We start from the raw sequence: 72,089 nt of genomic DNA on the forward strand, positions 1-72,089 counted from the left end.
GCTCAGTCTGGCCGCCTTGGGCCGCCCTAGTCGGAGGAGTCGGCCCCGGCGCCTCCCTCACGAAGATGACGTCGTCGCCGCTCCCGCCCAGACCCGGCTGGGAACCGCTGGCTCCCCCTGGCGAGGGATCCGCATCCCCGGGCGCCATGGCGCGCAGGGGGGTAACCATCAAGGCCTCCCCTGCCGCCGCTTCGGCCTCGGCCTCTGCCTGGGCCTTGGCTGCAGCCTCGGCGAGCGCCTTCGCCGCCTCCTCGTCCCGAGCTGCCTGGGCGGCGGCTGCCTTCCGTGCCTCCGCCTCCCGCGCTTCCTGCTCCTCCCGCACCTCCCGCGCGTTCCTTTCCGTCGCCTCCAGGAGGGCGGCGCGGGGATCTACACGGCGGGTGGTGCTCCCAGAGCCCCCTGGCGACTCGACAACGGAACCGGCGGCCGGCCGCTCGAGTGACAGTGGAGCTCTGATCAAAGAAAAGAAGACAAAGGTTCAGAAGACCACCCAAGAAAAGAAAGAGGGAGAATACACAGAAAGAAAGAAAGCTTACGCTGACACAGCCTGCGGCTGCTTCACCACTTTGCGGAAGCGAGCCGCCTTCGCGGCCGCCTCCTCCCGCCTGGTGGCTGCCGCCCCACCCCTCGGCTTATTCGTCCGGCTACCGAACATGCCCTGGGTGGCGCGACGTTTCTTGCCTCTACCCCGAGCAGGCTGCGCGCCGGAGGAGCCCGCGCCGCGTCCGGAGGCTGGCTGGCGGGGCGGGACGACTTCGGCTTCGTCCTCGTCCGGCCAATCGTCGAAGGTCGCGGAGAACCCGGCGCCGCCTGCTTCGCCGCCGGCTTGGCCACCAGCCGGCTCGGCGGCTTCCTCCATATGGACCGCCCCCAGATCGGGGTCCTCCTGGTCATGCTCGGTCCGGTCGGGGACGAAGCGGCGCTCCACGTCCGCTCCGCTGGCCGGCCGAAGTAGAGGATTCTGTCAAAAAGCGAGCCGACTGAGTTAGAGTCGGCCCAGAGGAACTCGGCGACAAAGCTGAGAGAGAAAGAGAGAAAAAGAGAAGGGGAGCGTACCGTAGGCGGAGGATTGGCGCGGCTATATGGCTCCTTGCCGAATTGCCAGTCGTCGGGAAGCTGGCAGTTGGCGAGGTAGTTCACCATGTCGGCTGCGTTGGCCTGCGGCATCTCCTTGGTGCACATCCAGCTCGGATCGAGCTGGCCGCTCATCTGACAGATCAGATGAGGCCGGCTCTGGAGCGGGAGGACCCGGCGTGTGACGAACGCGGCCAGGAGGTCGGGCCCCGTTAGGCCCTCCGTCTGGACCATCACCCGCAGGCGGGCGATGGCGGCGTTTCCTCCCTGCGACAGCGTCACCGCCCGGAAGGACCACTGGGGCAGCCTCCCCGCCGGCGGGCCAGCTACGTAAGCCGGCAGGTTGACGTAGTCGCCCCGTGGAGCGATGTTCCGCACGTAGAAGTATGATTTCTGCCACTTCTTCACCGATTGGATCAGCGTGATGACGGGGAAGAGGTTGTCGGCGCCCGATCTCCGCGACGCGATGAAGGCACCAGTGTGGGCCGGCACGCCCTGGCTGCGCGTACCCAGCTTCGACTGGAAGAACTCCCCCCAGAGCTCAAGGGTGGGGAGGACGCTGAGATAGCCCTCGCACAGGGTGACGAAGGCCGACAACAGCACCACCGCGTTGGGGGTGAGGTGGTGCGGCTGGAGCTGATAGAAGTCCAGCCAGGTGCGGAAGAAGGCGCTCACTGGCAAGCCGAAGCCGCGCAGGAAGTGCGAGCGGAAGACCACCCGATCGCCATCCCGCGGCGCCGGCCTGATTTCTTCCTCCGGCGCGAGGCGGACCTCCACTTTGTCCGCGCTGGGCAGACGCCGTGTGTCGCGGAGGAAGTCGATGTGGTCGTTGTGGACGATGGAGCCATCCCAATCCCCGCCACGCTGCTCTACGTGGGGAGGCATGGCGGAAGCTAGCACGGCGGCGGAGGAGCGTGCGGAGGAAGAGCGCGGCGGCGAAGCGCTGTTGCGAGAACGAGCGAGGCGAGAAGACGAAGGGAGTAGGAGGAGCGTGCGAGGATCTGCCGCCCTCCACCTCCCCCTACTTATAGCCTCCCGCGGCCGAAGAGGCCGGACGTGGGGGGGAGACGTGGGATTAACTGCGCCCACTCCCCCCACATCTCGCGTTTATTACGCATAAGTGCGAGCCGAAACTGCCGCACGGAACGTGCGGGCGGTTCCGGGATGCAAAAGATCCGCGCCTGGGCCGGGGCGTGGACGTGGCGGGCCCCCTCTCTGCGGCAACGTCCCGTCTCGCGCGTGGGCTGGCAGGCTTTCCGGCTACGTGGCGCGCCATCGGCCCGCGGCCGGCCCGCGGCCCGGCGCACATGCCAGCGGGTTCCCGCCCTCTGACTCCAGAAGATTTTGGCTCAGGCGACGTGCCTGACCAAGGCCGGCTCCCAGCTACCGGCTTGTCACGATGGGAAGCTGTTCGAGCTTCTCGAACCCTACTCCACCTCGAAGCCCGATCAGCTTCGGGGACTACTGTCGGAGTAAGTGGCCACGGGTAGCCAAACCGGCTACCCCTGGCTCTTCAGAAAATTTATCAGGCTTTGGGCCTTCAAGCACTCCAAGCATTTGGGCCGCCTTCCCGGGCCGACTACCATTAAAGCCGACTCCCGGAAGGCGACCCAGCCTCACCGACTCCAAGAAGCCGGCCAAGAAAGACGCCGACTCCTAGAAGCCGGCGAAGACCACAACCACTCCTACATAACGGCGACCTGACGAGGCATGGCCACAGTGCGTCCCACGACCCCGGACGCCCGAGGCGGGCATGGCTACAGGAGGCCGTACGGGAGGGATGTCTCCCGTGCGGCCCGGCACTGTAGCCACGCCAGCCACGACGTCATCCACGACCCCCTCCTGTACGGCCCAAGGACTGCGGGCCCCTTCAGCCAGAGAGAGGCGTGAAGGCGGCCCGGCTTTCCCTAGTCGGCCGGGAGCATAGCCGGCCTCTGGAAGCCGGCTACTCCCTTCCTCGAAGCAGGAGCCCCATTAAGGAGACAAGACGAGGTGAGGCTACAGTGATAGCCCCCGAGGCGGCCCACTGTAGCCATGCTCACCTCGACAAAGCCCTCATCATCAGAGGCGCGGCTACAGTAAGCAGCCGCCGACAAAGCCCTAGGCGGTGGGGCCGGCCTGTCGACCAAGTAACCGGCAGCCGGCGGGACCCACCAGCCGGCGGGACCCAGCAGCCGGCGGAGAAGCCGGCGAGCGTAGACACTGACGGCTGGGACCAGATCCCAGCCGGATTACCATTGTACCCCTGGGGGGTAGGCCTATATAAACCCCCCGGAGCACCCATGCAAAGGGTTCGACCCAAGCATGGTTGGCCACTGAGCATAGTTAGCTTCTGGTTGGCACCTCTGCATGTTTGGCTTCCAAGCATAGCACACGCACACACACCATAGATAGAGAGAAGCAAGAGCTAGCCTTGTTCTTCTTCTCCCTTGATCCCAACAGCTCTAGGAGCGATTGTAGCTACTCTTTATCGAGCTAGTGATCATGCGGAGACCCCGCAGAGCAGGACTAGGGGTGTTATCTCCTCGGAGAGCCCCGAACCTGGGTAAGATTCGCCGGCGTGCATGTCTTCGCCTCATCCCGTTTCCAGGCACCGGCGACGTTTTATTGGCTCCCACAATGATAAGCCATCCCTTGGCATATGTCGCACCAACCACCCGACATCCTCCTCCTCTTCCACCTGAGCATCAGGCAGATCAAGATGGTGATCTACTGCTTCCACGTAGTCAATAACATTGACGTTCACAGCTTCACCATGATGAACCCACCTAGTATATGTGACCGACATCCCATACAAGTGTAGATGATTTTGCACAGTTGACTGGGGTCTTGTAACTGAATTCATACAACTGCTACACGGGCAGAGCACATCTGATTTCGGACCACTGTACTCAGCTCTGATAAAGTTCATGAAGTTTTCAACCCCCTCGACATATGCAGCGGAGAATCTTCGAGCAGAAGTTATCCAAGTTCTGTCCATCTGTTAGACATACAAATTAGTTCTTCTACTAGATATTACAGGAAAAACATATATGCTTTTTTATGAAGTCCAGAAAAAAATACCTAGGTCGATGTCTAAAGCTATGGCAAGATATTTGGACGAGCAGATCTATGTAACGAAATATATGTAAAGCTAATTCAGCAAACAGATTTGAGTGCCAAATTATGGCAGGCTATTTCAGTAGTCAATGAGGCCGAGCACACAGCCATCGAACTATCGAAGGCCATCGCAGCAACAAAGATAGAGTATAAAACGGTGTAGAGCTATTTCACCTAACAGATTGGCTACTAGACCATGGCAATCCACGTCACAATAAATATATGGTAGGATATTTTAGCAACTAATCGGCCTTGGCATGCCATCTCAGCTAAGCAGATTGAGTGCAGAATAGGGCAAGGAAGCTTCTTAAGCAGAGCATATTGACTGTAAACTACTTCGGCAAACAGTGAGATTAACAGCGTCTATCAGCTAACATTCAGCGCTACACCGACATGCACAGGGCCTCAGTCTAGAATGCGCGTGCCGTGGGAGAAGCTGACCGCCGTGCGTCTCCACACGAACATCGCCAGCGGTGGTGGCGCTGACCGCCGTGCGCCTCCACAATAACGTCGCCAGCGGTGGCGGCGCGGCTAGAGGACGGCAGTCTACGAGAGCGTACTGTGGGAGCGAGAGGATCGCCGTGTGTCCCTTCGATGAACCGCGGCGCCGACGTATCGGCGCGGCGGGGAGGGCGGCTTTGGCAGAGCGAATGGAGTGGAGGAGGACGGGGGGGAGAGGGTTTTGGGAATATTATTGGCTAGTTGGCCGAAGGGCGGTTGAATTTGGGATTTGGGGGAAATTTTTTTGGGGGGGGGGATTTTTGCGCGATGGGCGGGGGTAGTTTGGCGCATGGTCGGTTTCTCCAAGTGCAGTCCCACGTGTCAGTGAAGAGGCAAGCCGAAGCGCGTTCCGTTTGAGTGAGCCGTGTGTAGGACCGAACGTGTGTGGGGTACAATGCGACCGCGACAGGGGTGCTCTGAGTGTACCGCCTTTTTTCCTTTAAACTAGGTGCTTCGCCCCCTCAAAAAAAACTTGGTGCTTCGCGCGATCCATCGATACTACTACTAGTAATCCGGTAATCCCGACTAAAACGGCGCGGCCGGGTCTTTTCGCGCGCGATATGCTGGGAGGTTGGCTTAGTTGTTTTTTTAGGATGAGTAATGCTACACCTACGTAATCCCAGTTACGTAATTAACGTAATGTGAAATGTGTGAGCTGTTGATTGTAGATTGGGGGAGTGAGGGGCCCACCACCATGAAAATGAGGGAGGAGAGAGAGAGGCAATTTACGTTAACCTTTTCGTAGGTTTCCGTAGATGTAGAAACATGTGAAATGTGTGAATGTGTAGTGGACGTACTATTGGAGTGCCTAAGATAAATTGTGTATGTATACCCTATGTGTTTATTTACTTCGCATGTTAGCTTTGTCTTGGTTCCATAAAAAGCAGAGTTGGTGATGATGATGTGCCTGTCATCCTGCAATATAGGCCGTCCGATCTATATCTAACAGATAGGAAGGAAACTATGACAATTTACCCGCACTCCTCTCCACATTTGCAGATAAGGCCTTCCCTCGTTCATCCTTTTCTCCCACAAGATCTTGATGTTCCGTGCAACGCACGGGCATCTTGCTAGTACTCCTACAATATACTATATTATTTCGAAAGTTCATATACACCTGCCGAGATTAATGCAAACACGGCAGATTTTCATTACATTTCGAACTTTTATAGGACAGAAAAATAAAAGAAACCCGACCCTAAACCTATTCTACGGCGGCGACCGACGTCCTCCATCTGCGATCTCTATGTACGGGGGCGGGGTTCAAGACCCGTGAAGTGAAGGTGCGGTCTCCGGCGAGGAAGAGTAGAACACGGGATACGGACCGGCCAGTTGGCACACCATGCCCTGCTGTCTCCCATGCCCTACTCATCCTCAGAGGAGTCCCCGACCTCGGCGGTGCCAGACGTTGGACGACGACAAGTAGGACGCATGGCTGACGGTGCTCCCGTCGTCGGCCGCCAGCGTGGCTACCGCTTGTGCGGTCGCGGCCGCGTCCGGCTACGCCGCTATTGCGTCACGAGCGGCGACTTGAGCGAGGGCGGCGACCTCAAGCTTCATCCCTGAAGACAAGCTCTCTCGCAGAGTGTTCGCGCTCGCGGTCTTGGTGGATGTGGTGCCAGGTAGCAGGATGATGTGCTATGGTGTGGAGGTTAGCTGGGCGTTGCCGCTTTAAGTAGCGCATTCCGGTGAGGCCAAGCATCTGGGTGCGTCATTAAGTTGCTGGAGTTGGTTCCTCGGGCATGGAGCCTCTTAAGGATGGCATACGGACGGACGACATGAATGCGGGCAGCTGGCACCGGCTGGGAATGCACCGCGCGACGGCGCGAGTTACGTGGGTTTTTGGTGTGCCAGGGTAGTCAGCTGCAGTCGTGGGAACGTTGGAGATGCCCTTTGCTCACATGCGATCCCCACATGTCATTGAAAAATCAAGACGACCCGGCATGGTCTCAGGTCCTGGGGATGCAGTTGGCCGCGCTACACCACTCCGCGGACGTGTCGCGGCACGCGCGCACTTCGGCGCCCCGTGCATCCTCAACGAGCCGGGTGTTGATCTGCTGGTCGTGCCACAGCGCTAACACCACCCTCGGCACACTGAAACCGACCGTGTCCAGCGACGATGAGCGTGTCGCTCACCGCGGTCGCCATGTCCAGAGGCGGTGCTGGAGCTGCGCCACGTTGCTGGCCCCCACGACCCACATGAACGGTTGCCGATGGTGAGGAGGTCATGGGCCAGCTCCTCCATTGGACTAGTCTGCTCTACGTCATCCCGACAGGTGTGCCCCACATGTCGGTTTCCCTGTTTTTCCCGGCCATATTCGAGCGTTAGTGCTTCGCGTTGCGCATTTGGCCTTTCACTATGTAGGCCAAACGAGACAACTTATTGTTTATTTGAGTCGTTCAAGTATAATCATGTGGCGTTTTCTTATTTCTCATTCCTCTCCAACCCTCTTCTCCATTGATCATGCCGCCCTCCGGCCGAGTCCATCCTCCCGAATGCCTCATTTGAACATTCCGCCGAGTATCATTCGCATGTGGGCCTAGACCATGCTTGTATTTCCAATGTTGTAATTTTTCCGACATACATACAAAAACGGTTCGTTTAAAGTTTCACATTGCCTCCACTACGTGTCGCTTCTCGTCTTAGTTTTGACATCCCATTCGGTTCATGCCCCAACACATCTTGACGAGATCAATTGATGTTGAGAGATCAATTGCGTGTCGTGCAAGGAGATAAAGGTTTCGTCCGTTTCTATGATAGAAATGACCCGCGGGGAGGGGGGTATGTGGGGATCAGAGGGAGTATATTGTACGTTCATAAGCGAAACGAACGTATTGTACCCACCCTAGTCCTCTTTTAATTGATCTCCGGACCCCGAGATGAAATCGAGAGAGAACGAGTGGGTGCATGTGTGATACCTAAGGCGGATTCAAAATTTTGAACCGGTGATCATAGCATCGGCAAATCATATATAAAGGGTATTCAATGTTCGTTTCGCTTTTGAACATACAATATACTCCCTCCGATCCTTTCTAGTTTACATATAAGTTTTATGTGTAGTCAAAGTATCTCTACTTTGATCAAACTTACAGAAAAAAGTATCAACATTCAACAACGCCCAATCAATATTGTTAGATTCGTATGTACTCCTAGATTTGTATTCAAACAGAGATGGTTTCCAGTTTGTTTTCAACCATGTGAATGTGCTTGTTCTCGCGCATGCTCTTCCTACTAGGATTTCGCCACGTATAGCTAGTCCAATAGTAACTTTTTTTAAGCTCCCTGTCCAATAGTACTAGTGGAGTACTGACAACATCTGTAGTAGTGTATGCAGTGCTCATAGTACTCCCTCCTTCCATTTATATAGGGCCTATGTGGAGGAGAGAGATGTGAAAAAGTAAGGGGAGTGAGCTCTCATGCAAGAGCCTAGCTATATACGCATTCCTAGTTAAATACAATAAATATGAAGAAAGAGATAGAGAGGAGATGGAAAAAAGTACTAATACAATAGCCAACCTTATATTTTTTGCGGGAAATAGCCAACCTTATAGCCCACACTACTGTATGAGTGCATATAGATGATGTCTATAGATGACATGGCAGTTCCTTATAGCCATCGGCTGGCTATATTATTAACCATGCTCTAATGCGTTCTTCAAAACAACCTTTGACTATTGACAAGATTAATAGTACATGAGATGTATAATGTGAAAATTATATCATTGGAAGCTCCTTTCACATACGAATTTGACCATATGCTTTGTGTAAGTTGCATGTTATATATTTTTACTCTAACATTTGGTCAAAGTTACCCTCGAAAAACGCATTAGGCCCTGTATAGTAGATGGAAGGAGGGAGTAGTAGTGGAAGTGGATCCTCTGACGTTGGTATCACTGCCTTACCCTCCCTTTCGGTCACTTACTGGCGAACCCCATGCTTGCTAGGCCCCGCATCTCAGTTAATCAATGGGTTCGGCCACGTCAGGGGATCCTCATCCGTAGTATACTCCCTCTGTTTTTATTTACTCCACATAAAACAGAGGGAGTGGTAGTATAAATGACGCGGGCGGGGGAGTGTGGCACCCCGGCTCAGAGCAACTGGCTTACCTTGTATTGCCAGTCCAGAGACCATGTCTTCTGGGAACACACAACATCTTGGTGCAGAAAGCAACCGCTTTATTGATACTAGCGGAATATGGTTCATACTACAACAAGTTGCGAGGCCAAGCGGCACACACGGTGCGGCTAAACAATATGTACATTATTTAGTGAACATAAAGGGGCCACGATCGTGACAACTACGTGGCAGCGGAACGACGACGAAGCGGAAGTCCATAGCACATGGACACCGATGTGGACACGACCTAGACTCGGACAGCACTCCTTTCCAATGAGACTTTCCTGAAAGCTGGCATGACACGCTAGGTCAGTACATCGAATGTACTTGCAAGCTCACAACATGCATAAACATAATGACAGACAATATCATGATAATTAACCAATTAAATCTTTAATGCAAAATCATACTCGGGATGAAGTGACCATAATCTCGTGCTTTAAGTCTCTCGGACTTTCTTACCAAACGGTGATCTATTGGATCACAAACGGACCAACATCTTGGTCTTTAATCGGGTTACCTCGTGACCCAACGGTGATCTTACTCGGATCACAATCTGACCAAAAACTTGGCAGCATCAAGATGATTTCTCAACCATCCCTTTCAACAGTGCAAAGTTATTATCTTAGTGTGCAAAATTTATTTAAACATTGACCCATGGTGTGACCTACTTTCGAGCGTGTCCGTAACCGTGGACCCGCCTATCGATAGATTTAATACACTCTGTAGAGGTAGCGCACTGTACCCACACCACGGAACCCATGGCCTCGCACTCCCATTCGGGTGGACCAACGGCATTCCGACAGAACCCCTCCATTGCCATGACACTCTCCCGGCCACTCCGACTCACTCCCCACTGGGCTAAGTCCTGGGTGGCCCCGTGCCTACCAAAGACACCAACGGCCACCGTCGTGGCAAAACATAAACGGTCCCAAACGGGGACAAGGTGCCATAACAACAACGGGCACACAAGGTTATGTCTGCTTACCGGGCCAGGGTAACGCACGCCCATAACCTTCCCTCATTGGAGGCACCTACCAGAGGCATGACAACGGACCGAATAAAGGCCTTCCCACAATGGCAAATGTGGTTGCACTGGGGAAAAACTCGATTCAGTGGCACCATGACCCGATCAACGATATGATCAAGTTGAGTGATTAACAGGTTCAACTTAAAGTGAAAGTAACCGGTGTCATGATATGCCATGAAAATGCAACACTAATAAATATGCACCACACATCATCGGAAATAACTGGGTCAACCTCATCAAGTACTAAGCATAGATATCACTAACTCATAACACCTCTCTGGTTATGTTTACTTAGCAAATTAACCATGACAATATCTTACCAAAATTCTTTCCTTACTCAAGAAAATATTAAGCCAACTAATTCTTTTTCATAAAGAAATTACTTCCTCATAAGCAAATATTACTTCTAATGTCTTAAACTAGCTTAGTTAGTTTTAAACTTCTGTAAACTAACCATATCAACTTAAACAAGCATCCAACAGAATATATATATATATTTATTTTAGTGACTTAAATGCATGGATTAAATCATTTGTTCAAGTTGAAAAAATCACAAATATTGCAATGACACCATGAAAATGTTGTTGTGGCTTGCCTTAGTGCAGATGAGGTTCACACTCCTCCTGGTGATCCTCAAGACAAGCTTCACCTTCTGAAAACAATTATAAACACAAAAAGAAATCATCAAGAAACACTCTGAAATTCACCAGAAAATCTAGACAGTAGAGAACAATCTCATTTTTGGTGAGCTGCTAGATCTTTTCATAAAGAACACAATGCAAAAAGAATCAATTCATTTGGACTTATGGTTAAAAAGTTGTGGCTGTTTGAAGCTCTATGGAATATTTTGAATTTGATTTAAATAAAAATAGAACTGGGGGGGGGGGGTGACGTCAAAGGCGTCAACCCGCGGGGCGCCTCCACTCATACCGCTTCGGGCGCGGCCAGAGTGGCTAACTAGCGGGCCTCGCTAGCCAGGTGAGAGGGAGGGGAGAGGGAAACAAAGCACGGCGGAGCTTCGCCGGAGCTCACGCCGGCGAGGAGGGCGTCTTGGCCTGAGCTAAAGGGATGGATCGAAAGAGAAGACGAAGGCGCACCTGCCCGTACCCGTAGATTAGCTAGGGATGGTTGGACGACATCGAAACGGGCCTCTCCAGCGGCGACAGAGAGCGGAGGTCACCGGAGTTGGAGATGACGGCGACCAGAGGCGGCACCAGTGGCTCCAATCGGGCAGGACGGCACCACTGAAGCACGGCGGAGGCTCTGGAAGGGTGGCCCGGGCTTGGGAAGGGCTGGAGCTGAGGGACGACCCGAGGGGATCATAGGCGAGCTCGAGCTCGGGGACGGCAACCCGAGACCTGCCCGGCCGGGCTACGGCTTCCTACTGGTTTGTGGAGTGTGTGAGAGGAGTGGATGATGCTCGAGAGGGCTGGGGAGGGTGTTATTTATAGCCAAGCGAGGTGAGGGGCTCGGGCTCTGCCTGACGACACCTGGACACGACGCCCGGCGACGAACGGCGTCAGTGAGCGAGGGGGAAGGCGACGCAGCTCACGCGGGCACTATGGGCGGGCGGAGACGAGCACAGGAACGAGGGGAAGGCGACGAACACAGTGCACAGTGCACTGTTGGGTTGGCCGGACCGCGCCCGTGCTCACTGCGGCATCGGCGAGCACCGGGAGGGAGTTAAGGGAGTCGAGACGATGATCGTGGCAAAGATTGGCAAGGCGCGGCAGGCGGGAAAGCGAGCACGCGCTCAATAGCGGCTCGAGCGCGTCGCAGAGCGCGTCAGCTACATGCCAGCACGCCTGGACAAATGCGGTCACCACGCGAACTATGACATCAGGCTGCGCTAAGCTTAAACTTCATGTCTGGCGTGTAGTCCTTGGAGGTTTGAGTGGTTCCAACCCTTTGAGTTGAGCTCAAGCGCAGTAAGATGGAGTTTCACTACGAGGTAAGTTTCTGGACAGTAACTTTGAGAGCTTACTGTGGTCAAAATACTAAGAGTTGGGAGCTGAGCTTTGGAGGTTAGCAATCATCTAGGAGGGTAGTGAAGCACAAGAAAATTCAGCAGCATTGGAGCAAGTAAAATGGTAGTTGCTGTAGAAACTACCATTTCTGTCCAGAACTGAAAATATTTTCTATAGCAAAAATATTCCAAAAAGTGATGCAATATTTTTGCTCAGGAAGGTATCCTAGGGTTCAAAGAATATTTGGGAACTTTCTCAGATTTTTATGGGCAGGAAAATTGGGGTTGCTTTGGAACACAATGGGCTGGTTAGGGTTTTGGAGGTGAAAATGAATATTTTACATTTAAAAAAATATTCATAATATTATTTTGAGGTGGATCAGAGAAGAAGTGATGGCTAGAGAGAGAAATGAGTCACTTGGGTGAAAGTCAAGGTGGTACCCAAGTGTTTAAGTCCAACTGAAGTGATTTAAACTCCAAAATTCAAATCAAAACCCAACTAAAATCAGAAAGAGAAGAGAGAGCAAAAACCAGGCTGTCACAAACCTCCCCCACTTAGGATGAATCTCGTCCTCGAGATTTGGTTGCTCGGGAAAACCATTCTGGATAATGTGCCCTTAGAAATTCTTCTTGTTCCCAAGTGGCTTCTGCCTCTGTGTGATGCTCCCACTGAACCTTGTAAAACTTTCTTGTTTTACTATGAGTGACTCTTTCCATCTGATCCAAAATTCTGAACGGTCTCTCTTCATAGGTTAAATCCATAGCCAACTCTATTTCTGTTATAGCAGTCTTTTTCTCGGGCGGTGATATACATCGCCTCAACTGTGAGACATGGTACACATTGTGCACTTCTGACAATTCTGGGGGCAGTTCCAACTGATATGCAATACTACCCACTCTGGACATAACTGGGAATGGACCAATAAACCTGGGTGCCAATTTTCCGCGAGTCTGGAATCTCTTGACTGCTTTCATAGGAGTGACTCGGAGGTATACATGTTCTCCGGGTTCAAAACTGATCTGTCGGTGCTTTGCATCATAATAACTCTTTTGTCGAGGTTTAGCCAATTGCAATCTGTCTCGGATTTCCTTGACTTGCTTTTCAGCTTCCATCATGAGACCCGTTCCGAAAATACTGCTATCTCCAGTTTGAGACCAATTCAACGGAGTGCAGCACTTACGGCCATACAAAGCCTCATAGGGTGACATCTTTAGACTGGTCTGGAAACTGTTGTTGTAGGAGAACTCGGCATACGGCAGACAGTCTTCCCATTTAGGTCCTTGGGCCAAGGCACATGCCCGAAGCATATCTTCGAGTATTTGGTTTACACGCTCAGTCTGTCCATCGGTCTGAGGATGATAAGCGGTACTATATTTTAGCGTTGTCCCCAAGGCTTGGTGGAGGCGTGACCAGAAAGCAGAGGTAAAAAGTGACCCCCGGTCGGAAGTGATTGTTCGTGGTACTCCATGCAGACTGACTATTCTGGACACATACAGTTGTGCGAGCTGATCGGCTCGGTATGTGGTTTTGATGGGAATAAAATGAGCTACCTTGGTTAAGGTGTCCACTATGACCCATACTGCGTCATTGCCTCGCTGAGTCTTTGGTAGCCCCGTGACAAAATCCATGCAAACATCATCCCACTTCCATTGTGGAACGGGCAATGGTTGGAGGAGTCCGGCTGGTTTCTGGTGTTCTGCCTTCACTTTGTTGCATATGTCGCAACAGGCCACAAAGTAGGCAATGTCCTTCTTCATTCCATCCCACCAGAATATTTGTCGAAGGTCTTCGTACATTTTAGTACCTCCGAGGTGAATAGAATATGAAGATTCCTGTGCTTTTGATAGTATCCTATTCCTTAAATCTTCTTGCCTGGGTACACAAATCCTTCCACGAAATCGCAGTGTACCTTGTTGATCCTTAGAAAAATCTGAGGCCTGTCCTGCTAACATACGTTTGGCATGTTTCTGTAGAACTGTATCATGTGGTTGGGCCTTGCGGATATCTTCCTCAAGGGTAGGAGTAACTTCCATAATATTAGCAAGACCAGCACCAACTATGACCAGGTTGAGCTGAGCAATCTCTTCTTGAAGTTCAGGAGGCAAGGATTCCATTATGATATTCAGGCTGACAGGCTTTCGGCTGAGTGCATCGGCAACCACGTTGGCCTTACCCGGGTGGTAATTTATTCCAAGATCATAGTCCTTGACTAACTCAAGCCATCTTCGTTGGCGGAGATTTAAATCTGGCTGAGTAAATATGTACTTGAGACTTTTATGGTCAGTAAATATTTGGCACCTCTTCCCAATGAGGTAGTGCCTCCAAATTTTTAGAGCATGAACCACCGCGGCTTATTCCAGATCATGAGTAGCATAGTTTCCTTCATGGGGTCGTAGCTGTCGCGATGCATATGCTACCACCTTGACATCTTGAATAAGTACGCATCCAAGGCCCTGTCTGGAAGCGTCACAGTACACATCAAAGCTGCGGTAGATGTCTAGAAGAGTCAACACACGTGTTGCTGTCAGCCGGATTTTCAGCTCATTGAAACTTTTCTCACAGTCCTCGGTCCATTCAAACTTCTTATCCTTCTTGAGCAATTCTGTCATTGGTTTGGCAATCTTGGAGAAACCTTCAATGAAACGACGGTAGTATCCAGCTAATCCAAGGAAACTCTGGATTTGGGATACTCTTGTGGGTGCCAACCAATCGAGCACGTCCTTTACTTTGCTCGGGTCCACGGCTATGCCTTCTGCGGACAACACATGTCCAAGAAATCCAACTCGCTTGAGCCAAAACTCGCATTTACTGAATTTGGCATACAATTGATGGTCGCGGAGTCGTTGTAATACAGCTCTGAGGTGTCCTTTGTGCTCTTCCTCGCCTTTTGAGTATATGAGTATGTCATCGATGAAGACCACCACAAATTTGTCGAGGAAGTCCATGAATACTTTATTCATCATATGCATGAAGAAAGCAGGGGCATTGGTGAGGCTAGGAATATCCTCCTTTTTAATCTTGAGTTGGTGGTACCCTGTCCTTAAATCAATTTTGGAGAATACCTTGGACCCACTGAGTTGATCAAATAAGTCATCGATCCTGGACAGTTGATATTTGTTTTTGATGGTGACATCATTTAGCTGACGGTAATCCACACACATACGGAGACTACCATCTTTCTTATCCACGAATATAGCAGGTGATCCCCATGGTGAAGAGCTGGGACGGATATACCCTTTTTGGAGCATCTCATCAAGCTGTTTCTTTAGCTCCACTAATTCTGACGAAGGCATCCGGTAATACTTCTTGTATAACGGTGCGGTTCCAGGCATAAGATTTATTGCAAACTCAAGCTCTCGATCTGGCGGCATGCCTGGCAGTTCTTCTGGGAATACATTGGGAAACTCACTGACCACATGAATTAATTCCAATTCACCAGCCACAACGGTGAAGACCATTTGTTTCTTGGGTATGCTCCTGCGTGCATGGAATTTTGTAGTCTGCCCCTCTTGACTTATCAAAGTGACTTCTCGGGTCGCGCAATTAATGCATACTTGATATTGGGTTAACCAATTCATCCGCAAAATAATGTCCAACTTGACGGACTCAATGACTATCAAGGAAGTTGGAAAACGGACTCCGTTGATATTAATTTCCAGATTACGGCAGACCAGATTGCTTCTGAGCAAAGATCCCGGGGATTGTACCAGCATATTCTTGCTCAAAATCGAACAAGGAAATTTGTTTTGTGCAACAAAACTCCGCGAAATAAAAGAGTGGGAAGCCCCAGAGTCAAATAAAATTATGGCAGGTATGCTATTAACAGAAAACATACCAATGACGAATTCGGGATTCTCTTGGGCTTCGTCTACGGAGAGGTGATGGACTTGCCCAGTGATGTTTTGCTGGATAGGGTATGACCCCATAGAGTTGACTTGTGGCCTGAATGGAGCATTGGTCTTACCGTTCTTGGGACACTGTCTGGCATAATGTCCGGTTTGTCCACAACTGAAACAAGAATTGTTGCACTGGCACTCTTCTCGCACCGGATTGGTCACGACATTCCTGACTTGTGTAGTGGTTTTGTTCACATTCTGCTGCAAAATGGGCTTGTACTCTACCTGAGTATGCTGCCAGGTACGAGCCTTTTGCACTTGTTGCACTTCCTTCCATGGCTCGAACTTGCGCTTGTGATCGTTATTTGCAAGCTTATTGTCATGTATAAGCTTGTGCTCCCTTTCAGCAATGAGGGCCTTGTTTACCAGGGTTTGGAAATCAGGGAAGTCAAACATAATGAGGGCCTTGCATTGGTTTACCAGGGTGCATCGGAGATACTGGTTTAATCCCCCAAGAAACATGTCGATCTTTCTTTCTTCGGTGGCCACATCATAAAGAGAGTAACGGGCCAAATGATTGAACTTATGCAAAAATTCACTCACAGACTGACTTCCTTGGAGGAGCGCGAGGAATTCACGCTGCTTGACCTTCATAATTCCAGTGGGAATATGATATTTACGGAACTAATCCTTGAATTTTGCCCAGGTGATTGCTTCATCAGTAAGCCACATAGCTTTTGCATTTTCCCACCATATGGTGGCAGCGCCTTCAAGATAATGAGTTGCAAACGGGACTTTGTCATCCTCATCAGTACGAGCAATCTCAAGTTTCCTCTCAATGGTTCGCAACCAGTCGTCTGCGTCCAAGTGATCAATAACCTGACTGAAACTGGGTGGCCTGGTTCTCAAAAAATCTAACAGTTTGGAGTGATGACCGTTCTGATTTCCATTCTGCCCAACCATAGCTTGCACACTCCTTAATATTTCAATCAGATCTTATTCCTCCTTTCCTCAAACCTATGCAGAATTTGCTCGGTGGAGGGTGGATTTGGCGGTGGAGGCGGTGGTGGAACGTACGGCTCGGGGGAGTGTCCCGCCTGTCATGCAGAACGACGAACAGGAACATCCTCACGAGCGTCGCTACTGCTGCCTGCCCGCGTCATCCTATTGTTTGTTTTTTCCAAGACAACGCAACCGAGATGAGCAACATCCAAAATAAAGTGGAGAGAAGCCAGTGACAAAACCCGAGAGAAAACGAAATAACAAAGGGAACACGTCAAACAGAGTTCCAACATAATTATACATAGACTCGTACATAAAAGATAAATGGCATGATAAGCTTGATACGTCTCCGTCGTATCTACTTTTCCAAACACTTTTGCCCTTGTTTTGGAATCTAACTTGCATGATTTGAATGGAACTAACCCGGACTGACGTTGTTTTCAGCAGAATTGCCATGGTGTTATTTATGTGCAGAAACAAAAGTTCTCGGAATGACCTGAAACTTCACGGATATTATTTTTGGAAATAATAAAAAATACTGGCGAAAGAATCAAGGCCAGGGGGCCCACAACCTTTCCACAAGGGTGGGGGGCGCGCCCCCTGCCTCGTGGGCCCCCTGGAGCTCCACCGACCTAAACTCCAACTCTATATATTTGTGTTCGGGGAGAAAAAAATCAGAGTGAAAGATTCATCGCGTTTTACGATACGGAGCCGCCGCCAAGCCCTAAAATCTCTCGGGAGGGCTGATCTGGAGTCCGTTCGGGGCTACGGAGAGGGGAATCCATCGCCATCGTCATCATCAAACCTCCTCCATCACCAATTTCATGATGCTCACCGTCGTGCGTGAGTAATTCCATCGTAGGCTTGCTGGACGGTGATGGGTTGGATGAGATTTATCATGTAATCGAGTTAGTTTTGTTAGGGTTTGATCCCTAGTATCCACTATGTTCTGAGATTGATGTTGCTATGACTTTGCTATGCTTAATGCTTGTCACTAGGGCCCGAGTGCCATGATTTTAGATCTGAACCTATTATGTTTTCATGAATATATGTGAGTTCTTGATCCTATCTTGCAAGTCTATAGTCACCTACTATGTGTTATGATCCGGCAACCCCGAAGTGACAATAATCGCGACCACTCCCGGTGATGACTATAGTTTGAGGAGTTCATGTATTCACTATGTGTTAATGCTTTGGTCCGTTACTCTATTAAAAGGAGGCCTTAATATCCCTTAGTTTCCATTAGGACCCCGCCGCCACGGGAGGGTAGGACAAAAGATTTCATGCAAGTTATTTCCCATAAGCACGTATGACTATATTCGGAATACATGCCTACATTACATTGATGAATTGGAGCTAGTTCTGTGTCACCCTATGTTATGATTGTTACATGATGAATCACATCTGGCATAATTCTCCATCACCGATCCAATGCCTACGAGCTTTTCACATATTGTTCTCCGCTTATTTACTTTTCCGTTGCTACTGTTACAATCACTACAAAACCCAAAAAATATTACTTTTGCTACCGTTACTATTACTTCCATACTACTTTGCTACTAAATACTTTGCTGCATATACTAAGTTATCCAGGTGTGGTTGAATTGACAACTCAACTGCTAATACTTGAGAATATTCTTTGGCTCCCCTTGTGTCAAATCAATAAATTTGGGTTGAATACTCTACCCTCAAAAACTGTTGCGATCCCCTATACTTGTGGGTTATCAAGACTATTTTCTGGCGCCGTTGCCCAGGAGCATAGCTCTATTCTTTGTGTCACTTGGGATTTATATCTGCTGGTCACTATGAAGAACTTGAAAGACGCGAAAACAAAAATTTATCCCTCAACTACTAGGGGAGGTAAGGAACTGCCATCTAGCTCTACACTTGATTCACCTTCTGTTTTGAGTAAGCTTGCGACACCTAAACCTGCTTCTGCTATTAATTCTGATATGTCGCATGTTATTGATGATCCCACTTCTGCTATGCATGATACGTATGATGAAACTACTTCTATGCTTGATACTACTGTGCCACTAGGTGAATTTATTGATGAACAACTTGCTAGGGCTAGAGAGAATGAAATTATTGAAACTGATAATATTGATGAAAGTGATGATGAAGACTCTTCCCCTAAATATGAATTGCCTGTTGTGCCTGAGGGCTATGTTATGGATGAACAAACTGCTAGAGACTTTCTTGCTTGTAATGATAGAAGTGATCTTAAGAAATTATTAGCTAAGCTAAAACAAAAAACTCTGAATGCTAGAATGAAATATGATCCTGCTTATGCTACTTCACCTATCTTTGTTACTGATAAGGATTATGAATTCTCTATCGATCCTGATATAATTACTTTGGTTGAATCTGATCCTTTCTATGGCTATGAATCTGAAACTGTTGTGGCACATCTTACTAAATTAAATGATATAGCCACCCTGTTCACTAATGATGAGAAAACCCGCTACTATTATATCCTTAAATTATTTCCGTTCTCATTAAAGGGCGATGCTAAGACTTGGTTTAATTCTCTTGATCCTGGTTGTGTGCATAGTCCCTAGGATATGATTTATTACTTCTCTGCTAAATATTTCCTTGCTCATAAGAAACAAGCTGCTTTAAGGGATATATATAATTTTGTGCAAATTGAAGAAGAGAGTCTCCCACAAGCTTGGGGGAGGCTTCTCCAATTACTTAATGCTTTGCCTGATCATCCTCTTAAGAAAAATGAAATACTTGATATCTTTTATAATGGACTAACCGATGCTTCCAGAGACCACCTGGATAGTTGTGCTGGTTCTGTTTTCAGGGAAAGAACACCAGATGAAGCTGAAATTCTATTGAATAATATGTTGACTAATGAAAATAATTGGACACTTCCCGAGCCAACTCCTAAGCCAACTCTGAAGAAAAGGGGTGTTCTATTTCTCAGTCCTGAAGATATGCAAGAGGCAAAGAAATCTATGAAAGAAAAGGGTATAAAAGCTGAAGATGTTAAGAACTTACCACCTATTGGAGAAATACATGGTCTTAATTTACCGCATGTTGAAGAAATATATGGTCTTAATTCATCACCCATTGAAGAAACACATGGTCTTGATAACCCGACACAGGTAGTAAAGGTAAATTCTCTCTATAGATTTGATGTAGGTGACATTCCTCGCTATAAGTCTGCTAGCCAATGCTTAGATGAGTTTGATAATTTTATTGTCAAACAAGAAGACTTCAATGTTTATGTTGGTAGACAATTGAAACACAATTCTGATATGATTGAACACTTGGGTGATTATATGTCTAGAGTTAAAGGTGAACTTAAACTCATTAGTAAACATGCTTCTATGGTTACCACTCAAGTAGAACAAGTACTTAAAGCTCAGAATGATTTGCTCAATGAATTGAATAGTAAGAATAATGATTTTGCTGTTAGAGTGGCTACTAGAACTAGTAAAATGACTCAGGAACCTTTGTATACTGAAGGCCATCCTAAGAGAATTGAGCAGGATTCTCAGAGAAATAATTTAGATGCACCTAGTCCTTCTAAAAAGAATTAAAAGAAAAATGATAGGACTTTGCATGCTTCTAGTGGACCTATTGCTGAACCACCCGAGAATCCAAATGATATTTCTATTTCTGATGCTGAAACACAATCTGGTAATGAACATGAACCTAGTGATAATGTTAATGAAGATGTTCATGTTGATGCTCAACCTAGCAATGATAATGATGTAGAAATTGAACCTGCTGTTGATCTTGATAACCCACAATCAAAGAATCAATGTTATAATAAGAGAGATTTTGTTGCTAGGAAGCACGGTAAAGAAAGAGAACCATGGGTTCAGAAACCCATGCCTTTTCCTCCCAAACCATCCAAGAAAAAGGATGATGAGGATCTTGAGCGCTTTGCTGAAATGATTAGACCTATCTTTTTGCGTATGCGATTAACTGATATGCTTAAAATGAATCCTTATGCCAAGTACATGAAAGATATTGTTACAAATAAAAGAAAGATACCGGAAGCTGAAATTTCCACCATGCTTGCCAATTATACTTTTAAGGGTGGAATACCTAAGAAACTAGGAGATCCAGGAGTACCCACTATACCATGCTCCATTAAAAGAAATTATGTTAGAACTGCTTTATGTGATCTTGGAGCCGGGGTTAGTGTTATGCCTCTCTCTTTATATCGTACACTTGATTTGAATAAGTTGACACCTACTGAAATATCCTTGCAAATGGACGATAAATCAACTGCTATACCTGTCGGTATTTGTGAGGATGTGCCTGTTGTGGTTGCAAACGTTACTATTTTAACAGACTTTGTTATTCTTGATATTCCCAAGGATGATAGTATGTCTATTATTATTGGAAGACCCTTTTTGAATACTGCAGGGGCTATTATTGATTGCAACAAAGGCAATGTCACTTTTCATGTTAATGGTAATGAGCATACGGTACACTTCTCGAGGAAACAACCTCAAGTCCACAGTATCAATTCTATTGGAAAAATTCCATCGATTATTTTTGGAGGTTTTGAATTTCCTCTTCCTACTGTCAAGAAGAAATATGATATTCTTATTATTGGGGACATGCATATCCCCGTTGAGGTAACATAGTGTTATCAAAATTTCTCCGGTTCCATGTTATTTGGAATGAGTTTGTTAACAAGACCTGATCAACCTTGTTAGTGGATTCCTTTTGATGAGCATGAGATGGATGAAGTTAGAAGGCACAACCTTCTGTACCCTTCTTTTACTCTCTGTTATTTAGTTGAAATAAAGTAAAAATAGTATTTTTCTGTCCATTTTCTGAATTATCCGTGCAATATAAAAATACCCCGAAAATAAAAGTTCTCCAAATGCCCCGTCCATTTAATATGATTTTTCTGGAATATTTGAGAATATCTGGCACTGAGATCAGGGGGAGCAAGCACCTGGCCACGAGGGTCCAGGACGCGCCCACCCCCTGGGCGCGCCCCCCTGCCTCATGGGCCCATGGTGGCTCCCCTCCACTTATTCCTGCACCCACACACTCCTTCCTCCCAAAAAAATCACCAACCAGCTCAAGCACGAGTTCTAGCTCATTTTGCTGCGATTTTCGATCTCCTTGCTCAAAGCACCTCTCAGAAAACTGCTTTGGGGGATTGTTCCTTGGTATGTGACTCCTCCAATGGTCCAATTAGTTTTTGTTCTAGTGCTTTATTCATTGCAAATTTGTGCTGCCTAGGTGACCATGTTCTTGAGCTTGCATGTCAAATTTATATGGTTCCAAGTAGTCCTAATGCATGATATAGGCTCTAGGCACTTGTAGGAGTAGTTGCTATCAATTTTGTTCAGCTTGGTTCACTTTTATTTGAAGTTACTAAAATTTTTAGAAATTTTCAGAAAATGATGAAGAGATTTTTGAGGGGCTCACCGAGCCGAAGCTCGAAGAAAAAGCAAAGTGAAGAAGCAGAGAGGCCCAAATATAATCTGCCTCGCACCGCGGAAGTTCAGCCGTGGGAATGTCCTTGTGATGATTTCTTGAGAGCAGCCGGGATTTATGATGATTTTTATGAGTTGGCAGAGAATGCAGGCCTCACCGACTTCCTCTGCGACGAACGCGAATAGTATCTCTTACTCACCAATACCTTTGTGCAAAATTTTCATTTCCATTCTAGGAGGTCACCACCTATGGTGGATTTTTATTTATATGATGAGTATAAGGAGATGACCCTTTGTGAATTCTGTGAGGTGTGCAAGTTACCTTTTCCGGGTTTCATAGAGGAACCACATAGTAACGATGTGGAGGGGTTTATTGATACAATTGTTGTAGGGGAAACGAGGAAGGTTTCCGCCGCATGAATCACTAGCATACACTTTCCTGTTCTACGTTACTTTGCTATATTTGCTAGTAGATGCTTAATTGGTCGCCGAAACTGTGGAAACTTGAGTGTCCCTGATATTATTATTTTGTTCCATGCCTTGTTTCGATATGACACATTTAGTATGGGCGCTATTGTCGTAAAGCGGTTAAATCTTAACCGTACTAAGGGCCCCATCTTGGGAGGCATCTTCGCCTCGCGCCTCGCTGCATACTATAACATACCTATTAGGCACTATGAGAAAGAAGAAAAGTTGTTGCCTACTGTTTTTCTAGAATATAAGAGTATGGTAGCGCATGATTTTATTGTTAAGAATAGGGATAGGGCGCTTCAATACAAACTGTTATTTGGTAAAAATCACCCTGAGACTATTACCTTGCCTGCTCCTTCCTTGTTTGATTTGTCTATAGGCAAGTATCTCGTTCCGCTGGCGGCCATCCACGCCTACCGGAACCCTACATCAGCTACAGAGCCAGAGCCAGAACCACAATTTGATCCTCCACGACAGTCTAATTACCAGTGGGATCCGGAGGCGATTGCCAACCAGTGGCAATCCGAGGCTTCTTCTCAGTATGACCCCAGTTATAACTTTGGATATCCGCCAGGCCAGCCGTGGCAATAGACCAACTTAGGCCAAAAGCCTAAGCTTGGGGGGGTACGTATTTCCCACCAACATTACATTCATGTTCGCACACTCATTGCTAGATGTCGGTGCTCATACTTTTTCACTGTAATATCCATGCTAGTTTATTTGCTCTTTTTTATGCTTTCTTCTTGTGTGTTTGATAAACCTTAAGAAAAACAAAAAAAATTAGTTGTAGCTTTTAGCTAGTTTACTTTCTTGCTGTAGTAGTAATAATTAAAAAGAAAACACAAAAATATTTCATGTTCTTCTTTTGCTTGTTGGGAGCTTTCCCGTGTAAATAGTTTTATTTCTTTTCTTTTCTTTGGGGGTCGATAGGAGAAGACCATGATGAAAATGTTGAAGTGGCTCTATTATGCATTATTGTTGATTTAACCAAGAGCCCATATTGCCTTGTTTTCTCCTGTTTATTGAATGCTCGTAGATTCCAGCTTAGTCCATTGCACGTGCACCATTATTATTATTATTCACATCATTCGGTTGTGCAAGTGAAAGGCAATTATGACGATATATGATGGACTGATTGAGATGAGAGAAGCTGGTATGAACTCGACCTCTCTTTTTTTTGTAAATATGATTAGTTCATCGTTCTTGATTCAGCTTATTATGAATAAACATGTTTGCAATGACAATTAGAGATTATAGTTACTTATGCCATGCTTAATTAGCTAGGAGTTTATAATGGTTTACCTTGCGTGCCAACATGCTATTAAAATGGTTGTGATGTGGTATGATAGGGTGGTATCCTCCTTTGAATGATTTAAGTGACTTGACTTGGCACAGGTTCGCACATGTAGTTGAAACAAAATCAACATAGCCTTCATGATATTTATGTTCACGGTGGATTATATCCTACTCATGCTTGCACTCAATGTTTATTAATTTCAATGCATGTTCATGACTGTTGTCGCTCTCTAGTTGGTCGCTTCCCAGTCTTTTGCTAGCCTTCACTTGTACTAAGCGGGAATACTGCTTGTGCATCCAATCCCTTAAACCCAAAAGTTATTCCATATGAGTCCACTATAACTTCCTATATGCGGTATCTACCTGCCGTTCCAAGTAAATTTATATGTGCCAAACTCCAAACCTTCAAATGAAATTTTGTTTTGTATGCTCGAATAGCTCATGTATCAACTAGGGTTGTGTGTATCTTCCATGTTAGGCGGGTTATTCTCAAGAGGAGTGGACTCCGCTCCTCACTCACGAGAAAATAGCTGGTCACCGGGACTGTTGTTAGTTGGAGGCACCCGTTGTTTTGAGCAAGCCATGGATTGATGCTTGTTGGTGGAGGGGGAGTATAAGCTTTACCATTCTGTTTGGGAACCGCCTATAATGTGTGTAGCATGGAAGATATCGCCATCTCTCGGTTGTTATGTTGATAATGAAAGTATGCCGCTCAAAATATTATTTATCTCTATTCAAAATCGAGCTCTGGCACCTCTACAAATCTCTGCTTCCCTCTGCGAAGGGCCTATCTATTTACTTTTATGTTGAGTCATCACCCACTTATTAAAAAGCACCAGCTGGAGAGCACCGCTGTCATTTGCATCCATTACTGTTAATTTATATTGGGTATGACTATGGTTGGATCTCTTTTACCATGAATTACAATGTCTAGTCAGTCCTTGATCTTTAAAGGTGCTCTGCATTTATGTTTTGCGGTCTCAGAAAGGGCTAGCGAGATACCATCTTGTTATATCATACCATGATTGTTTTGAGAAAGTGTTGTCATCCGAGATTTATTATTATTGCTCGCTAGTTGATTATGCCATTGACATGAGTAAACATGAGACCTAAGTGTTATTGTGAATATGGTTAGTTCATAATCTTTGCTAAAAACTTGAATGCTGGCTTTACATATTTACAACAACAAGAGCAAACAGAGTTTGTAAAAGTTTTTCTTTATCACTTTCAGTTTATCAACTGAATTACTTGAGGACAAGCGAAGGTTTAAGCTTGGGGGAGTTGATACGTCTTCGTCGTATCTACTTTTCCAAACACTTTTGCCCTTGTTTTGGACTCTAACTTGCATGATTTGAATGGAACTAACCCGGACTGACGCTGTTTTCAGCAGAATTGCCATGGTGTTATTTATGTGTAGAAACAAAAGTTCTCGGAATGACCTGAAACTTCACAGATTTTATTTTTGGAAACAATAAAAAATACTGGCGAAAGAATCAAGGCCAGGGGGCCACACCCTTTCCATGATGGTGGGGCGCGCGTGGGCCCCCTGGAGCTCCACCGACCTCAACTCCAACTCTATATATTCGTGTTCGGGGAGAAAAAAATCAGAGAGAAAGATTCATCGCATTTTACAATACGGAGCCGCCGCCAAGCCCTAAACTCCCTCGGGAGGGCTGATCTGAAGTCCGTTCGGGGCTCCGGAGAGGGGAATCCATCGCCATCGTCATCATCAACCTTCCTCCATCACCAATTTCATGATGCTCACCGCCGTGCGTGAGTAATTCCATCGTAGGCTTGCTGGACGGTGATGGGTTGGATGAGATTTATCATGTAATCGAGTTAGTTTTGTTAGGGTTTGATCCCTAGTATCCACTATGTTCTGAGATTGATGTTGCTATGACTTTGCTATGCTTAATGCTTGTCACTAGGGCCCGAGTGCCATGATTTCAGATCTGAACCTATTATGTTTTCATGAATATATGTGAGTTCTTGATCCTACCTTACAAGTCTATAGTCATGTACTATGTGTTATGATCCGGCAACCCCGAAGTGACAATAATTAGGACACTCCCGGTGATGACCATAGTTTGTGGAGTTCATGTATTCACTATGTGTTAATGCTTTGGTCCGGCACTCTATTAAAAGGAGGCCTTAATATCCTTTAGTTTCCATGAGGACCCCGCTGCCACGGGAGGGTAGGACAAAAGATGTCATGCAAGTTGTTTTCCATAAGCACGTACGACTATATTCGGAATACATGCCTACATTACATTGATGAATTGGAGCTAGTTCTTTGTCACCCTATGTTATGATTGTTACATGAGGAACCGCATCCGGCATAATTCTCCATCACCGATCCAATGCCTACGAGCTTTTCACATATTGTTCTCGGCTTATTTACTTTTCCGTTGCTACTGTTACAATCACTACTGTCATGGAATTGTCATGGCAGATGTCCTAGTGAAAGGACTTAGTCGTGGAGCCATCGCAACGGGTTAGCTTGAAGGGGTTAAACCGGACAAGGGACACAAGAGTTTTATACTAGTTCGGCCCCTTACGATGAAGGTAAAAGCCTACGTCTAGTTGTGATGGAATTGCTAGGGTCTCGATGATCAGGGAGCAAATATGCTTCGCCTGAGTCTCGAGTTGTTATCTGTCTCCCTTGAACCGCCGCCGGGTCGTGCCTTTATATACACAGGTCGACGCCCGCCGGCTTACAAAGTCCCGACGCCGGTTTATACACATACCGACCCGGTCTCTACTTCGTCATACCTTATAATACAAGTCATGAATTGCATGGCGGTTTATAACTACAGGCCTTAATCTACCTTTGAGCCTTGGACCTTCAAGTCTCTGTGATAATCCACTTTATCCTTGTCTTCATGAGCTTTAAGCATAAACAATTCATTATGGGGATAACCCGGCTATCTCGGCCGGTTTACACCTAGTAGTAATATCCCCAACATTAGGCCCCAGATTGATTTGAATGTTGGGGAACGTAGTAATTTCAAAAAAAATCCTACGCACACGCAAGATCATGGTGATGCATAGCAACGAGAGGGGAGAGTGTTGTCCACGTACCCTCGTAGACCGAAAGCGGAAGCGTTTACACAACGCGGTTGATGTAGTCGTACGTCTTCACGATCCGACCGATCAAGTACCGAACATACGGCACCTCCGAGTTCAGCACACGTTCAGCTCGATGACGTCCCTCGAACTCCGATCCAGCCGAGTGTTGAGGGAGAGTTTCGTCAGCACGATGGCGTGGTGACAATGATGATGTTCTACCGATGCAGGGCTTCGCCTAAGCACCGCTCCGATATTATCGAGGTGTAATATGGTGGAGAGGGGCACCGCACACGGCTAAAAGATCGTTGATCAATTGTGTGTCTAGAGGTGGCCCCCTGCCCCCGTATATAAAGGAGCAAGGGGGGTTCGGCCGGCCAAGGGGAGAGGCGCGCCAGGAGGAGTCCTACTCCTACCGGGAGTAGGACTCCCCCCCTTTTCCATGTTGGACTAGGAGAGAGAGGGGGAAGGGGTGGAGGGGAGGAAGGAAAGGGGGGCGCCGCCCCCCTCTCCTTGTCCTATTCGGACTGGGGGGTGGGGGAGGGGCGCGCGGCCCTGCCCTGGCCTCCTCTCCTCTCTTCCACCTAGGCCCACTAAGGCCCATTAAGTTAACGGGGGGTTCCGGTAACCTCCCGGTACTCCGGAAAAATCCCGATTTCACCCGGAACACTTCCTATATCCAAACATAGGCTTCCAATATATCAATCTTTATGTCTCGACCATTTTGAGACTCCTCGTCATGTCCGTGATCACATCCGGGACTCCGAACAACCTTCGGTACATCAAAACATATAAACTCATAATATAACTGTCATCGTAACGTTAAGCGTGCGGACCCTACGGGTTCGAGAACTATGTAGACATGACCGAGACACCTCTCCGGTCAATAACCAATAGCGAAACCTGGATGCTCATATTGGTTCCCACATATTCTACGAAGATCTTTATCGGTCAGACCGCATAACAACATACGTTGTTCCCTTTGTCATCGGTACGTTACTTGCCTGAGATTCGATCGTCGGTATCTCGATACCTAGTTCAATCTCGTTACCGGCAAGTCTCTTTACTCGTTCTGTAATACATCATCCCGCAACTAACTCATTAGTCACAATGCTTGCAAGGCTTATAGTGATGTGTATTACTGAGTGGGCCCAGAGATACCTCTCCGACAATCGGAGTGACAAATCCCAATCTCGAAATACGCCAACCCAACAAGTACCTTTGGAGACACCTGTATAGCACCTTTATAATCACCCAGTTACGTTGTGACGTTTGGTAGCACACAAAGTGTTCCTCCGGTAAACGGGAGTTGCATAATCTCATAGTCACAAGAACATGTATAAGTCATGAAGAAAGCAATAGCAACATACTAAATGATCGAGTGCTAAGCTAACGGAATGGGTCAAGTCAATCACATCATTCTCCTAATGATGTGATCCCGTTAATCAAATGACAACTCATGTCTATGGTTAGGAAACACAACCATCTTTGATCAACGAGCTAGTCAAGTAGAGGCATACTAGTGACACTCTGTTTGTCTATGTATTCACACATGTATTATGTTTCCTGTTAATACAATTCTAGCATGAATAATAAACATTTATCATGATATAAGGAAATAAATAATATCTTTATTATTGCCTCTAGGGCATATTTCCTTCAGTCCCCCACTTGCACTAGAGTCAATAATCTAGATTACACAGTAATGATTCTTACACCCATGGAGTCTTGGTGCTGATCATGTTTTGCTCGTGGAAGAGGCTTAGTCAACGGGTCTGCAACATTCAGATCCGTATGTATCTTGCAAATTTCTATGTCTCCCACCTGGACTAAATCCCGGATGGAATTGAAGCATCTTTTGATGTGCTTGGTTCTCTTGTGAAATCTAGATTCCTTTGCTAAGGCAATTGCACCAGTATTGTCACAAAAGATTTTCATTGGTCCCGATGCACTAGGTATGACACCTAGATCGGATATGAACTCCTTCATCCAGACTCCTTCATTTGCTGCTTCCGAAGCAGCTATGTACTCCGCTTCACACGTAGATCCCGCCACGACACTTTGCTTAGAACTGCACCAATTGACAGCTCCACCGTTCTGTAAACACGTATCCGGTTTGCAATTTAGAATCGTCTGGATCAGTGTCAAAGCTTGCATCAACGTAACCATTTACGATGAGCTCTTTGTCACCTCCATAAACGAGAAACATATCCTTAGTCCTTTTCAGGTATTTCAGGATGTTCTTGACCGCTGTCCAGTGATCCACTCCTGGATTACTTTGGTACCTCCCTGCTAAACTTATAGCAAGGCACACATCAGGTCTGGTACACAGCATTGCATACATGATAGAGCCTATGGCTGAAGCATATGAACATCTTTCATCTTCTCTCTATCTTCTGCAGTGGTCGGGCATTGAGTCTTACTCAATCTCACACCTTGTAGTACAGGCAAGAACCCTTTCTTTGCTTGATCCATTTTGAACTTCTTCAAAACTTTGTCAAGGTATGTGCTTTGTGAAAGTCCAATTAAGCGTCTTGATCTATCTCTATAGATCTTGATGCCTAATATATATGCAGCTTCACCGAGGTCTTTCATTGAAAAACTCTTATTCAAGTATCCCTTTATTTTATCCAGAAATTCTATATCATTTCCAATTGGCAATATGTCATCCACATATAATATCAGAAATGCTACTGAGCTCCCACTCACTTTCTTGTAAATACAGGCTTCTCCAAAAGTCTGTATAAAACCAAATGCTTTGATCACACTATCAAAGCGTTTATTCCAACTCCGAGAGGCTTGCACCAGTCCATAAATGGATCGCTGGAGCTTGCACACTTTGTTAGCTCCCTTTGGATCAACAAAACCTTCCGGTTGCATCATATACAACTCTTCTTCCAGAAATCCATTCAGGAATGCAGTTTCTACATCCATTTGCCAAATTTCATAATCATAAAATGCAGCAATTGCTAACATGATTCGGACAGACTTAAGCATCGCTACAGGTGAGAAGGTCTCGTCGTAGTCAATCCCTTGAACTTGTCGAAAACCTTTCGCAACAAGTCGAGCTTTATAGACAGTAACATTACCGTCAGCGTCAGTCTTCTTCTTGAAGATCCATTTATTTTCAATGGCTTGCCGATCATCGGGCAAGTCAACCAAAGTCCATACTTTGTTCTCATACATGGATCCCATCTCGGATTTCATGGCCTCAAGCCATTTTGCGGAATCTGGGCTCACCATCGCTTCTTCATATTTCGTAGGTTCGTCATGGTCTAGTAACATAACCTCCAGAACAGGATTACCGTACCACTCTGGTGCGGATCTTAATCTGGTTGACCTACGAGGTTCAGTAATAACTTGATCTAAAGTTTCATGATCATTATCATTAACTTCCTCATTAATTGGTGTAGGTGTCGCAGAAACTGGTTTCTGTGATGATCTACTTTCCAATAAAGGAGCAGGTACAGTTACCTCATCAAGTTCTATTTTCCTCCCACTCACTTCTTTTGAGAGAAACTCCTTCTCTAGAAAGGATCCATTCTTAGCAACGAATGTCTTGCCTTCGGATCTGTGATAGAAGGTGTACCCAACAGTCTCCTTTGGGTATCCTATGAATACACATTTCTCCGATTTAGGTTCGAGCTTATCAGGTTGAAGTTTCTTCACATAAGCATCGCAACCCCAAACTTTAAGAAATGACAACTTTGGTTTCTTGCCAAACCATAGTTCATAAGGCGTCGTCTCAAGGGATTTCGATGGTGCCCTATTTAGAGTGAATGCAGCCGTCTCTAAAGCATAACCCCAAAACGATAGCGGTAAATCAGTAAGAGACATCATAGATCGCACCATATCTAGTAAAGTACGATTACGACGTTCGGACACACCATTACGCTGTGGTGTTCCGGGTGGCGTGAGTTGTGAAACTATTCCGCATTGTTTCAAATGTAGGCCAAACTCGTAACTCAAATATTCTCCTCCACGATCTGATCGTAGAAACTTTATTTTCTTGTTACGATGATTTTCAACTTCGGTCTGAAATTCTTTGAACTTTTCAAATGTTTCAGACTTATGTTTCATTAAGTAGATATACCCATATCTGCTCAAATCATCTGTGAAGGTGAGAAAATAACGATATCCGCCATGAGCCTCAATATTCATCGGACCACATACATCTGTATGTATGATTTCCAACAAATTTGTTGCTCTCTCCATAGTACCGGAGAACGATGTTTTAGTCATCTTGCCCATGAGACACGGTTCGCAAGTACCAAGTGATTCATCATCAAGTGATTCCAAAAGTCCATCATTATGGAGTTTCTTCATGCGCTTTACACCGATATGACCTAAACGGCAGTGCCACAAATAAGTTGCACTATCATTATCAACTCTGCATCTTTTGGCTTCAATATTGTGAATATGTGTATCACTACTATCGAGATTCAACAAAAATAGACCACTCTTCAAGGGTGCATGACCATAAAAGATATTACTCATATAAATAGAACAACCATTATTCTCTGTTTTAAATGAATAACCGTCTCGCATCAAACAAGATCCAGATATAATGTTCATGCTTAACGCTGGCACCAAATAACAATTATTTAGGTCTAAAACTAATCCCGAAGGTAGATGTAGAGGTAGCGTGCCGACCGCGATCACATCGACTTTGGAACCATTTCCCACGCGCATCGTCACCTCGTCCTTAGCCAATCTTCGCTTAATCCATAGCCCCTGTTTCGAGTTGCAAATATTAGCAACAGAACCAGTATCAAATACCCAGGTGCTACAGCGAGCATTAGTAAGGTACACATCAATAACATGTATATCACATATACCTTTGTTAACTTTGCCATCCTTCTTATCCGCCAAATACTTGGGGCAGTTCCGCTTCCAGTGACCAGTCTGCTTGCAGTAGAAGCACTCAGTCTCAGGCTTAGGTCTAGACTTGGGTTTCTTCTCCTGAACAGCAACTTGCTTGCTGTTCTTCTTGAAGTTACCCTTCTTCTTCCCTTTGCCCTTTTTCTTGAAACTAGTGGTCTTATTGACCATCAACACTTGATGCTCCTTTTTGATTTCTACCTCCACTGCCTTTAGCATTGCGAAGAGCTCGTGAAATTGTCTTATTCATCCCTTGCATGTTATAGTTCATCACGAAGCTCTTGTAGCTTGGTGACAGTGATTGAAGAATTCTGTCAATGACGCTATCATCCGGAAGATTAACTCCCAGTTGAATCAAGTGATTATTATACCCAGACATTTTGAGTATATGCTCACTGACATAACTATTCTCTTCCATCTTGCAGCTATAGAACTTATTGGAGACTTCATATCTCTCAATCCGGGCATTTGCTTGAAATATTAACTTCAACTCCTGGAACATCTCATATGCTCCATGACGTTCAAAACGTCGTTGAAGACCCGGTTCTAAGCCGTAAAGCATGGCACACTAAACTATCGAGTAGTCATCAGCTTTGCTCTGCCAGACGTTCATAACTTCTGGTGTTGCTCTTGCAGCAGGCCTGGCACCCAGCGGTGCTTCCAGGATGTAATTCTTCTGTGCAGCAATGAGGATAATCCTCAAGTTATGGACCCAGTCCGTGTAATTTCTACCATCATCTTTCAACTTTGCTTTCTCAAGGAACGCATTAAAATTCAATGGAACAACAACACGGGCTATCTATCTACAATTAACATAGACAAGCAAGATACTATCAGGTACTAAGTTCATGATAAATTCAAGTTCAATTAATCATATTACTTAAGAACTCCCACTTAGATAGACATCCCTCTAATCCTCTTAGTGATCATGTGATCCATATCAACTAAACCATGTCCGATCATCACCTGAGATGGAGTAGTTTCAATGGTGAACATCACTATGTTGATCATATCTACTATATGATTCACGCTCGACCTTTCGGTCTCAGTGTTCCGAGGCCATATCTGCATATGCTAGGCTCGTCAAGTTTAACCTGAGTATTCTGCGTGTGCAACTGTTTTGCACCCGTTGTATTTGAACGTAGAGCCTATCACACCCGATCATCACGTGGTGTCTCAGCACGAAGAACTTTCGCAACGGTGCATACTCAGGGAGAACACTTTTATCTTGAAATTTTAGTGAGAGATCATCTTATAATGCTACCGTCAATCAAAGCAAGACAAGATGCATAAAAGATAAACATCACATGCAATCAATATAAGTGATATGATATGGCTATCATCATCTTGTGCTTGTGATCTCCATCTCCGAAGCACCATCATGATCACCATCGTCACCGGCGCGACACCTTGATATCCATCGTAGCATCGTTGTCGTCTCGCCAACTATTGCTTTTACGACTATCGCTACCGCTTAGTGATAAAGTAAAACAATTACATGGCGATTGCATTTCATACAATAAAGCGACAACCATATGGCTCCTGCCAGTTGCCGATAACTCGGTTACAAAACATGATCATCTCATACAATAAAATATAGCATCATGTCTTGACCATATCACATCACAACATGCCCTGCAAAAACAAGTTAGACGTCCTCTACTTTGTTGTTGCAAGTTTTACGTGGCTGCTACGGGCTTAGCAAGAACAGTTCTTACCTACGCATCAAAACCACAACGATAGTTTGTCAAGTTGGTGCTGTTTTAACCTTCGCAAGGACCGGGCGTAGCCACACTCGGTTCAACTAAAGTGAGAGAGACAGACACCCGCCAGTCACCTTTAAGCATCGAGTGCTCGCAACGGTGAAACCAGTCTCGCGTAAGCGTACGTGTAATGTCGGTCCGGGCCGCTTCATCTCACAATACCGCCGAACCAAAGTATGACATGCTGGTAAGCAGTATGACTTATATCGCCCACAACTCACTTGTGTTCTACTCGTGCATATAACAACAACGCATAAAACCTAGCTCGGATGCCACTGTTGGGGAACGTAGTAATTTGAAAAAAAAATCCTACGCACACGCAAGATCATGGTGATGCATAGCAACGAGAGGGGAGAGTGTTGTCCACGTACCCTCGTAGACCGAAAGCGGAAGCGTTTACACAACGCGGTTGATGTAGTCGTACGTCTTCACGATCCGACCGATCAAGTACCGAACATACGGCACCTCCGAGTTCAGCACACGTTCAGCTCGATGACGTCGCTCGAACTCCGATCCAGCCGAGTGTTGAGGGAGAGTTTCGTCAGCACGATGGCGTGGTGACAATGATGATGTTCAACCGATGCAGGGCTTCGCCTAAGCACCGCTACGATATTATCGAGGTGTAATATGGTGGAGAGGGGCACCGCACACGGCTAAAAGATCGTTGATCAATTGTGTGTCTAGAGGTGCCCCCCTGCCCCCGTATATAAAGGAGCAAGGGGGGTTCGGCCGGCCAAGGGGAGAGGCGCGCCAGGAGGAGTCCTACTCCTACCGGGAGTAGGACTCCCCCCCTTTTCCATGTTGGACTAGGAGAGAGAGGGGGAAGAGGTGGAGGGGAGGAAGGAAAGGGGGGGCACCGCCCCCCTCTCCTTGTCCTATTCGGACTGGGGGGGAGGGGCGCGCGGCCCTGCCCTGGCCTCCTCTCCTCTCTTCCACCTAGGCCCACTAAGGCCCATTAAGTTACCGGGGGGTCCGGTAACCTCCCAGTACTCCGGAAAAATCCCGATTTCACCCGGAACACTTCCTATATCCAAACATAGGCTTCCAATATATCAATCTTTATGTCTTGACCATTTCGAGACTCCTCGTCATGTCCGTGATCATATCCGGGACTCCGAACAACCTTCAGTACATCAAAACATATAAACTCATAATATAACTATCATCGTAACGTTAAGCATGCGGACCCTACGGGTTCGAGAACTATGTAGACATGACCGAGACACCTTTCCGGTCAATAACCAATAGCGGAACCTGGATGCTCATATTGGTTCCCACATATTCTACGAAGATCTTTATCGGTCAGACCGCATAACAACATACGTTGTTCCCTTTGTCATCGGTACGTTACTTGCCCGAGATTCGATCGTCGGTATCTCGATACCTAGTTCAATCTCGTTACCGGCAAGTCTCTTTACTCGTTCCGTAATACATCATCCCACAACTAACTCATTAGTCACAATGCTTGCAAGGCTTATAGTGATGTGTATTACTGAGTGGGCCCAGAGATACCTCTCCGACAATCGGAGTGACAAATCCTAATCTCGAAATACGCCAATCGGAGTGACAATCAAAGTGTTCCTCCGGTAAACGGGAGTTGCATAATCTCATAGTCACAGGAACATGTATAAGTCATGAAGAAAGCAATAGCAACATACTAAACGATCGAGTGCTAAGCTAACGGAATGGGTCAAGTCAATCACATCATTCTCCTAATGATGTGATCCCGTTAATCAAATGACAACTCATGTCTATGGTTAGGAAACATAACCATCTTTGATCAACGAGCTAGTCAAGTAGAGGCATACTAGTGACACTTTGTTTGTCTATGTATTCACACATGTATTATGTTTCCTGTTAATACAATTCTAGCATGAATAATAAACATTTATCATGATATAAGGAAATAAATAATATCTTTATTATTGCCTCTAGGGCATATTTCCTTAATTGAACTGGTTCATGTCAATCTCCAAAACCTTGAGAAAATTTCTTCTTCCATATCTTCGCATAAATCTTGTAAACCGCCATGATGTCATCATCCAGAATCATAATAAACCGCCATGAAGTCACCTGTTATTTTAAATGGTATATTCCTCACCTTCATTAATGAGCCTCCGATAATTGAGGCGACAAATCTGTCACATATCCATTTGTTAAGCTCCTCGATTCTCGCGCTTGACCCTTATCCTTTCGTCCTTATAAATCTGTCACATAATAAATGCTCTTCGTTTCTCTTTATTATGACTAACTTTATATATAGTATAAAAATATACAAATTCACAATGCGGAATAAATAGCATTGTGGGCACCATGCAATGCAAATTAACGTTCATACTCCTCCATATAACTTTGTAATGTTGTATATATGTAGAAATTCTACAATAATTTTTTGGCCACACTTTATTCAAAAGGAATGTTGTATGCGAAATAAACGTGAAGAGAGGGCTTTTTAGATCAATGGGGTACGTGATGTAACATGTGTGGATGTGTAGTTGATGTATTTGGCAGGGCCTAGAGAGGTATGTGTGTGTATTACATATTCGAGAGAGGCATGGATAGAAGGGCCGGCGGGGGGAGGGGGGCATGGGAGAGATAGCACGAGAAATGAGTGTTCTAGAGAGAGAGACGAATATGATGTCACGACGAGAGATTCCCTTGAGTGTGTATATGCAAGGGGGGAGGGGATAGAGGCACCAGGAGAATTTTCTTTGTGTGGTGTCTGTGTTGGTATGTGTGGGTGTGAGAAGATAACGAGACCTGGGGGCAGAGGGTGTTTCACCGCGTGACGTCCGGTGGGTCGAGGTGAGGCCCTTGGTTCAGTTCCATCCTGTGCCACATTGGTCGGCCCGTGACGCATTTAGGGAGACCCATGGATGACTAGTCGTACAAGACAAAGATAGCAGAATTGTGAAGAACTCTGTGTCCACTGACAAAGCCGGCTAGGATTTGTAACCGTAGGTTCTTGGACTAAGGTAACCCCTTATCTCTGATATTACTATTCATCCAACCTAACTTTAAGGGGCATCCTAAAGAATGCTCTGCTAGAATCATACTCGTCAATTAGGAAGAGAGGTGTGAGACAATGCGTGAGAGATAGGCCTAAAGATAATGTGCGTACAGGAGACACGTAGGCAGGTCTATGTATATAGAAAGGGTCGATGGGGATTGTGCGTGTGTATGCTTGTGAGAGGAAGAGTGCTTGTGATAAAGGTTAGTGAAAACAGCCGTAAATGGTTACGAGCGGGAGGGAGGGTTATATCGAGAGCATGTCTGCGAGAAAGACACCTCGGGAGAGAGTATGTGAGCATGTGTGAGAGACCACCGATGGAGAGTGAAACTACACGTAAAAGACTGATGTACACATTGATTAAAGATATAAATTGTATCCAAATATTAGGATGGGATCATGATATTTGCAATTCACGTAAGGAACGGTCATTGATCCATTAGACATCTAGATTATATCAAATTTGAGCATGTCTATGTTATGATTCGACATAATTGATCTACATAGTTAGTATTTTGAACTCCAGACAATGCATCGCTTTAGCAATCGAATATAAACGTGAGTATAGTTCATGTTGTGTGTGTAAAGCACATTATACATACGAAAGTTACACAATGAACATTATAAATAGCTACCTATGAACTAGCATACATTTGAATTCAACTTAAGGTGGTTTAAAAAATTGAATTCAACATGAAGTCCATTCAATTATTTGAATTCAATATCATGGCATTTGTAAATCATACCTAAATTATGGGGCCACGAATCTTTGCTCTGATTTTGTACATAATAGCATATATAGTCGTGTACAAAAAAGATTCAAACTTAGCTCTTCCATTCCAAAATAATCGTAGTTATAGGATTTTCAAGTGTCAAAATTTCAAAAAGAAGCGGATAATTTAATGAGGTTTTCAAACATACAAGGTCAAATTTAACGTTGTCTATTTAGGTCAATCCTCAAAGTTCAAGAGTACTCTAAACGTGAATGCTTCTGTTTCAAAATTTCGAACGAAGCGCCAAAAGAGCCTCTACTCGCCCGAAACCGTGTGAGACCAATGTTTGGTAGTAGAAGGAAATTACTTTTCTAAATCCGACCCGTGAAACCTACCGGCCCGACGTCCAAAGGTCTAAACCGGGGTAGGTTTGTAGCTTCATCTAGACGCCACGCAACCGCCTCCAAAAAACATTCATACAAAATGGCCGCCTAAGCACACATGCACGCGGCCGAAATCGCTCCTGCCCACTATTTGGGACACCTGGGATTACCATCCTACCCCCAACCCGTAGTAGGTCCGTAATTTATGAGGGGGGCAAAGTTTGTACTTTCCCCAAATTTCAAACAAGCGCGTCCCATCTGTTAAAAAAGCCAAAAACAAGCGCGTCCCAGACCAAAACATGGTTCCCCCTTAGCTCCCCCCGCCCCCCGTCCGATTCCCCATTCATACTGCATGGGCGCCAAAACTACCTCTCCACCAGCCGCGAAACCCCGGCGTCCTCCGTCCGCCACCCCATCCCACCCATCAACCGCCGCCCTCCTCTATCACGCCGGAGCCGATACCCCGACGTCGTCGTCCACTGCAACCTCAACCACAACGCCCTCCACGGCTAGTAGTTGAAGCCGAGGCCGAGTCGTCCGTACCCGAGCCAGTTCAACCACGCCGTCCTGCGCCTCACCACTGCCGCTCCAACTTCGCCACCGTCCACTGCACCGGAGCTGTTCCTCCTTCACCGCCTCGGATCTGCTTCCCCTCCGCCAACATATGGCCATGGCAACACAGTCAACAATTTGGCCATGGGTTCGTCCAAGGCTCCACCGTCCTCCAAAACATCGGTTCCCCCGGTAAAAAGAAGAAGATCGGCGCGACATATGGAGGAGACCACACTGGCAACCGGAAATGGTACTCCTCTTCCCTTATTCGTGCAAATCTTACGTGTCTGCTTGCATGGTATTCATCCCACAAAAGACACTAGTTGACCGCTTCTTCTTGATACTAGATGTTCCTAGTAACTCGTGATGCACAAGGTTTCTCCTCATATACTATTTCACCTTAGCTAGAGGTCCATTGCCCCCTGGATTTCAATTCCTGGTCAGTTGATTCCCAATTAATGGAAGCATTGCCTGGCGTAACAGGCGCTAGTCCGCCTATTACACCGGGGAAGCAGCGCCTCGGTGTTTATCTTAGGGGCATGTGGAGCCTAGAGCTGCTGGTGCCCAATCTGGAGGTCGGCCGGGATTAAAGGGATGGCCCGGGGGCGCTGCCAAGCATGGCGGTGGTGTGAGGTCGAGGGGAGCGCGGGGCGGCGGAGGCAGGGGTCTGGGCAAGTGGTCGCTGGCGGTTCGAGAAAGATCGTCAACAGTGACTGGCGGGAGGTAGACGAAGGCCATGTGCCCGTTCCTTATAGATCGAACGGTTCATAAAAAATCGACTGACCTATTTATTTTCAGTCGACTGTTATCTTGATATGACCACATGTGGTGGTGTGCTGGAGGAGTACCTGCATTTCCTATGCTCATATATTACAAAATGATACGGAGTAGAATCTAATTTTGTTTGCCATGCAATGTTGTAGAGCTATCATATGTCTCCTGTCATTTATTTTTCAGCCACCTGCTATCTGCTACTTTTACAGCGCACTAGTTCTGCACACACTTCACCCATACTCTCACTATTGTGTTTTTATGCAAGGGTATTTCAGACTCTGCTGCCAAGAGAGATGAAGAAAAGAAAAGAGAGAAGTCTCTCCAGCGCCGTACCGGATAGGCCAGACATGTTTTAGCCTTATAAAGGGTGCAGTGTCAGCAGATGGAGACGGTAAACGTAGCTCTGGAGTTGATGACCTCGCTCGCAATGAACCGCCATCCCATGTGCTTGCTTTAACTTCGCGGTGTCATATTGCATGTTGCATATGGTATCTAGCTTGTATTCGAAAGGCCAAAGTTGGTATTTATTAAGATAAGGAAAGATATTTTTTACATGAACCACCATCCCGTGAGCACCAGAAGACAAATAGCTAGTCAGTGCACTGGTCGAGCCAGTGACAAGCCCAGCACAGACAGGCATCACCTGGAAGCCAACTAAAAAGCCGCGATGGTGGCGAAGCAGCCCGCCTCCCACCAGGATCTCAGGTCCTAGATGATCATGCTCACCACTCCAGCTGGATGTCTAGCTTGTATTGCTTCCAATTTGGTTAAATTGCATCTGCATAGCTTACACATTATACCTTTGAATCTGACATGCCTTCCTGTTTTTGGTACATACTAGTACATCTGTCTATTAACCATGTTCTTACATCAAACTAATGTTCTTGTGTATCCCTCATCAATCACTTATGATGAGGCAGTCAGGCCAGTGGACTACTGTTAGTAAAGATCCTCATTTAAAGAATGCAGCATCAGCCTCCCAACATGATTCTCAAGAAACAGCAAGGCTAGATGAATATAGGGAACGTAGCTCTGTAGTTGATTACAGCATTTCCCCTACACTAGCATCGCAGGTGCTTGCTCTAACTTGGCAGCATGATATGTGGTTGCACGTTGCATATGGTGTCTAGATTGTAATTCTTCCAATCTGGTTAAATTGCATGTGCTATTCTGCTTAGTTTATACATTATACCTGTTAATGTGACATGCCTTCCTGTTTTTAGTACATAGTACATCTGTCTATTAAGCATGTCCTTACATAAAACTATTTTTTTGTATCCCACATCAATCAATATGACGAGACACCTTTAGTATATGCTGTGCGATATTAGTTGCATCTTTCATATGATTTATAGCATGCGCTGCTTCTAATTTGTTGAAATGCCATTTATGATGGGAGGCTTTTAACTTGGCAGAGTCATATTTGTTGCATCTTTCATGTGGTGTCTAGCTTGCATTGCTTCTTATTTGTTGGAATGGTTTCTCCTTAGTTTACACAAACAGTTGTGAATATGCCATGCCGTCCTGTTTTCCGTACATATTCCATCCTGGTATCATGTGTTTGCCTTACATCAAAGTAGTGATTGTCAGTATCATGCACGAATGAGTTCTGAAGAGAGAATTTTATTGCTTTTTCTTGTCGGTTTTACTTGACAATTCAAAATCAATAAAGCGGAAGGAAGTTAGCAAGGCAGCAGATAAAGGTGCTCCTTCCAAACGGAGGGCCTCTACAGATTCTACTCCTCCATCCCCCCATGATGATTTGTAAGACAACACATCATAGACACTCAACGTAGTTGTGTTGATGATGAGCACGTCTCCCCTAGTGCACCATCACAGGTGCTCCCTCTAACTTGGCACTGTTATATGTGGTTGCATGTTATGTATGATGTTTAGCTTGTATTGCTTCTAATTTTGTTGAATTCCATCTGCTTACTTTACACATTATACTTGTCAATAAGACACATGTTCTGTTTCTAGAACATACAATATCTGTCTATCACACCGTGTTCTTACATCAAAGTACTACTATTGTGTAACCTGCAACAATCACTTATCATAAGACACGTTTGACTTGGGAGTGTGATATAGGTTACATCTCGCATTCTTTTCTAGCTTGTACTACTTCTAATTTGTTGAAATGACACTTTTGACGAGACAGTTTTAACTTGGTAGAGTGATATTCGTTGCATCTTTCATATGGTGTCTAGCTTTCATTGCTTCTAATTTGTTGAAATGCCTTCTCCTTAGTTTACACATCATAAGCTGTGAATATGCAATGGCACTAATGATGAGAGACCTTTAACTTGGTAGTGTGATGTTGTTTGCATCTTGCATAAAATTTATTTCTTGTACTGCTTCACATTTGTTTAAACGCCATTTATGATGAGACACTGTTAACTTGGCGGAGCGATATGTGTAGCATCGTTCATATGGTGTCTACCTTCCATTGCATTGCTTCTAATTTAGTGAAATGTCTTCTGCTTAGTTTACACATCATAGTTCTGGTTATCTCATGCCGTCCAGTTTTTCGTACATATTACTGTCGGTGTCAAAACGGCGGATCTCGGGTAGGGGGTCCCGAACTGTGCGTCTAAGGCGGATGGTAACAGGAGGCGGGGGACACGATGTTTACCCATGTTCGGGCCCTCTCGATGGATGTAATACCCTATTTCCTGCTTGATTGATCTTGAGGATATGAGTATTACAAGAGTTGATCTACCACGAGATCGTAGAGGCTAAACCCTAGAAGCTAGCCTATGGTATGATTGTTGTTCTCCTACGGACTAAACCCTTCGGTTTATATAGACACCGGAGGGGCTAGGGTTACACCGAGTCGGTTACAAAGGAGGAGATATACATATCCGTATTGCGAAGCTTGCCTTCCACGCCAAGGAGAGTCCCATCCGGACACGGGACGAAGTCTTCAATCTTGTATCTTCATAGTCCAACAGTCCGGCCAAAGGATATAGTCCGGCTATCCGAGGACCCCCTAATCCAGGACTCCCTCAGTAGCCCCCGAACCAGGCTTCAATGACGATGAGTCTGGCGCGCAGATTGTCTTCGGCATTGCAAGGCGGGTTCTTCTCCAAATTCTGAGTACCTGTCGAGTAGTGTCCGGCTTCCCATAAATGTTGCATTCTTTGGCTTCTGCGCCCAATAATGGCTATCCTCCATGTGTCGAGCGAATGCGAGAAGTCGGGGCATTTTTACACTTGCCACCCTAACCATGTAAGTAAATCGTCTATTTAAAGAGACGGGGATCCTCAGATCCAGATCACACCATCCTCCCACAGCGAGTATCCATCGGAGCGCGCCCGGAATAGTCCATCCCATCATGGCCGACCATCGCAGCTCCTCCTCTCGCTCCTGTAGCCCAAAGCCAAGCAATTGGAAGAAGTGTTCCGTCCCCCACAGCCAATTAGTTGAGTTACAGACCCAGGGATTTCTGCCTCCAGCGTATATGGTCCCCGTTCGAGCCGGACTCGCCACCTACAACGGCGGGGAGCAAGCGGGGAGCTTTCCCCACCCATCCATGGGGGAGCGGGTATGCCTTGTCCCTTACTTATTAAGGGGGCTTGGATTTCCAATTCATCCGTTCCTCCGCGGGCTCCTGGAGTTCTACGGTCTCCAGCTGCATAACTTTACTCCCGCCTCCATATTACACATTGCTGGCTATGTCGCCCTTTGCGAGCTGTTTCTGGGCTGCGAAGCTCATTTCGAGCTATGGAAGAGGCTATTTTGCTTTGTACCCCGTACACAGGAGGGGTTAATATATTAAGTGGGCGGAGCCGAAATATGGCGCATCGCCGGGACCGGATACCTGTCTGGTACTCCGAAGAAGACATCCGAAGACTGGCCTTCGGAGTGGTTTTATATGGAGGACATCCCCCTTCCGGACCCTATTCGGATGGCCTTCCTGAGTTCGACAACGCTCCCTTGAAGAAATGCCGTAACTGGCGCCCTCGGAGCCCCCAGGAGGAAGATAACGGAGAAGTCCTTTACCTGATGGGCCGGATACAGACGCTGGCCAAGTCAGGATTGATAGTAGTCGAGGTTATGTCAATATGTATAATGCGGGGGGTGCAGCCACTTCAATATCGGGGGAAACCCATGTGGCACTTCAACGGAGAAGACGATGCCACCCATTGCGGTCGTAAGGGACCGGACTCAGTCGCTGCTCTAGCAAAAATTTTGTTCGATTTGTACAAAGGAGAGGAAGAGGAGTTCATCCGCATTAAGCCACGGGATGGATTCTCCATGTACAACCCCCAAGCTGGGTGAGCTGCTACTTTCTACTCCAAACCTTCCTGCATTCATCGCCATAAGTATTTACCTTGCCGTTTCATAGCAGGAACTGCGAAAAGCTCTGAGGGAGGTCCACAGCCCGCCTCCACAACTAGAGGACCCTGACCGGGCCCTCGACCCCGGACTCGAAGAAGATCCGGACACATTTGTGGAGCTCCTTGACAGGACGTTCTATCAATTAAGCTGCGATGGTGCCCTGGTGGCCATCATAGCCGATTATCCTGGACTACTCCCTGCATCGCATGTAAGTAAAACCGGAGTCCCAACTTCCAAGAAGGATCCCTTTTTATGCACTTCACCTACCGCACACATATGGTGTCTTACAGGGAAGGCCCTCGGGATGCCATGCCGAACCCGCAGTGACTCACCAACAAGGGGCACCGAAGCCGGGTAGGCTTAAAAGGAAGGCGGTCAGGACTGAGACGCTGTCGCAGAGGTATGAAAAAGAACCTCGCTCTGTGGTTGTCGTCTTTTAAAATATAATAACGTCCATGTTTCCTAGTAGGAAAAACGCTCGCCGGACTATATGCGGAGAGGTTGCCGGCCACGCCTCCACCAATCGGGCTCCAGAGTCGGACTTAGAGGTGGACGCTGACATGGGGCCAACGCCGGATGTTCCTCCTACAGAGGATGCGGATAGGCTGTCCACTACGAATTCCGAAGTGGAGAGCGCCATGAATCACAGGCGTCGCCGGGCCGTACTCCGCGACGCTTGTTTCTCCCAAGAGGCGTTTGATGCCTTCAACTCAGGAGATGCGTACATCCGAGCTGCTCAAAATGGTCTTGCCAGAGCCATGGACCAGTATGTAAAGGATATACGGGTAAGAAAATCTAATAATTATGTATATCAGTAGCCCCTGAGACTTGAAACAATTGGCACAACTGATTTAAGGATCATTGCTTGCATAGGTTCTTACGGAGAAGAATACCCAGTTGTCTCAGGAGCTGGAGGAGTGCAAAGCCCAGCTTCAGGCCGCGGTTGCCGCAGTGAAGGAGTCCGAGAAGGCCCCGTCTGGTAACACTTGTTTCCATTACAAGGAATGTCATGTACCAGGTAGTATGCGGCATGCGTGCAAATCTAACATTAGATTCCGCGGATGACTCCGGAGTGAATTCGGAGGTTGTGCGAGGGGATGAGCAACATGCTAAACGACAGCTAAAGGCTGGCGAGCGTGTGCTTACACGGGTTAGGCGGGAGAAAAATGAGCTCCAAGACGACAATACCCGGCTGGGCGTTGAACTGAAAGATGTTCGAGCCCAGCTTGCTGACTCCGTAAAGGAGTATAAGAGGCTTCGACGTGGCATTTTTAGTAAGTGCTTAAACGAACTTTTAAAGAGTTCGGCGAAGAAACCGGCTGATAGAGTTATATCTATAGGTATGCTGATGGGTCGTCCCTCCAAGGAAATGCCCGGGTCTGTAGGTGATCTTCTGCCAGAGCTCTCCCAACTGCACGAACAAGTTCGGCAGGTGATGTAGGGCATTGCCCAAGCCTTGTGGCCATCCGCCTCTCTGCCAGGAGAAATGGGGGAGCTTGTAGAGAAGCTCAAGGGAGCGCGGTGGCGCTTCCGATTATGGAAGATATCAGCCTGTCGACAAGGTGCAAGGGAAGCCTGGGCCATGGTGAAGACGCGATATACCAAGGCTGACCCGAACCACATGGCCGAGGTCGGACCTGTGGGGTCTGATGGGAAAGAGATCCCCGTCAGTTTGGTGTATGACCAGGTAGAATTAGCCGCAAAGTATTCCCAACAGGATTGTAGGCTAGATAGCCTGTTGGATGGTATAGAAGATGAATTTAGTCAGTCTAAGTGACTGTGTACTTCAAGTGACATGTATTGTCCCTAGCCGGATTGTAAATCATTTTTCATGGCGGACCTTTTCGCTTCGACCTCCGGACCGGACAGTCCGGAGTGTATCCGAATACCCGCTTAGTTATGTGAAAACCGGGGTACGCGTGGAAACCAGGCGTAGGGGTCATAAGTGCTTGAAAAGACAAGTACCCAACTAGCTATGTTATATTACATGGATAGTAAGAAACATCTTCCACGGAGAATAGTTCCATTAAGGGTTCCTTTCCCTGGGTACGCATGCATTAATGTGCATGTCTGAACTGCGAAAAGAGACACAGGATATAAACATCTGGGGGCATGTAGTACAATAAATAAAAATCATCTTTTATTCACCGACCGAATATTCCCTTAAGAACGCTAGCTTTCAGCTTCACCCAGTCTGAGGTACATCCGGCTGACCCGGCAGTAAGAATCACAGAGGTGCTCCCCTTATGCCCTAGCCGAATTAACAGGAACGTAGGGCATAAACACAAGAGCCAGGCAACCCAGCTTGGCCAAAACTTAAGTCATATCGATGCATATAATGGCGAAAAAAGGTACATGTGAAAACTAACACATGTGTGGGGCCTAGAGCGCGGAACGTAGCTATATTAAGCTTTTGTATAAGAAGCCCCCAGGTATCATGAGCGCGGCTAGCGCGTCAAGATTGTGTAGTCAAGACACATTTTATCCTTTTAAGGCCTTGAAGAAAAGGGGAATAAAGGAAGAAAGAAAAGACAGATAACGAATATATAAAAAATTGACAGAGGTAAGGAGACGAACATAGAGTCCGACACTAGGCATAGAACCTTCGGAGTCTAGCTGCGTTCCATGGGTTTGGCTTGAGTCGATTGTCCGATGCATCCCACAGATGGTACGCTCCACCGGTCAGAACTTGGTCGATAACAAAGGGACCTTCCCATTTGGGCTTGAGCTTGTTCTTTTTCTTCTCCGGTAGGCGTAGAACGAGTTCGCCAACGTTATAAGTTTTGGCCCGTACTTCTCTGCTTTGATACCTTCGAGCCTGTTGCTGATAGAATGCGGAACGGGCTTTTGCCATGTCGCGCTCCTCCTCCAGGGCGTCCAAACTGTCCTGTATATCAAGCTCGGCTTCTTTCTCTTCATACATGCGCACTCTAGGTGAGTCATGAATTATGTCGCAGGGCAGTACCGCCTCTGCACCGTACACCATAAAAAACGGTGTGTATCTGGTAGTGCGATTCGGCTTGGTCCGCAGCCCCCATAGTACGGAGTCGAGCTCCTCTACCCAGTGTGTATCAGATTCCTTCAAGGATCGCACTAATCTAGGGTGCGCTCATGATAAGACCATTTGCTTGCTCGACTTGACCGTTAGTTTGCGGGTGATAGACAGAAGCATAATCGAGCTTGATGCCCATGTTGCTGCACCAAAGTTTGACCTCATCGGCTGTAAAGTTCGAGCCGTTATCGATGATGATGATGTGGGCAACGCCATAACGGTGTACAACCCCGGATATGAAGTCTATCACTGGTCCGGATTCGGCCGTTTTAACTGGTTTGGCTTCTATCCATTTGGTGAATTTGTCCACCATGACCAATAGGTATTTTTACTTATGGCTTCCCCCTTTAAGGGGTCCGACTATATCAAGCCCCCAGACCGCAAAGGGCCAGGTAATGGGGATTGTTTGGAGAGCGGTACGTGGCATATGGCTTTGGTTTGCGAAAAGCTGGCAACCGACGCAATGTTGAACGAGGTCCTGTGCGTCTGCCCGGGCTGTCGGCCAATAAAAACCTATACGGAAGGCCTTGCTTACAAGGGCCCGAGCTGCATCGTGGTGGCCGCCAAGTCCAGCATGAATTTCTGCCAAAAGTTGCCGTCCTTCCTCTTCGGAGATGCACCTTTGAAGGACTCCGGTAGCGCTTTTCTTATAAAGCTCTCCCTCGTGGACCTTGTAGGCTTTAGACCGTCGCACAATGCAACGTGCCTCGTTTAGGTCCTCAGGTAGTTCCTGCCTAGTTAGGTAAGCCAAGAAGGGTTCTGTCCATGGGGCGATGACGGCCATAATCACGTGGGCCGAAAGTGTTATTTCGGTGGCAGAGCCTCCGATTACGTCAGAGTGTTCGGTGTATGGTGTTGTGGCCGGGTCTGGATTATTGTAACCGGTCTCTCCTTCCCATACCACGGATGGCTTAAACAACCTTTCCAAGAAGATATTAGGTGGGACAGGGGCGCGCTTAGTGCTGATGCGGGCGAGGATATCCGCCGGCTAATTGTTTTCCCGGGCCACATGGTGGAATTCAAGCCCCTCAAACCGAGCTGACATTTTGAGGACGGCATTACGATAAGCCGCCATTTTTGGATCCTTGGCATCGAAGTCTCCATTTATTTGAGATATTGCGAGGTTCGAGTCCCCACGCACCTCCAGGCGTTGAATCCCATGTAGACTGCCATCCGGAGACCGTGTAACAGGGCCTCATATTCTGCTGCGTTGTTGGAGTCTATGTATAGTATTTGGAGTACGTATTGGACTATATCTCCGGTGGGGGATGTCAGGACGATGCCAGCCCCCAGACCCACCAGCATTTTAGAGCCGTCAAAGTGCATGATCCAATTGCAGTACGCGCCGTACTCTTTAGGGAGTTCGGCTTCTGTCCATTCAGCGATGAAATCAGCCAGTACTTGTGACTTAATGGCTCGCCGTGGTTTGTATATTATGTCGAACGGGAGGAGCTCAATAGCCCATTTAGCAATCCGACCCGTGGCCTCGCGGTTGTTTATTATGTCGTTGAGTGGTACTTCAGAGGCCACCGTAATTGAACACTCTTGAAAGTAGTGTCGTAGTTTCCGGGATGCCATGAAGACCGCGTATGCTATCTTTTGATAATGTGGGTATCGTGATTTGCATGGAGTGAGGACAGTGGATACATAGTATACCGGCTTTTGAAGCGGGAACTTATGTCCGTCCGTCTCTCGTTCGACGACGAGCACTGCGCTTACAACTTGGTGTGTTGCCGCTATATATAACAGCATTGGTTCGCCGACATTTGGCGCGGCCAAGATTGGGTTTGTGCCCAAAACGGCTTTTATTTCTTCTAATCCGGTCGTGGCCGCATTCGTCCACTCGAAGTGTTCGGTGCGTCGAAGAAGGCGATAAAGAGGCAGTGCCTTTTCTCCTAATCGGGAGATGAAGCGGCTTAAGGCAGCCACGCATCTATTTAGTTTCTGGATTTGCTTGAGGTCTGTTGGGATGGCCAACTGTGATAGAGCTCAGATTTTAGCCGGATTTGCTTCGATTCCTCTGTTGGAGACGATGAAGCCTAAGAGCTTTCCGGCGGGCACGCCGAAGACGCATTTTTCCGGATTGAGCTTAATGTCGTATGTTCGGAGATTGTCGAACGTGAGCCTCAAGTCGTCTATTAAGGATTCGACGTGTCTGGTTTTAATGACCACATCGTCTATCTATGCCTCCACTGTTTTGCCGATCTGTGTCTCCAAGCATGTCTGAATCATGCGTTGATAGGTTGCACCGGCGTTTTTGAGCCCAAAAGGCATGGTGTCAAAACAGAAGGGGCCGTATGGAGTGATAAATGTTGTTGCGGCTTGATCGGACTCCGCCATCTTAATTTGATGGTATCCGGATTATGCGTCGAGGAAACACAATGAGTCGTGTCCTGCGGTAGCGTCGATAATTTGATTGATGCGAGGGAGGGGGAAGGGATCCTTGGGGCAAGCCTTGTTAAGGTCTTTGAAGTCGACACATAGGCACCAGGATTTGTTCTTTGGTACCATCACCAGGTTTGCTAGCCAATCTGGATGTTTTATTTCTCGAATGAATCCGGCCTCCAGTAACTTGGCTAGCTCCTCTCCCATGGCTTGTCGCTTAGGCTCAGAGAAGCGCCGAAGAGTTTGCTTGACCGGCTTGAATCCCTTTAGAATGTTAAGGCTATGCTCGGCCAGCCTGCGTGGGATTCCTGGCATGTCTGAAGGATGCCAGGCGAAGATGTCCCAATTCGCGCGCAAGAACTCCCATAGCGCGGCGTCTACTGTGGGGTTTAACTGTGCCCCAATGGATGCCGTTTTTGTAGGGTCCGTTGGATGGACATAGAATTTGACTATTTCATCCGCTGGTTTAAAAGAGGTGGACTTGGATCTTTTGTCGAGTATCACGTCGTCCCTGTCCATTGTGGAGCGCAGCGCGGTTAATTCTTCGGCCGCGAGGGCTTCGGATAACGCCTCGAGGGCCAGTGCGGCTGTTTTATTTTCGGCGCGGAGTGCTGTGTCCGGATCACTAGCTAGAGTGATGATTCCATTGGGCCCGGGCATTTTGAGCTTCATGTACCCGTAATGGGGTATAGCTTGGAAGATCGTGAATGCCTGCCGCCCTAGAAGGGCGTGGTATCCGCTATTGAACGGGGCCACTTGGAATGTGATTTCTTCAGACCTATAATTCTCCGGCGTGCCGAATACCACAGCTAGTGTGATTTTCCCAGCACATCGTGCCTCCCGACTAGGGATGGTTCCTCTGAAGGTTGTGCTACTTTGCTCGATGCGGCTTTTTTCTATTTCCATTTTTTGAAGAGTCTCCTCATAGATGAGGTTTAATCCGCTGCCGCCGTCCATGAGCACTTTAGTAAGCAGGAAGCCGTCCACAATTGGACTAAGGACCAAGGCGGCTGGTGCTCGGGCTTTTCGGAATTTAGGTTCGTCACTGGCATTGAAGGTGATAGCCGTATCGCTCCATGGATTTATTGCTGCCACGTGGCAGACTTCGGCAAGGCTGCAGAGTGCTCGCTTATGCCTATTATTTGAGGCGAAGGTCTCGAAGACTGTCAATACTGTATTGTTGTTTTCCACAGGATGGTGCTCTGCAGTATTGTTGATGAGGAGATCCTCACCGCTCTTGGCCACCTGCCAGAGTACCCAACATGCTCTAAGGCTGTGTGTTGGCATGGTATCCGCTGTATTGTGAATTTTGCACGGCCCATTAAGCCATCCCTCCAATACGGTTCCACGCCCTGTAGTGGGCTTTTGTTTCTTTGTAATTGGATCGGGTGACTTACGAGAGTCCACCCTTTTAGTTCGGACGGGGGGTTTTGTGAGAGCCGGAGGATCCCAAAATTTTGCTTGGGTTTTCCAGGCGCTTTCCATCGCACAGTACTTCCGTACTATGGCCGCCAAGTCGGCAAAGTGTGCTATGTCACGGCGACTTATGGCGTTGAGGATTCCCCTGTCCGTGCAATTTTTGCAAAAGAATGAAATTGCGTCTTCCTCGCGACAGTCCTTAACCTTGCTCATTACAAGGAGGAATCTGGCCCAATAGTGGTGTACTATCTCTTGGGGCTCTTGTCTAATGTGTGAAAGATCACTTATATCTGGGTGGGTGGGTGGATTTAGGTCCGAACCCTGACCCGATCTGAGACCCAGGGGCGTTCCGAGCTTGGCAGTTCGGGCTCCGGGATGTTGCCCAATAGGTCTGGCCCGCTGCCTGATTCTAGGTTCAAGGCTTGGGCCATGTCCTCCCGTAGGCAGGTATCCGGCTCGGAGAGCTCAGGAATCCAGACATAGTTTGTCCTCAAGATAGAGGAAGAATCGCTGTGTTGCTCCTCCACCACCGCTATCTGATGGGTGGCCGGAGAAGAGTTAATCTCCCTTTGGTTGGGTTTAAGCCCGATCTGATTATAGTCCGTAGCGACTCCCAAGGCGGCGATGCGATCCAAGAGCTCGTTCAAGGAAGAGAGCTCCATTGGATCCAACTGCTCGGCGAATTCCGAGCCGACATGGAGGCTGTTTTCGATGACCTGAGAAGTCATCGTCGGCGCAACGGCCGAACGGGCGGTCATGACGAAACCGCCTAGTCGTAGAGTTTGGCCTACAGCCAGGGCTCCCCTAGAGGTGATGTTGTCCTTGACAACGAGACGAGCCATCCAGCCTTATGATGATGGCACAGTGGAACTCTCAATGAAAGCACCAATGTCGGTGTCAAAACCGGCGGATCTCGGGTAGGGGGTCCCGAACTGTGCGTCTAAGGCGGATGGTAACAGGAGGCGGGGGACACGATGTTTACCCAGGTTCGGGCCCTCTCGACGGAGGTAATACCCTACTTCCTGCGTGATTGATCTTGATGATATGAGTATTACAAGAGTTGATCTACCACGAGATCGTAGAGGCTAAACCCTAGAAGCTAGCCTATGGTATGATTGTTGTTGTCCTACGGACTAAACCCTCCAGTTTATATAGACACCGGAGGGGCTAGGATTACACCAAGTCGGTTACAAGGGAGGAGATCTACATATCCGTATTGCCAAGCTTGCCTTCCACGCCAAGGAGAGTCCCATCCGGACACGGGACGAAGCCTTCAATCTTGTATCTTCATAGTCCAACAGTCCGGCCAAAGGATATAGTCCGGCTATCCGAGGACCCCCCTAATCCAGGACTCCCTCAATTACATCCTCCTATCATGTGGTGTCTAACATCAAAGTTCAGTTCGTCTGTATCATGCATCAATTTGTTTTGAAGAACTAAATTGTTATTTGTTTTTCTTGTCGGCTTGACTTAACATGGCACAAAGAAAGAGGAAGCAACACAGAATGACAGGGAAAGGGAAGCGGAAGAATCCTGCAGATTCTGCTAGTACTGATGGTGCAATAGAAGGTCAAAATCTAGCAGAAAATTGTACAAACAGGGTATCCCTTGCTACACGAGCTGCAGAACAAGCCAAACAGAAACAAATAGCTGCCACCAAACAAGCAGAGACAGCCCTAGTTGTTGCAACACCTTCCACAATACCCCCAGTTGCACGAGTTACTCGTTGGTCAACTTAGCTAGTAGCACGTTCCCAAGCTCCCTTGCCACCTGACACTACTTCTGAAGCACTCTTGACACAAGATGAGTTAGCAAGATCAGATGAACTTTGCGAGCTTCAACAGCAAGAATGTAGTTGTTGGAGTCAAGTTACAGTTGCATGCTTCTTTATATGTAGTCTCACAGTTTGATGTACACTAACACTTCCTATGTTCGTTGTTGGACTAGCACCTAGGCGCAAGAGGAAACAAACATCAGGGATAATGCTCGATAGGTTAACTAAACCTAGAGGAGGAAGAATGGAGATACATTTTGAGGCAGGTTTAAAAAGGCCACGTGATGCTACAGAGTCAGCCAAGTTAGTATCAGAGGCAGCGGTTGCCATTAGGTGTCATGTACGTATCCTCCCAACATGGATTCAGTACAGGAATGAAAAAGATGAAACCCAGTTCAACACCTTCCTCGACCATTTATCTGTAAGTATGGTTATGTATGGAAACTAGTAATATCGTCTTGCTCTGTCCCATACTTTCTAGGTTGCTGATAATGAGACTCCCATAATTTTCAACAGATGAGGTTCAAGTTGGATAGCCGAGATGATGCAACCAGACAAGCTTGCACCCATGTTTTCAAGTCTACTCTGCGACAGAATCGGTATAACTTGAGGAAAACTCACTTTGAAGGCAAGGCTAACAGTGAACTTTCCGAAACATCTCCAGTGGAAAATATATTGGATGAAGACTGGAGAGGCCTCGTTAAACACTGGTTTGATCCGAAGTATCAGGTACATTGTATATATGTGATCAGATCACATGTTGAAGTCCTATTTACGCATGTGCCACACAAATCTACTTGTAGGTGAACTGTTCAAAGAATAAGGCCAACCGTACGAAAGTGAAATTCCAACAGATGACAGGATCTCGTAGCTATATTGCACACTGCGAGGCTCTTGTAATTAGCTGTTGTTTCACTCTTTTCGCTGTACCATATTATCAGATCTATATTGAGTTGTTCCAAATGCAGAGGAAAGCCCGCAAGGACCAAAAAGTACCTGAACCAAATGCTGTGGAAATCTTCAAGGATTGTCACACCAGCAAGAAGAAGGGCATGACTACACCAGTCAAAGCCGCTGTTGTATGTCCTTAATCCTCATGCCTTTTAACTACTACTTACTCTGACTTGTGCCTTGAACTGCATGGTTTGCATCCAATGTCTATTACTCTTTTCAATTTTATACACAATTGTCTTAGCGTATCATTGCACCTTACAAGGTTTAAAAGAGAGGAGTGATGTTCCTTCGATCTTGACCTGTAATCTAGTTCCGTGCTGGACTTGCCCACACAACGTTTCAAATTGCCTGTTTGTCTGTTCTCAATTGTTTTTGTGATATGAATGATGTCATACTATGCTTACCGTATTATAAACTTTGTCTCTTTATCCTTAGCTGTCAATACAATGTGAAGAAATAGACAATACATTAGCCATGGTATATGGTCATATGTTTGGAACCTGGTTTTATTATGTACTTTGCAATAAAATACAACTAATATTTTACATGGGTTCACCAGAATAAGTTCTGTATATAGACCAAAGCTATTTTGTTTGGTTTTGCTGCCTCCTTAATATCTTCTGTTCTGGTACTACTAATGTAAAAACTCAACTTTTCAGCAAGCTATGGAAAAAATGGTGGAACCGACACCTTCTGAAGGTGGCGAGGCAACTATAACCGCAATGTCAGCTCTTGCTGTAGTGGGTCAGTACCTGTCCACTAACAGTGCCAAAAGCACGTTCCTGCGTAATACTTGGTTGGTTGTTAAGGCAATCTCGTCCAAACTGCATCATGATCAAGATATGCAAGCTCAAAAAAATGTTATATCTGCGCTCCAGACACAAGTCCATTCCCTAACAGAGACCCTTTGTGAAACAAGGACAGACATTGTTCGATGTCGTCAAGATATGCAAGTTTTTGAAACCAGACTATCAGACATTTGCTATGTTGTTCATGAGCCTAGGAGAAATGAAGGCGGAGGTTATGGTGCTCCATCGGACAATACAGCATGAAAACATAATAGTCAGGTCAAATGAACTGAGCTTCTGAACTTCTCGTGGTGCATTTATCTGCTAGACTCTTAATTTTTATGCCAACCTTCCTTTTGTTTTATAGTTGTACTTTGTTTTGTTGTGATACAAAATTTGTTCTTAACGTGCAGCCACCGGCTGAAGAAAATAGCAAGCCATTTTTGTATAGTGTAGGGTGTTCCCTATATTTGCACTGGTGGCGATCTTTGATGCCGGGTGGATGTAATATGTGCAATCGCCTTAATAGCCTAGCGTTAGTTTCGGGCTTATTTATTTCCTAGTCTTCTTTTTCCCTGGTTTGCTAGTGGCCGCAACAACAATGGGCCATATATGGACCGTGGTAACCTTGACCCTGCTACGGGCCGTAGGATCCGTGGGCCTCCTACGGGCTGTTGATAAATGGGCCTCCAACAGGGCCGTAGAATCGGTGGACCTCGGGCCGTCGGATAAATGGGTCTACATGGGCCATAAACGGGCGTAATTGGTTAATGACCCATCACGGTAACGGGCCGTTAACAGGCCGGAGGACAGCAAAGGCTTAATTCTGTCACAAGCATAATAGGTCGTTAATGGGCCAGAATATAGGACGGGCTGGAAATGGCGCAATGGGTTAACAGGCCAGAAACGGGCCGACTCTTGCCATGGGCCAAATTTGGCCCATTAGGGGAACAGGTCAGTAACGGGCCGGAAGTAATCGAGGGCCAGAAAGGAGCCCAAGAACGTATGGGCCGTCAGTAGGCCGAAAGCTAACACAGGCTGGAAACGGCCCATGTGAATCATGGGCCGTTAACGGGTACAAAGAAATTTACTGTTCATTATGGGCTAGAGTCACCGTGGGCCTCGGCCTAAAGATACGAAGGCCTCATGTGGGACGAAAGACGTCGTGGGCCATACATGGGCCGAAAGTGAAACGGGCTGGTGTTATATTCGACAGCCCACATGACGTTGTTGGGCCGATTTTGGGTAGGCCCTAACGGGCCATGAGTTACCGGGCCGTAAAATGGGCTATTTGCGAAGAGACTGTTAACAGGCTTTTCATGGCCAGCCTGCTAACTTTTGACCAAGTCAAACGGGCCAGCCTTTGTAAGCTAAATGGGCCAGTGGTGGGTCGTTGCACGTGTCGACATATCATAGGCGCCTATCTGACCCACTGACGAGCTGACACGTGTTTCCTCTGGCCAATCAGAATTTTACACGTGGAAATTTCCCATTGGTCCGGGCTGTTAACGGGTTATCGGATCCAAAACCGGACCCGATAGCTTAACGGCGTCCCGTTATGGTGGATGCCACGTGTCGGTCACCCTTGACAAAAGCACTTCTGTGACGCGCGATTTATCATGGAAGTGGACACTTCCGTGATGATAATTTTGGTAATGTCATGGAACACTTCTACGACAGCACAGGTATGACTATCTTGATTCTGTCATAAAATCGTCATGGATGTACATGCATGACAAAAAATGTGACCTACTGTGACAAACACGTATCATCACGGAAGTGTATTTTTTTGTAGAGTTGGCCCATGTTTGGCCGATCGATCATACGGCCCATAGAAGGCCCATTGATGCTACGGCCTGTAGAAGGCCCATTGATTCTACGGCCCGTAGAAGGCCCACAGCCCTTAGAAGACCCATTGTTTCTACAGCCCATAGGAGGCCCATGGTAACTACAGTAAATATGTAGCCCATGGTAATTGTGGCCTAGTTTTAAAAAAATAGGTTATTGCGGCCACTAGAAAACCGCGGAAAAAGAACTGCACAGACTACAAGCAAACAAATAAACAAGACAACCAGGAAATAAATAAGCAAGCAACTTACGCTAGGCTATCACGGCTATTACACATATTACATCCAGTGGGCATCAAAGTTTGTCACCAGTGCAAATATAGGGAACAAAGCAGCAAATCATATACACTGGTTGTCAAAGTTGGCGACCAGTGCAAATATACGCCGCAGCAACACAAGTCCAGAACTGAAAGCACTTCATAAGAACTCAAGAAACAATATCCTGGGTACCCATAATGCTGGCAAGTTGGTTAGCAAGCTTATTAACTTTCTCTTGTTTGGTGCTTAAATCCTCCAATGCTTGCTGTTGCACCAGAAACTATGCATCTGAATTCTGCAGGGACTTCCTCAGTCCTTCAGCTTCCTGTCGCAGCACATCTGATCGATGTCTTTCAACTGGAAGTTGAGACTCAAGAAGATGAACTGATTCAGGCTGCGAGTTCGAAGAGCTTGTGCCAGCAGTAGTGGCCAGTAACTCGAACACTACATCGAGACAAGACTTTTGGGTTGTCTCACTGTCGTCAAGATAGTTTTTATCAGCTTTCTTGGAGACCAACAGGGAGGTCTCACTATCTTGAACCTTATCTGCATTACTTCCTTTACCATTGCATAATGGGGTACTGTTCTCCAATATTTTTTCTGCATTCTAAAAGAGAAACAAGCAGACATATCACAGGTTTACCATGTTGTATATGAAACTCATTTTGGTAAATGAGTTCAGTAGTAAAGTGGACAGGATAACAGCATGAAACAAACATATATTTATGTACCATGGTCACTTTATGGTCTATATCATTCTAGTTTTTGTTGCCAAATCAAGATAGAGACACAGTTCAAATAATATTTGTTCAAGACAAAGCAGAATAGACAGAATATAAGTGTGGGAAACTATAGAGAAATAACAACACTTGTAATGTGCATGACATGACAACATAATTGTTTATTCAATTGAAACAAAAATCAACATAGAGCAAGTTACAACAGCAAACCAGTTAAAGAAATAGGTTTAAAACATACCTGTTGCGCCATTGGATTTTCAATTCCATCCTTCAAATTTGAAAATAGGTGGTATGCGTAAATACAGTGATGCAAGAGCAAAGGAGTATGAACCATAGCTACAGAACCTGACCTGAGAACAATTCTTCTTCTGCTTTAAGCGTTGAGTCGGGATTCGGAGTGGTGGTCCTCGTGCTTTGGGCACTGCAGTTCCCTTACTAACTGCTCGTGTTTGGGTGCTCTGTGGTGGAGACAGTGTTGTGTCAACTAGAACTGTGTTACTATCTGCTGGGTTTGGGGTTAGAAAGGGTGTAGCTAGTTCTCTGTCCAACTGGGTAGGGGTACAATCTGCGAGAATCTGGGTTATGTGTGGTGGGGCTGGTTCTTGGGCAAGTACAACCGTGGTTCCATCTGCATCAACTGGTAGCACTATCTTTTCCGAAGACCGTGTTGTTACTCCCTTAGATACTGCCATCACCCTCTCCAATTCAAATGGCTGGTAAACAAGAAAAGTAATTGAATGTACAGACATTGTATGATAGACAAGTGCAATGGATAGTGGGGAATAAAAGAGGGCATGAAATAATTCACATTTATGTTGTCTAACCAAATAGGATAGCATGACACAATTTCACATATATGATGGCTAACTAAACAGGATAGCATGACACAATTTCACATATATGATGGCTAACTAAAAAAGATGGAAAGAGATAGTTCAAAATATGATGACTATGTAAATAGGATGACATGATATAACTATATAATGTGTTTATTAAATAGGTTGGCATGCCATAATTCACATACATGCCGCCTATGGAAACATGATAGCATGATATAATTCACGGATAGAATAACATAATTCAAAATATGATGATTGTAAACACTAAACAAGATGAGATGATATAACTATATGATGTCTTTATTAAATGGGTTGGCATGCCATAATTCAGTAGATGCTGCCTATGTAAACATGATGGCATGATATAATTCAAATATATGATTTATATAGTAAGCAAGTAGGCAGATGGCAATCGCATATATGATGTAAAAACTAAGCAATGCAAGATGCATGACATGAGTACTATAACCCTGCCAAGTTTGAGCATAGACCTCAGGGGGAAATAGGACTGGTCATCAGTCTTTGAATCTGTCGGTGTGGAACGACACCTATGGGATCACAAGGATCCCTACTACGGTTGCCGGGGCGCAGGGTTGCGAGGAGAGCAGGGCTAGTAGACAGCACAAGGATCATTTACCCAGGTTCGGGCCGCGAGGATGCGTAAAACCCTAGTCCTGCTTTGGTGGGTGTATTTCTGAGAGTTCTTGAGCTCTCGAACTAGCTGTGGTCAGTGCGTGGTTTGAAAGAGCCGAATCCTCCCCCAGTATGCCATGGGCCTCCTTTTATAGTTGAAAGGGGCTGCCACAGTGACACACAAGAGGTGGAAAAGCGTACAGTGCTCTGAGCTTATCGCTCGTATTACAGGACAAGACGCATTTAATGCGTAGCTTAGGTGTCCCCTTGCTTTATTGGGGACGGGGGCGAGGCCCGTCCCGTCCGTCGCCGCTCCTCCTCGCCTTGACACGCGTCCTGGCCAGTGAGGTGCGTCGTGCCATGTAGGCAGCCAGGCAGCTGAGATGGAGCGGTGGCGGAGCCTTCACGAAGATCTGCATGCCGCCACGCAGGTGCTCGATGAGTTGGCCTGGGAGCTGCATGTTGCCACGCAGGTGCCCGCCCAGCTGGTTGGGCTGGCAGCCGCATGTGAACGGTGGTGGAAGCTTGTCTGGCGCGGGTTTGACAGTGGCCCCGCTGGCGTCCTTGGCGAGGGCCTTGCCGGGTGGCCCGGCAAGGGTCTTGCCGTGGCGTGCTGTCGTCCCCAGCAAGGACCTTGCCGAGAATCGTCGTCTTCTAATCCTCATCTGATCTTGAATATGTCTTCACAAAGATCTGCATGCCACCACAGAGGTGCCTTCCCGAGCCCTGGCTCCACGTTGATGATGGCGCTGGGGGCCCTGGGCTCAAGGGCGGCTCGCTCTGTTGGTGTGGGGCGAGCTGTCCCGGCAAGGGTCTTGCTGGGGGAACCTGCTTCGTCCCTCTGCTCTTTATGGTCTTGGCCTTGGCGTTGCTTTGATTGTCTTGGGCTTCGGTATTACCTTGGCTCACCTCCCCTGTTCTGCTTGGTGTGGTCGTGGGCGCGGCTCCGACTGCTCGTGCACAGGTAAAGGGGTACAAGAGCGTGCCCCTATTTTTGTACACCGACAGGAGCCCCCGGGCCTGGGCCACACATAAGCACGACACGTTGTTGGTCCAGGCCCAAAACGGTGCGCAGGCAGGTGGGGCGGTTTTTACCGTGGTAAGACTCTTCGCGCGCTCTGCTTCCCATGACCCACGCGCGCGGCGCGGCGTGGAGGGGCGTGCGTGACATGGGCGGCATGCGTGGGGCGGTTTCCACACGCATGCGTCATATCACAGTAAAGAGGCGGCTTGCGCCCTCCCCGTAAAAAGAGGGAGGCATGGAGGCGCGGCTCATTTACTGAGCGGGGCCAGGGTGCGTTCTTTAAGGCGTCCACTCCCCACGATCACGGGGTGGGGAGAGGTCGCCTCACCCGACCCCTCAGTTCTGCATGTCTGCCACGCGTCTTTCATGCGCTCGGGATGGCAAACGATGGAGGTGGGAAACCGGGTCGTCGCTGGTTGGGGCAGCGGGTCGGTCCTGATTCCCTGCGCCTCCGGTGTCTGGATTGGTCGAGCAGGGCGGCCGAGCCTCAATCTCGTTCCTTTATAAAGAGGGGGAAGGGGGGATGGCATCCCGCATTCTTCCATCTTCTATCTCCTCCTGCTTCTGCTTCTTCCTCTCACCCGCCATGGAGAAGGGGAATCCTGGTCCCTCGACGGTGGCGATGAGGGTCACCGCTCGACAGCGCATCCCTCCTCCTCCTGAGCCCGCGGTGGTAGAACCGGCCGCGAGGGGAAGGGGGAGGGGCGAGGCCGTAGCGCTCGGGGAAGAGGAGGACGGGGCGGCACGCCGGCCTTGCCCCTGCCACTGATGCCCTTCCCGATGGAGGGCCACGTTGAAGACCAGCGTTGTGAGTTCTTCATCAGGCTGCGCCGGCCTCCACGTCGTCGTCTTCGTCTCCCTGCCCCGTTTGCTCGGGTGATGGAGCGTGACCTGCCCCAGACCCTCAGGTTGCACATGAGGGGCTGTGGGAACCGGGGCATGCGTGTTGATGTCGACTGCCCGGCTCCTCGGGTTATGTACCTCCGCCGTGGATGGAAGACGTTCGCCCGCATCCACAACCTGACGGCGGGGCTCGTCCTCTACTTCAAATTAATGGAGGACGGCCTGCTCTCCGTCAAGGTCTTCGGAGAGTTTGGAACTCGCCTGAAATGCTGCGTGGAGAGCTCCTCTGATGGAGATTCCGACGATGGAAGCTCTTCGTCGAGCGAAAGTGACGAGGAGGACAGCGGGGACGAGTCCGACTAGGCGTCGGATGCCCCGCGCCTGGGCGGGTGCGGCAGCAGCAGCATCTGCACCTGGCCGCTCCTCCGGCTGGGTTTTGCCGGGGGCAGGGCCAGCTCCTTGAACTTCTCGGGGCCGTCTCCTTGGGCGGCTGGCGTCAGGAGGTTGCGGAAGAGGAAGAGGGCGGGCGGCAAGGCCGTCAACTCGGAGTACGCGGGTACCGACGCCTTCATCGCGTACTGCCGGTCCTGCCGCCTCGTCTTCCAGCTCCTTTCCGGCACCGTCATCACCAGCCCGCCCGTGGGCGGCCACCGAGGTGTTCTCTTGGTGCTTTCTGCTGCTCGTAGCTCACCTAGGCACCCCTTTTGCCCTCTCACCTCCTTGACCTGCCTCCTGAGGAGAGGGACAAGAAAAGGATCACGGGCACCTTATCTCTTTTTTTAATCTGTAAGCCTGCGGGCCTTGTTAAATTTAAAGCTTGTAATCCCCTTTGTCCATGTTTTTCATTTCGTACGAACTGTACCTGTAGGGGATGTTTTTAATGAAAAAGGGATGCTTGCCGGGCTTTTCGTTCGTGGGTAAATCCCGCGACAAGGAGCGAATCCTCGTTAGTGTTTTAAGATAAACGTTTTTCGCCCGGCAACAGGCCTTGCCGTTCCCCCCACTCCATTCGACCGTTCTCGCGCTCCTGGCGGAGGCAGGGATGAAGTGGGCTTCAGGCTCCTCGTTCTACCTCCTTGCCACCGCGGCTACAAGCAAATCTGGACCCAGGAAATAATCCTTAGGTATAGGAAAAAAGGGAGCACGGCAGCCTAGAGATAAAAACGAGGCTTCACATGCCCCAGTCCTGTTTCGAAATGCATGACAGGGGATAAAAAGACTTATCTGGATCTGCAGCCCCCGACAGTCTTATCTTGCCGCGGTTGGATCCTTGAGTTTGTAGCCCCCGGCAACTCTGGTTTGCCGGGGTCGGGACGCTGGTCCGTTTCCTTTCTTCCAAGTAGCTCAGCAGAAGTGCTCATGTACCCTGCGAACCAAAAAAGGACAGAAGAGGAACAGATAGACGCGCTCTCGACCTCTAAGCTAGGGGTTAGTCGCTGCTGAGCAGTATCAACCCTAACCGAGGAAGAGACTCGACCTAGCATGCATGCTATGAATTAGGGCGCCAGCGCTTCATTTATTTATGCTCAGGGTCTGCACCTGGCTTTGTGCAAAGGGTCACATGCCTTGCCGGCAAAGCTTGTACAAAAGGTTGCTTGCCGAGAGGCCCGGCAAGCCGCGCCTTACGGGTAAAACTTGCGAAGATGCTCGATGTTCCAGGAGTTTCTCACTGGGACGGCATCCTCGGTCTCCAGGCGGACTGCGCCAGGCCTGGTGACTCGCATTACCCGATAAGGGCCTTCCCACTTCGGCGTCAACTTGTTGGAATTCTTGGCCGACTGAACGCGCCGAAGAACAAGGTCGCCTTCCTCAAAGCTTCGGGCATGAAACTTGCGGCTATGGTAGCGGCGCAAGGCTTGCTGGTAGCGTGCCGCTCTCACAGCCGCCCGAAGACGATCTTCCTCAAGGAGCATCGCGTCATCTTGGCGCAACGGCTCTTGCTCAATCTCATCATAAGCGAGCACTCGAGGTGACCCGCATATGAGTTCCGTGGGGAGAACTGCTTCTGCCCCATATACCAGGGCAAAAGGTGTCTGGCCGGTGGCTCGATTTGCGTCATCCTGATCGACCAAAGAACCACCGGCAACTCATCAGTCCAGCGCCTTCCGCTCTTGTGCAGCTTGTCAAAGGTCGTCGTTCTCAGGCCTCGCAACACTTCGCATTTGCCCTTTCCGCTTGGCCATTGCTCCGTGGATGTGCCACGGAAGCAAAACAGACCTTGCTGCCGAGGTCTTGGATGTACTGCATGAAGGTGTGGCTTGTGAACTGTGTGCCGTTGTCGGTGATGACTCTGTTTGGCACACCAAAACGGTAGACCAGTCCTTTGAAGAACTTAACGGCTGACTGGGCAGTCACCTTCCTCACCGCTTCCACCTCTGGCCACTTTGTGAACTTGTTGATTGCAACGTACAAGTACTCAAAGCCCCCGACAGCGCGGGGGAAAGGGCCCAGTATATCGAGCCCCTAGACCGAGAATGGCCAGGTGAGAGGGATTGTTTGAAGGGCTTGAGCTGGTTGATGAAGCTTATTTGAATGGAACTGGCATGCTTCACACTTGGTTACTAGTGTCGTCGCATCCTGGAGGGCGGTGGGCCAGAAGAAACCTTGCCGGAACGCCTTCCCGGCAAGGGCCCTCGACCCTATGTGGGAGCCACATATGCCTCCATGTATCTCTGCCAACAGCTCCAGTCCTTCCTCCCGAGGGATGCACTTGAGTTTCACACTGTTCGTTCTTGTCCGGTACAGGACGTCATCGACGAACTAGTACAGGGCGGACCGACGGGCTACTTTCTCCGCTTCTCCCTGCTCCTCAGGAAGCTCCCCTGTTTGGAGGAATTGGACGGTATGCTGTGCCCATGCCGGAGCCTGGGGCTCGACGGCAAGGACCAAAGGCATCTCTTCCGCCATGGGAGCGGCTGCCTCTACGGCCAGGGCTTGATGCCCTGCCGGAGCCAGTTGCTCTTGGGCAGGCTCAGCGTCCGCGGCAGCACCCTTGCCGGCAGCCCCAGAGGGCTCAGTAGGAAAGTACTTGCCGGGACCTGATTTCCTCCGCTTGTTCTACCCCACTGATGGTTCGACGGATGGTTGAGTTAACCGGAGCAAAAAGGTACCTGGTTCCACAAGTAGCTTGGATGCGGCATGCTTTGACAGGTAATCGGCGATGTCGTTCTCCGCTCGGGGGACGTGCTCCGCCTGGATACCGTCAAAGCATTCCTACAGCTTCCTCACCTCATCTACGTAATCTTCCATCAATGGGCTCTGATAATCCTTGTTGACCTACCTGACAACGAGCTGCGAGTCACCCCTGACAATGAGCTTCTTAACCCCGAGGTCTGCCGCGATCCTGAGACCGGCAAGCAATCCCTCGTACTCAGCAGTGTTGTTGGTGGACATCTCCCTGGGGAAGTGCATCTGGATCACGTACTTGAGGTGTTCTCCGGTGGGTGCGACGAGCTGCACACCGGCACCGGCGCCTTGCAGCGAGAAAGCCCCATCAAAGTACATGATCCAGTCACGGTCTGCTTCCTCGCCGGGGAGAGTGGTCTCCTGGATTTCTTCGTCAGGCGTCGAGGTCCATTCTGCGATGAACTCCGCCAAGACTCTTCTCTGAATTCTCGAGGTACTTTCAAACTTTAAACCGAAGCTTGACAGCTCCAAGGCCCATTCCACAATCCTTCCGGTTGCGTCTGGGTTGTGCAGTATCCGTTGCAACGGGAGGCGGGTGCCGACAGTGATCTCGTGGGCTTGGAAGTAGTGACGCAGCTTCCTCGAGGCCATAAGGAGGCCGAAGAGCAATTTTTGCACGCCGGAATACCTCGACCTAGCCCCCTGCAAGAGGGAGCTGACAAAGTAAACCGGGTGCTGCATCATCTTCTTCTTCGGCACCACCTCACTCGACTGCGCGGGCACTGCCTTGGTGGCACCAGACTTTGCCGGGTGCCGCGCCTTTTCAGCACCAGGCCCTGCCGAGGGAATCTTTGGCTTGCCATCCGCTAGTTCTGCCGCCATTGCTGCCTCCTCGTCGACCTCCCTCTGTGCCACCAGTGCGGCGCTGACCACTTGATTCATCGTCGCCAGATACAACATCAACGGCTCTTGTGGTTTAGGCGCAACCAGTATTGGCATGGAGGAAAGGTATTTCTTCAGATCCTGCAGTGCTCCCTCGGCTTTTGGGGTCCACTCTATTGGGCCTACCTTCTTCAAGATTTTGAAGAAGGGAAGGGCGCGCTCGGCGGACTTGGAGATGAATCGGCTCATGGCGGCAATGCAGCCGGTGAGCCGACGCACATCCTTGATCCGCTTGGGCGCCTCGATCTGCTCAATAGCCTTGATCTTGTCTGTGTTTGCCTCGATCCCGCGCTGTGACACAAAGAACCCGAGAAGCTTGCCGGACGGAACGCCGAAGACACACTTCTCAGGGTTCAGCTTGAGGTTGATCTTGTGCAGGTTAGCAAATGTCTCTTCCAGATCTTGCACAAGAGTTGGCCCGTCCTTAGTTTTGACTACTATGTCATCCATGTAGGCCTCCATATTTCTATGGAGCTGAGGTTCAAAACCAATTTGGACTGCTCTTGCGAACGTCGAGCCAGCACTCTTCAACCCGAAAGGCATCCGTAAAAAGCAATACTTACCACATGGGGTGATGAATGTTGTCTTCTCTTCATCCTCTTTCGTCATGAAGATCTGGTGGTAGCCTGAGTAGGTGTCGAGGAATGATAGCAGATCGCACCCGGCCGTGGAGTCAACAATCTGGTCGATGCGCGGCAACAGGAAGGGGTCCTTAGGGCAAGCCTTATTGATATCCGTGTAATCAATACACAGTCTCCACTTCCCATTCGCCTTGCGCACCACTACCGGATTGGCCAACCACGTTGGGTGGAGCAGTCCTCTCACCAAACATGCCGCTTCCAACTTCCTGATCTCCTCTGTGATGAACTCCTGCCTCTCCAGAGCCTGCTTTCTGACCTTCTGCTTGACGGGCCGCGCGTGGGGGCAGACAGCTAGGTGGTGCTCAATCACCTCCCTGGGAACACCGGGGATGTCGGATACTTGCCATGCAAACACGTCGACATTCGCCCGCAGAAAGGTGATGAGCGCGCCTTCCTATTTGCTGTCGAGGGTGGAGCCTATGGTGAAGGCCCCTCCCGTGCCATCCTCCCTGACGGGCACCTTCTTGGTCTGCGTCGGCTCGGCCCTGGGTCTCTTTCTCATGTCGGTAGAGCTCTCTGGCACGTCCTCGACGGTAGCACAACACTCCGAGGAGGTGCGCTTGCCGGAGTGGGTGCGAGAGGTCTTGCCGGGCTTCTTCTTCCCTCCCGGGGCTTCAGTGGCAGGAGCAGGTGCCTTGGCGGCAGCCGCTGCAACTGCTTCCCGGTAGAGCTGGTCGGCGCAAATCAACGCGTCCTTCTTGTCGGAGGGGACGGAGATGATGGTCAACGGCCCAGGGATCTTTAGCATGTTGTAGGCATAGTGTGACGCCGCCATGAACTTGGCTAGTGCTGGGCGGCCGAGGATCCCGTTGTAGGGCAAGGGGATCTTGGCTACGTCGAAGACGATCCTCTCCGTCTTGTAGTTCAACTCTCCTCCAAACATCACGGGCAGTGTGACCTTTCCCTTCGGCTGGCTCCTCCCCAGATTGACCCCTTGAAACGTGCCCGTTTCCTCGAGGTCTCCATCAGGGGTTTGCCACTTTTTGATCACGACAGGCGAGATCAGGTTCAGGCCGTCCCCGCCGTCAACCAACATCGTGTTCACTCTGAGGTTGCGTATCGTTGGTGAGACCAACAATGGCAAACACCCGACCGCGGTAGTGCGGTCATGGTGGTCCTCGGCGTCAAAGATGAGGGGCGTGCTGGACCACTTCAGCGGCTTTTGAGCGTCGAACGACGGCTCTGCTGCTGTAATCTCACATGCCCACTGCTTGAGCTGGCGATGAGAGGTATGCAGCGAGGCACCGCCATCGACGCACATGGCCTCTGCAGCCTTCTGGAACCCTTGCTCACCAGACTCGTCGTCCTCGTCGTGATCATCGTCTTCTTGTTTCTTGCCGCGGCCTCGGGCGGGCCACTCTTGCTGGTTATCCTTGACGGGGCGGCCTCCTTGGCCGCCACGCTTCTTGCCGGACCCCTCCGCACCATCCTGGTCCTTCTCCTTGTCCCGCCTCTCGTACTCAGCCTTTTGCTTCTCAGCAAGCAGCTTGACTTGCCGGCAGTTCTGGAGGTCGTGGCCCTTGGTGCGGTGGATCTTGCAGTATTGCTTGCCGGAGCTTCCAGGCTTGTCGGTTGCCGCCAAGGCTCGGCAGGCGGCGCACCCGGCAATCTCCTTGCCGGGGGCGTCTGCTTTGACCTTCTTGCCGGCACCGGTGTTGTCCAATCCCTCAACGGCAAGCACGGTCTTGCCTTTGCGTTTCCTGTTGCGACGTCGGCCCTTCCTCGTCGGGGTAGCGGCGTCTTCATCGGTAGAGTCGGTTTACACGCCGGTGTCTTCGCTGGGGTACTTCCTTCCCTCTTCAGCCCGGGCGCACCTATCGGCCAAGACGTAGAGCTCGGCCACATCCTTAACTTTGGTCATCGCCAGCTCTTCGCACATCTTGCGATTGTGCATGTTCTGGTGGAACGCGCTAATCACAGCGGCGGGATGAACGTCGGGGATGTTGTACTGCACCCGGCTGAATCTCTGGATGTACTTGCGCTGGGTCTCCCCTTCCTTCTGGGGAATGATGTGCAGATCACTGGCCTGGCCATGAGCTTGGTGGCCTCCTGTGAAGGCGCCAACGAACTCATGGCACATATCCGACCAAGAAGAAATGGAATCCACCGGCAAGTGCATCAACCAAGACATCACATTGGGCTTGAGCGCCAGCGGGAAATAGTTGGCAAGCACCTTGTCGTCGCGAGCCCCAGTAGCCTGCATCGCGATGGTGTAGATGCTGAGGAACTCGGACGTATGGGTTTTGCCAGTGTACTTCTCGCCGACGTCGGGCTTGAACATGCGGTGGGTCGGCCACTGGAACTGCCGCAGCTCACGGGTAAAGGCCGGGCAGCCCACCTCGTAAGGTAGGCCGCCGGAGCCCCCTGGTGCCGGGTGGTCCATAGCGGGTCCTGCCTGCTTGTCCGACTGGCGGCGCGTTTCGCGCCGACGCTCCACGGTGGTTCGAGCGTCTTCGTGAGCTCGTTCCCGAAGGACCTGGCGCTGGTCGCGGAGGGTCCGCGGGTTGGACAACGCTATGGAGATGTTATCACAAGCGTCGTCACGACAGGCCGACGCCCGCGGCGGCTGGCGAGGAGGAGGAGAGTGCACTGTGGCCGCAGCTTCCTCTGTCCTCCCAACGCCAGCATGTGGTGGCTCGGTGGGGCGCCGACCCGAGGGCCCCGCTGGTCGCGGATCATCTTTGTTGGCGACGGCGACGAGGTTCCGGATGGTGGCCCTCCACTCGTCGAGCTTCTCCGCGGCAGGAGGGAAATCGAGGAGCAACTACGCGCGCACCAAAGCTTCCGCTAGTGTGGGCGGTGGCGACAGCTGCGTGGATCGCGGTGCGCTTCGACTTCTAACTACGTTAGAAGGAGCTCCGTCACGACCCAGCGGCTGCGTGCCATTTTCGCCAGCGCTTCGGCGAGCGTGCTGAACCCCTTCATCTTGCCGATGACGCACAGGGCTCTTCCCACGGCGGTGCCCAGGGTCACCAACGTGGTGACGCTGCTCGGTGCGCACACCATGGGAAGAACGCGCGGTGGTCGCCGGTGTAGGCGTCCTGGAGGTCGCCGTGCCGCCCGGAGTCGGCACAACGACGCCCCTAGAGGGCCCCGCGCTGCCTGCAGGGGGGCAGCTCCGTCTTTGGATCCGGCGACGTGTAGACGGTCGTCTGGCGCGCGAACGATGTCGCTCGCCAGGCTCCGACTGCCCGGGCGATGCTAGTGCTCGCAGGCCGCGGCCCGGGTCCTGTCTGCGACCGGTCCGCTGCTCGTCCACACCGGCACGGGCCGGTCGGCTCCCAACGAGCCGACCGCCGTGGGCGTCTCCTTCTTAGGGGCCATGGCGACGAAGAACTGCTAGGCTAACTACCAGACCAGATTCTCACAATTGCGCCCCCTACCTGGCGTGCCAAAGATGTCGGTGTGGAACGACACCTATGGGATCACAAGGATCCCTACTACGGTTGCCGGGGCGCAGGGTTGCGAGGAGAGCAGGGCTAGTAGACAGCACAAGGATCGTTTACCCAGGTTTGGGCCGCGAGGATGCGTAAAACCCTAGTCCTGCTTTGGTGGGTGTATTTCTGAGAGTTCTTGAGCTCTCGAACTAGCTGTGGTCAGTGCGTGGTTCGAAAGAGCCGAATCCTCCCCCAGTATGCCATGGGCCTCCTTTTATAGTTGAAAGGGGCTGCCAGAGTGACACACAGGAGGTGGAAAGGCGTACAGTGCTCTGAGCTTATCGCTTGTATTACAGGACAAGACGCATTTAATGCGTAGCTTAGGTGTCCCCTTGCTTTATTGGGGACGGAGGCGAGACCCATCCCGTCCGTCGCCGCTCCTCCTCGCCTTGACACGCGCCCTGGCCAGTGAGGTGCGTGGTGCCATGCAGGCAGCCAGGCAGCTAAGGTGGAGCGGTGACGGAGCCTTGACGAAGATCTGCATGCCGCCACGCAGGTGCTCGATGAGTTGGCCTGGGAGCTGCATGTTGCCACGCAGGTGCCCGCCCAGCTGGTTGGGCTGGCAGCCGCATGTGAACGGTGGTGGAAACTTGTCCGGCGCGGGTTTGGCAGTGGCCCCGCTGGCGTCCGTGGCGAGGGCCTTGCCGGGTGGCCCGGCAAGGGTCTTGCCGTGGCGTGCTGTCGTCCTCGGCAAGGACCTTGCCGGGGGTCTGGTGGCCTTCCTCGGCAGGGACCTTGCCGAGAATCGTCGTCTTCTAATCCTCATCTGATCTTGAATATGTCTTCACAAAGATCTGCATGCCACCACAGAGGTGCCTTCCCGAGCCCTGGCCCCATGTTGATGATGGTGCTGGGGGCCGTGGGCTCAAGGGCGGCTCGCTCTGTTGGTGTGGGGCGAGCTGTCTCGGCAAGGGTCTTGCCGGGGGAACCTGTTTCGTCCCTCTGCTCTTTGTGGTCTTGGCCTTGGCGTTGCTTTGATTGTCTTGGGCTTCGGTCTTACCTTGGCTCACCTCCCCTGTTCTGCTTGGTGTGGTCGTGGGCGCGGCTCTGACTGCACGTGCACAGGTAAAGGGGTACAAGAGCGTGCCCCTATTTTTGTACACCGACAGAATCCTCCTCTGAGGAGCTATCTGTAACCAGCAAGATGTCTGCTTCAGCAGGTAGCATTGTCTGCTCTGAATACCTTGTTTTCACTCCAGATACTTCCATCACCGCTTCAAATGGCTGATGCACAGGAAGAGTAGTTGAATATACAAACGTTGTCGAGAAATGGAACACGTAATCCAAAAAAAGGATAGCATGATATAATTCACATAGATGATGATTGCTAAACAACATGGCATTGCATAATTCACATATATAATGCCTTGCAACAAGATAGCATTGCATAATTCACATATATAATGTCTTGCAACAAGATGACATTGCATAATTCACATATATGGTAATTAGACACTAAACAGGTGGCATTCACACAAAGCATGTATAAACTAATCAAATGACATAGCAATGCAAGACACCATACGCATGATATGAGCAACATAACCCTGCCAAGTTAGAGCATACACCTCGGGGGGGATAGGACTGGTCATCTGTCTCTGAATCCTCCTGTGAGGAGCTATCCGTAACCAGCGAGATATGCGCTTCGTCAGATAACATAGTCTGATATGAAGACCTTGTTTTCACTCCAGAATTTTCGATCACCGTGTCAAATGGCTAATGCACACGAAGAGTAGTTGAATGTACTAACATTGTTGACAAAGGTAATACGTAATGAAAAAAGGATGGCCTGATATAATTCACATATAAGATGACTGGCTAACTAGGATGGCATTGCAAAATTCACATATATGATGCCCGGCTAAACAAGATGGCGCTGCATAATTCACATATACGATGAAGAAACTAAACAGATGGCATTCACACAAAGCATGTCTAAACTAAGAAGATGACATATTTGATGTATAAAGTAAGCAATGCAAGGCACCATATGCATGATATTACCAACATCAGCATGCCAAGTTAGAGCGAAGACCTCAGGGGGTAAATAGGAGTGGTCTTCTCCTTCTGAATCCCCCTCATAACAGTTATCTTCCTCTTGATTACAATTCGAAATGGGTGGAGGGGGGCTGCCTTTGCGCCTACCATGGAGCGACGTCTGCATGAAATTTTATTGCCAGGCAAGACTCATCTCTTTTGCTCTACATGTTCAGTTCCATTGTGTACAATAACTGACATGCATAGGAATAAAACATAGTGAGACTATGTAAGGAGTGCATGCAGAAATCCAGAGTGATGTAGCAACCTGTGGATAGACCCAAAACCAATGATAGCAGGCAAATTATGGCTTCAGTTTAAAAATATAGATAATGGCTTCTTTATTGTTTGTTTCCCACCCAACATGAAACTCATAGTAGACACAGAGATTAACCAGATAGTAGATAGATACTATTGATTGCGGCCCCGATATGTACCCCACAACCATTTAAAAACTCAAGTTTGACCACCAGTTTGGAGCTGACTCAGAGTCTAATCGATGAACAGGACGATAAAGTAGCATGTAATATTAAGCGATGCATAACGTAAGCAGACACGAAAGAGTGCGACCTCTCTTGCGGACCCGTGTAGTCCTCGAGGTCATCTGCTTGATTGATGATGGTAATGCAGTTGTCGTGGCTGCCGGCGGCGGGGAAGAAGATCTGAGGCGGCGAAAGACAGTCTGGAGGCCGGATCCTTGCTGTGCTAGACCCTGCAGCTGAGCTGGGGTGGACAACGGTGCAGCAGGAGTGGGACAAACCACACAAGATTTTCTTTGACAACTATCTGTAAGAGAAGTAATTCTGTAAGGGCTCGTTTTAATTGGAGGATTCTAACAACGCATGGATAGGAAATACACAGTAATAGGATAGGAATGCACGTGCAAAATAGAGAATTTAAAAACACAGGATTTCCACCAATCTGGGTGTTTGGTTCACAAGAATTGGAAGATCACAGGATGCAAAGAAGCATGGTGAGATTAAGTCAAACCACAAGAAAATGTAGGATTATAATGCTATTACGCTACTATCTCTTAGTCTTGTGCTTCATGAATAGGAATTTGAAAAGGAGGACAAGTGGATATTAAAATTCCTACGGTTTTTCTTTCAAGGAGACACTAAAGGAACAAATCCTACAGTTTTCCTTTGCTCCATTCCTTTGAACCAATGCATGAATATTAGTACCATAGGAAACTTTCCAATTCCTATGTTTTTCCTTCGGTTTTCCTTTCAAGCACTGGCGATTCTAGTAGGCAGGCATGAGCAGGGAAAAGCCTACACTAAAAATATGTTTCTGTGCTACTTCTACTAATTTGGGAACCAGGCCACTACCCTACTAGCTCAACTCCCAGGCCCATCTACAAATGCACAGCTCAAACGCGCAGAGATAAATAATGATGGCGTTCAAGAGAGTCCATCACAGATAGCTAAGTTGCCTGGTACCTCACTGCTTGTCATATAGTAGGAGAAACTAATTGTATTTCACGTTACTACGTGTGCTCAGTGGACAATATATACATATATACATATATATATATATATATATATATATAACATGTAAAGTAAAAAAGCGATGCAACAAGTGTACAACCTCTTTGGCGAAGCCATGTCGATCTCAGTGTGATTGGGTTGGTCGGTGTGGATGCTCCGGCTGATTTGGCTATCAGAGGAGGAAAAGAACATCTTAGGCGTCTGGAGATGGAGCCCGGGGTACTGCTCCGGTGTGATGGAGGGTTTCGTCGTTGGAGCAGCTCCGGTGAGTTGTACGACGGCGAGGCTGAAGCAGGACAAGAAAGACAACGTTAACCTGAGTGGAATTCTAATAGCATCTCCAATAGACGATGTAAAATACATAACCACAAAGTGCTAGATGTAAAATACATCAGCCGCTCATCTCTGAACTTAACTGTCGAAACTGAATTTAACTGTCGAAACTAAATTTTGCTGTCGAAACTAAATTTTACTGTCAAAACTGAACGCACTAGTAGCAGAAAAGTAGTAGCAGTAGCGCCCAGAGCAGCAGCGCGTGCGAGAGCCGGGGCAACTGGTCAT

The sequence above is a fragment of the Aegilops tauschii genome, chromosome 6, assembly GCF_002575655.3.
Source record: "Aegilops tauschii subsp. strangulata cultivar AL8/78 chromosome 6, Aet v6.0, whole genome shotgun sequence".
Classification (NCBI taxonomy): domain Eukaryota; kingdom Viridiplantae; phylum Streptophyta; class Magnoliopsida; order Poales; family Poaceae; genus Aegilops; species Aegilops tauschii.